General features: G+C 37.3%; 1 protein-coding gene and 1 non-coding gene across 2 annotated transcripts; both read left to right on the top strand.

The window, feature by feature from the left end:
• Positions 1–44,076: 44,076 nt before the first annotated feature.
• LOC117981727 (putative ankyrin repeat domain-containing protein 30B-like) lies at positions 44,077–56,314 on the top strand. Its single transcript, XM_055105355.2, has 6 exons — positions 44,077–44,105; positions 46,545–46,659; positions 46,822–46,995; positions 49,213–49,318; positions 53,005–53,070; positions 55,764–56,314. Exons 1-6 carry the CDS (start codon positions 44,077–44,079, stop codon positions 55,859–55,861), a joined length of 588 nt encoding a protein of 195 aa, XP_054961330.1. The 3' UTR covers positions 55,862–56,314.
• LOC112437619 (U6 spliceosomal RNA) lies at positions 51,627–51,733 on the top strand. Its single transcript, XR_003026185.3, has one exon. It is a non-coding gene; the product is annotated as a U6 spliceosomal RNA (small nuclear RNA).
• Positions 56,315–72,089: the final 15,775 nt, after the last annotated feature.

A 72,089-nucleotide genomic window follows, 5' to 3' on the forward strand; every position in this document is an offset into this window, starting at 1 on the left:
GAAGATATTTCCTTTTCTACCATAGACTGCAAAGCACTCCAAATGTCCACTTGAAGATTCTACAAAAAGGGTGTTTCCAACCTGGTCAACCAAAAGAAAAGTTCAATTCTCTGAGATGAACGCACGCATCCAGAAAAGTTTCTCAGAATTTTTCTGTCTTGTTTTTATGTGAAGATATTTCCTTTTCCACCATAGGCCGCAGAACGCTCAAAATGTCCACTTGCAGATTCTACAAAAATAGAGTTTCCAAACCGCCCCACCAATAAAAAGCTCTCACTCTGTGAGTTGAATGCACACATCAAAAAGATGTTCCTCAGATTGCTTCTATTAGATTTTATGTGAAGATATTTACTTTTCTACCATAGGCCACAACGTGCTCCAAATGTCAACTTGCAGATTCTACAGAAAGTGTGTTTCCAAACTGCTCTATCAAAATAAAGGTTCAACTCTGTGAGATGAACGCACATATCACAAAGGGGTTTCTCAGAATTCTTCTGTCTAGTTTTTATATGCAGATATTTTCTTTTTCACCATAGGCCTCAAGCGCTCTAGATGTCCACTTGCAGATTCTTCAAAAAGAGAGTTTCAAAACGACTCAATCAAAAGAAAGCTTTACCTCCATGAGATGAATGTACACATCACAAAGTAGTTTCTCAGATTGCTTCTGTCTAGATTTTATGTGAAGATATTTTCTTTTGTACCATTGGCCACAAACCGCTCCAAATGTCCACTTGCAGATTCTACTAAAAGAGTGTTTCCAAACTGCTTAATCAAAACAAAGTTCAACTCTGTGAGATGAATGCACACATCACAAAGAAGTTTCTCAGAATTCTTCTGTCTGGTTTTTATATGAAGATATTTCCTTTTCCTCCATAGGCTTCAAAGCATTCCAAATGTCCACTTGCAGATTATACAAAGCGAGAGTTTCAAAACTGCTCAATCAAAAGAAAGGTTTAACTCTGTGAGATGAATGCACACATCACAAAATAGTTTCTCAGATTGCTTCTGTCCAGATTTCATATGAAGTTATTTCCTTTCCTACCATAATCTGCAAAGCGTTCCAAATGTCCCCTTGTGGATGATACAAAAAGAGTGTTTCCAAACTGCTCAATCAAAAGAAAGGTTTAACTCTGTGAGATGAACACACGCATCTCAAAGAAGTTTGTCAGAATTCTTCTGTCTAGTCTTAATGTGAAGATATTTCCTTTTCCACCATATGTCTCAAAGCGCTCCAAATGTCCACTTGCAGATTCTACAAAAGGAGAGTTTCAAAACTGCTCAATCAAAAGAAACGTTTAAGTCTCTGAGATGAATGCAAACATCAGAAAGATGTTTCTCAGATTGCTTCTGTCTAGATTTTACGAGAGGATAATTCCTTTTCTGCCATAGGCCGCAAAGCATTCCAAATGTCCACATGTATATTCCACAAAAAGAGTGTTTCCAAACTGCTCAAACAAAAGAAAGTTTCCACTCTGTGAGATGAACGCAGACATCACAAAGAAGTTTCTCAGAATTATTCTGTCTAGTTTTTATGTAAAGATATTTCCTTTTCCACCATAGGTCTCAAAGTGCTCCAAATGTCCACTTGCAGATTCTACAAAAAGAGAGTTTCAAAACTTCTCAATCAAAATAAAAGCTTAACTCTGTGAGATGAGTTCACACATCATGAAGAAGTTTCTCAGATTGCTTCTGTCTAGATTTTATGTGAAGATATTTCATTTTCTACCATAGGCCACAAAGCACACCAAATGTCCACTAACTGATTCTACAAAAAGAGTGTTTCCAAACTGCTCAATCAAAAGAAAGGTTCAACTCTGTGAGATGAACTCACGCATCTCAAAGAAGTTTCTCAGAATTCTTCTGTTTAGTTTTTATGTGAGGATATTTGCTTTTCCACCATAGGTCTCAAAGTGCTCCAAATATCCACTTGGAGATTCTACAAAAAGAGAGATTCAAAACTTCTCAATCAAAACAAAAGTTTAACTCTGTGAGATGAATGCACACATCACAAAGAAGTTTCTCAGATTGCTTCTGTCTAGATTTTATGTGAAGATATTTCATTTTCTACCATAGGCCACAAAGTGCACCAAATGTCCACTAGCAGATTCTACAAAAAGAGTTTCCAAACCACTCTATCAAAACAAAATTTCAACGCTGTGAGATAAATGCACATATCGCAAAGAAGTTTCTCAGAATGCTTGTGTCTAGTTATTATGTGAAGATATTACCTTTTCAACAATAGGCCTCAAAACGCTCCAAATTTCCACATGTAGATTCTACAAAAAGAGTGTTTCAAAGCTGCTCAATCAAAAGAAAGCTTCAAGTCTGTGAGATGAATGCTCACATCACAAAGAAATTTCTCAGAATGCTTCTGTCCAGTTTTTATGTGAAGATATTTCCTTTTCCAGCATAGGCGTCAAAACGCTCCAAATGTCCACTTACAGATCCCACAAAAATAGTGTTTCAAAACTGCTCAATCAAAAGAAAGGTTCACCTCTGTGAGATGAATGCACGCATCACAAAGAGTATTCTCAGAATAATTCTGTCTAGTGTTTATGTGCAGATATTTCCTTTTCCACCATAGTCTTCAAAGCGCTCCAAATATGCAATTGCAAATCCTACAAAAAGAGTGTTTCAAAACAGCTCAATCGAAGGTAGGGTTCAACTCTGTGAGATGAATTCTCACATCACAAAAAAGTCTGTCAGAATGCTTCTGTCTAGTTTTCATATGAAGATGTTTCCTTTTCCACCGTAGGCCTCAAAGCACTCCAAATGTCCACATGCGGGTTGTATGAAAAGAGTGTTTCCAAACTGCTCAAGCAAAAGAAATGTTCAACTCTGTGATATGAAAGCACACATCACAAAGAAGTTTGTCAGAATGCTTCTGTCTGGTTTTCATGTATAGATGTTTCCTTTTCCACCATAGGCCGCAAAGTCCTCCAAATGTCTACTTGCAGATTCTACAAAAAGATTGTTTCAAAACTGCTCAATGAAAAGAAAGTTTCAACTCTGTGAGATGAATGCACACATCACAAAGAAGTTTCTCAGAATGCTTCTGTCTAGTTCTTAAATGAACATATTTCCTATTCCACCACAGGACTCAAAGGGCTCCTAACGTCCACTTGCAGATTCTACAAAAAGAATGTTTAAACCTGCTCAATCAAAAGAAATGTTCAACCCGGTGAGATGAATGCACACAACACAAAGGATTTTCTATGAATGATTCTGTCTAGTATTTATGTGAACATATTTCCTTTTAAGCCATAGGCTTCAAAGCGCTTCAAATGTACACTTGCAGATTCCAGAAAAAGAGTTTTTCAAAACTGCTCAATGAAAAGAAAGGTTCAAATCTGTGAGAAGAATGCACACATAACAAAGAAGTTTATCAGAATATTTCTGTATAGTTTTTATGTGAAGGTATTTCGTTTTCCACCACAGTCCTCAAAGAGCTCCAAATGTCCACATGCGGATTCTACAAAAAGAGTGTTTCAAAGCCGCTCAATCAAAAGAAAGGTTCAACTCTGTGAGATGAATGCACAAATCACAAAGAAGTTTGTCAGAATGCTTCTGTCTAGTTTTTATGTGAAGATATTTCCTTTTCTACCATAGGCCGCAAAGCGCACCAAATGTCCAAATTCAGATTCTACAAAAAGAGTCTTTCAAAACTGCTCAATCAAAAGAAAGTTTCAACTCTGTGAGATGAATCCATACATCTCAGTGAAGTTTTTCGGAATATTTCTGTATAGTTTTTATGTGAAGATATTTCCTCTTCCACCATTGCCTCAAAGCGCCAAAAATGTCCACTTGCAGATACTACAAAAAGAGTGTTTCAAAGTTGCTCAATCAAAAGAAATTTGAAACTCTGTGAGATGAATGCATATATTACATATAAGTTTCTCAGAATATTTCTGTCTAGTTTTGTGTGAAGATATTTCCTTTTCCACCACAGGCCTCAAAGCTCTCCAAATGTCCACTTGCAGATTCTACAAAAAGAGTGTTTCAAAACTGCTCAATTGAAAGTAAGGTTCAACTCTTTGAGACGAATACACCCATCACAAATAAGCTTGTCAGAATGCTTTTGTCTAGTTTGTATGTGAAGATATTTCCTTTTCCACCATCGGCTGCAAAGCACTCCAAATGTCCACTTGCAATTTCTAGAAAAAGAGTTTTTCAAAACTGCTCAATTAAAATAAAGTTTCAGCTCTGTGAGAGGAATGTACACATCACAAAGCAGTTTCACAGAATGCTTCCGTCTACTTCTTAAATGAAGATATTTCCTTTTCCACCATAGGCCTCAATGCGCTCCAAATGTCCGCTTGCAGATTCTACAAAAAGAGAGTTTCTAAACTACTCAATCAAAAGAAAGGTTCAACTCTGTGAGATGAATGCACACATCAGAAGGAAGTTACCCAGAATGCTTCTGTCTACTTCTTAAGTGAAGATATTACCTTTTCCACCTTAGGCCCCAAAGCACTCCTAATGTGCTCTTGCAGATTCTACAAAAAGAGAATTTCCAAACTACTCAATCAAAAGAAAGGTTCAACTCTGTTAGAGGAATGCACACATCACAAAGTAATTGGTCAGAATGCTTCTGTCTAGTTTTTATGTGAACATATTTCCTTTTCAACCATAGGCCTCAAATCGCTTCAAATGTACAATTGCACATTCCACAAAAAGAGTTTTTCAAAACTGCTCAATGAACAGAAAGGTTCAACTCTATAAGATGAATGCACACATCACTAAGAAGTTTGTCAGAATGTTTCTGTATAGTTTTTATATGAAGATATTTCCTTTTCCACTATAGGCCTCAAAGCGCTCCAAATGTCCACATGCAGATTCTACAAAAAGAGTGTTTCAAAGCTGCTCAATCAGAAGAAATGCTCAACACTATGAGATGAATGCACACATCACAAAGTAGTTTCTCAGAATTCTTCTGTCTAGTTTTTATGTGAAGATATTTCCTTTTCCACTATAGGCCGCAAAGTTCTCCAAATGTCCACTTGCAGATTCTACAAAAAGAGTGTTTCCAAACTGCTCAATCAAAAGAAAGGTTCTACTCTGTGAGATGAACTCACATATCACAAAGAAATTTCTGAGAATTCTTCCATCAAGTTTTTACGTGAAGATGTTTCCTTTTCCACCATAGGCCTCAAAGAGCTCCAAATGTCCAGTTGCCGATTCTACAAAAAGAGTGTTTCCAAACTGCTCAATCAAAAGAAAGGTTCAACTCTGTGAGATGAATGCACACATCACAAAGATGTTTGTCAGAATGTTTCTCTCTAGCTATTATGTAAAGATATTTCCTTTTCCACAATAGGTCTCAAAGCCCTCCAAATGTCCACTTGCAGGTTCTACAACAAGAATGTTTCCAATTTCAGTTTTCTACATATGGCTAGCCAGTTTTCCCAGCACCATTTATTAGATAGGGAATCCTTTTCCCATTGCTTGTTTTTGTCAGGTTTGTCAAAGATTTGATAGTTGTAGATATGCGGCATTATTCCTGAGGTCTCTGTTCTGTTCCATTGATCTATGTCACTGTTTTGGTACCAGAACAATGCTGTTTTGGTTACTGTAGCCTTGTAGTATAGTTTGAAGTTAGGTAGCGTGATCCCTCCAGCTTTGTTGTTTTGGCTTGGGATTGACTTGGCGATGCGGGCTCTTTTTTGGTTCCATATGAACTTTAAAGTCGTTTTTTTCCAATTCTCTGAGGAAAGTCATTGGTAGCTTGATGGGGATGGCATTGAATCTATAAATTACCTTGGGCAGTATGGCCATTTTCATGACATTGATTCTTCCAACCCATGAGCATGGAATGTTCTTCCACTTGTTTGTATCCTCCTTTATTTCATTAAGCAGTGGTTTCTAGTTCTCCTTGAAGAGATCCTTCACGTCCCTTGTAAGTTAGATTCCTATTTATTTTATTCTCTTTGAAGCAATTGTGAATGGGAGTTCACTCATGATTTGGCTCTCTGTGTGTCTGCTATTGGTGTACAAGAATGCTTGTGATTTTTGCACATTGATTTTGTATCCTGACACTTTGCTGAAGTTGCTTATCAGCTTAAGCAGATTTTCGGCTGAGACAATGGGGTTTTCTAGTTATACAATCAAGTCATCTGCAAACAGGGACAATTTGACTTCCTCTTTTCCTAATTGAATGCCCTTTATTCACTTCTCCTACCTGATTTCCCTGGCCAGAACTTCCAACACTATGTTGAATAGGAGTGGTGAGAGTGGGCATCCCTGTCTTTTGCCAGTTTTCAATGGGAATACGAAAGGACAAAAAACCAAACAACACATGTTCTCACTCATAGGTGGGAATTGAACAATGAGAACACATGGACAAGGGAAGGGAAACATCACACTCCAGGGACTGTTGTGGGGTGGGGGGAGGGGGAAGGGACAGAATTAGGACATATACCTAATGCTAAATGGCAAGTTAATGGGTGCAGCACACCAAAATGGCACATGGATACATATGTGACGAACCTGCACATTGTGCACATGTACCCTAAAACTTAAAGTATAATAATAACAATAATAAAAAAAGGAGAAAGCCAAAAAAAAAAACCAGAAAAAAAAAAACGGTGTTTCAAAACTGGTAAATCGAAAGTAAGGTTCAACTCTCTGAGAAGAATGCACACATCACAAAGAAGTTTGTCAGAATGCTTCTGTCTAGTTTTTATGTGAAGATAGTTCCTTTTCCACCAGAGGCCACAAAGTGCTCCAAATGTACAATTGCAGATTCTACAAAAAGATTGTTTCAAATCTGCTCAATCAAAAGAAAGTTTCAAATTTGTGAGGTGAATGCACACATCACGAAGAAGTTTCTCAGAATGCTTCTGTCTAGTTATTAAGTGAAGATATTACCTTTTCCATCATAGGCCTCAAAGCGCTCCATATGTCCACTTGCAGAATCTACAGAAAGTGATTTTGCAAACTAACCAACCAAAAGAAAGGTTCAACTCTGTGAAATGAATGCACACATCACAAAGAAATTTGTCAGAATGCTTCAGTCTAGTTTTTATGTGAAGATATTTCCTTTTCCACCATAGGCCTCAAAGCACTCCAAATGTCCACTTGCAGAAAGTACAAAAAGGGTGTTTCAAAACAGCTCAATCAAAAGTAAAGTTCAACTCTGTGAGATGAATGCACATATCACAAAGAAGTTTGTTAGAATGCTTCTGTCTAGTTTTTATGTGAAGGTATTTCCTTTTTTACCATAGGCAACAAAGCGCTCCAAATATCCACTTTCAGATTCTACAAAAAGAGCGTTTCAAAGCTGCTCAATCAAAAGAAAGTTTCAACTCTGTGAGATGAATGCACACATCACAAAGAGGATTCTGAGAATGCTGCTGTCTTGTTGTTATGTGAAGATATTTCCTTTTCCACAATTGGCTGCAAAGCGCTCCAAATGTCCACTTACAGATTCTACAAAAAGAGTGTTTCAAAACTACTCAATCAAAAGAAAGGTTCAACTCTGTGAGATGAATGCACACATCACAAAGAAGTTTCTCAGAATGTTCTGTCTAGTTCTTAAGTGAAGATATTTCCTTTTCCACCATAGGCCTCAAAGTGCTCCAAATGTCCACTTGCAGATTGTACAAAAACTGTGTTTCAAAACTGCTCAATGGAAAGAAACGTTCAATTCTGTGAGATGAATGCAAACAACACAAAGAAGTTTGTCAGCTTGTTTCCGTATGGTTTTTATGTGAAGATATTTCCTTTTCTACCATAGGCCTCAAGGCGCTCCAAATGTCCACATGCAGATCCTACAAAAATAATGTTTCAAAGGTGCTCCATCAAAAGAAATGTTCAACTCTGTGAAATGACTGCACAGATCACAAAGAAGTTTCTCAGAATGCTTCTGTCTAGATCTTAAGTGAAGATATTTCCTTTTCCACCATAGGCCTCAAAGTGAACAAAATGTCCGCTTGCAGATTCTACAAAAAGAGTGTTTCCAAACTGCTCAGCCAAAAGTAAGATTCAACTCTGTGGGTTGAATGAAAAAATCACAAAGAAGTTTCTCAGGATGCTCCTGTCCAGTTCTTATGTGAAGATATTTCCTTTTGCACCGTAGGCCTAAAAGTGCTCCAAATATCAACTTGTAGATTCTACAAAAAGTGGGCTTCAAAACTTCTCAATCAAAAGTAAGGTTCAATACCCTGAGATGAATGCACACATCACAAAGAAGTTTGTCAGAATTCTTCTGTCCAGTATTTAAGTGAAGATACTTCCTTTTTCCACCATATGCTGCAAAGCGCTCCAAATATCCACTTACAGATTCTACAAAAAGAGTGTTTCAAAACTGGTCAATCAAAAGGAAGTTCAACTCTGTGAGATGAATGCCCACATCACAAAGAAATTTCTCAGAATATTTCTGTCTAGCTTCTCTATGAAGATATTTCCTTTTCCACCATAGGCCTCAAAGTGTTCCAAATGTCTACTTGCAGATTCTACAAAAAGAGTGTTTCAAAGATGCTCAATCTAAAGAAATGTTCAACTCTGTGAGATTAATGCATACATCACAAACAACTTTCTCAGAATGCTTCTGTCTAGTTATTATGTGAAGATATTCCATTTTTCACCTGAGGCCTCAAATCACTCCAAATGTCCACTTGCAGATGTTACAGAAAGAGTGTTTGAAAACTACACAATCGAAGGAAAGGTTCAACTCTCTGAGATGAATGCATACATCACAAAGTAATTTGTCAGAATGCTTCTGTCTAATATTTATGTGAAGATATTTCCTGTTCCACCATGGGCCTCAAAGCGCTCAAAATGTCCACTTGCAGATGCTACAAAAGGAGAGCTTCCAAACTACTCACTCAAAAGAAATGATCAACTCTGTGAGATGAATGCATACATCACAAAGTAATTTGTCAGAATGCTTCTGTCTAATTTTTATGTGAACATATTTTCTTTTCCACTGTAGGCCTCAAACCACACAAAATGTCCATTTGCAGATAGTACCAAAAGGGTTTTTCAGAACTGCTTAATCAAAAGTAAGGTTCAACTCTGTGAGATGAACACACATATCACAAATAGGTTTGTCAGAATGCTTCTACCTAGTTTTTTTGTGAAGATATGTCCTTTTCCACCTCAGGCCTCAAAGAGCTCAGCATATCCCCTTACAGATTCTACAAAAAGAGTGTTTCCAAACTGCTCAATCAAAAGAAATGTTCAACTCTGTGAGATGAATGCACACATCACAAAGATGTTTCTCAGAATGCTTCTGTCTAGTGCTTATGTGAAGATGTTTTCTTTTCCACCATAGGCCTCAAAGCGCTCCAAATGTCCACTTGCAGATTCTACAAAAAGAGTGTTTCAAAACTGCTCAATGAAAACAAAGGTTCAATTCTCTCTCTGTGATGAATACATACATCACAAAGAATTTTCTCAGGATGATTATATCTAGTTTTTATGGGAAGATATTTCCTTTTCCACCATAGGCCTCAAAGCTCTCCAAATGTCCACTTGCAGATTCTACAAAAAGAGTGATTAAAACCTGCTCAATACAAAGAAATGTTCAACTCTGTGAGATGAATGCATACATCACAAAGAAGTTGCTCAGAAAGCTTCTGTCTAGTTTTTATGTGAAGATATTTCCTTTTCACCACAGGCCTCAAAGCACTCCAAATGTCCACTTGCAGATCAACAAAAAGAGAGTTTCGAAACTACTCAATCAAAATAAAGGTTCAGCTCTGTGAGATGAATGCACACATCACAAAGAAAGTTGTCAGAATGTTTCTGTCTAGTTTTTATGTGAAGATATTTCCTTTTCCACCATAGGCCTCAAAGCACTCCAAATGTCCACTTGCAGATAGTACAAAAAGGGTGTTTCAAAAATGCTCAATCAAAAGTGAGGTTCAACTCCGTGATATGAATGCACATATCACAAAGTAGTTTGACAGAATGCTTCTGTCTTTTTTGTGTGTGAAGATATTTCCTTTTCGAGCATAGACCTCAAAGAGCTCCAAATGTTCACTTGCAGAATCTACAAAAAGTGTTTCCAAACTTCTGAATCAAAAGAAAGGTTCAACTCTGTGAGACGAATGCACAGATCACAAACAAGTTTCTCAGAATGCTTCTGTCTAGTTTTTATGTAAAGATATTTCCTTTTCCACCATAGTCCTCAAAGCTCTCCAAATATCCACTTGCCGATTCTACAAAAAGAGTGTTTCAAAACTGCTCAATTAAAAGGAAGGTTCAATTCTGTGACATGAATACACCAATCACAAAGAAATTTGTCAGAATGTTTCTGTATAGTTTTTATGTGAAGATATTTCCTTTTCCACCATAGGTCTCAAAGTGCTCCAAATATCCACTTGCAGATTCTACAAAAAGAGGTTTCAAAGCTGCTCAATCAAAAGAAATGTTAAACTCTATGAGATGAATGCACACATCACAAAGTACTTTCACAGAATGCTTCTGTCCAGTTATTAAGTGAAGATATTTCGTTATTGACCATCACCCTCAAAGTACTCCAAATGTCCACTTACAGATTCTACAAAAAGAGTGTTTCAAAGCTGCTTAATCAAAAGAAATGTTCAACTATGCGAGATGAATGCACACATCAGAAAGAATTTTCTAAGAAAGATTCTGTCTAGTTTTTATGGGAAGTTACTTCCTTTTCCACCATAGGCTTCAAAGCCCTCCAAATGTCCACTGTAGATTCTACAAAAACAGTGTTTCAAAACTGCTCAACGAAAAGAAATGTTCAACTCTGTGAGATAAATGCACACATCACAAAGAAGTTTCATAGAATGCTTCTGTCTAGTTTTTATGTGAAGGTATTTCCTTTTCCACTGTAGGACACAAAGAGCTCAAAAGGTTCACTTGCAGAGTCTAAAAAAGAGTTTTTCAAAGCTGCTCAATCTAAAGTATGGTTCAACTCTGTAAGATAAATGCACACAACACACGGAAGTTTCTCAGAATGCTTCCACCTAGTTGTTAAGTGAAAATCTTTCCTTCTCCACCATATGCCTCAAAGCTCACAAAATGTCCACTTGCGGATTCTACAAAAAGAGTGTTTCAAAACTGCTCAGTCAAAAGAAAGGTTCAACTCTGTGAGTTGAATGCACACATCACAAAGAAGCTTGTGAGAATGTTTCTGTATAGTTTTTATGTGAAGATAATTCCTTTTCCACCATAGACCTCAAATCGCTCCAAATGTCCACTTGCAGATTCTACAAAAAGAGTGTTTCAAAGCTGCTCAATCTAAGGAGAGGTTCAACTCTGTGTGATGAATACACACATCACAAAGAAGTTTCTCAGAATGCTTTTGTCTAGTTATAATGAGAAGATATTTTTTTCCACCATAGGCCTCAAAGACCTCCAAATGTCCACTTGCTGCTCCTATAAAAAGAGGGTTTCAAAACTGCTCAATTGAAAGTTATGTTCAACTCTGTGAGATGAATGCATACATTACGAAGAAGTTTCTCAGAATTCTTCTGTCTAGTTTTTATGTGAAGGTATTTCATTTTCCACCACAGGCTGCAAAGCGATCCAAATGTCCAATTGCAGATTCTACAAAACGATTATTTCAAAACTGTTCAATCAAAAGAAAGTTACAACTCTGTGAGATGAATTCACACATCACAAAGGAGTTTGTCAGAATGCTTCTGTCTAGTTTTTATGTGAGGACATTTCCTTTTCCACCATAGGCTTCAAAGAGCTCCAAATGTCCACTTGCAGAGTCTACAAAAAGAGTTTTTCAAAGCTGCTCAAAAAAAAAGAAAGGTTCAACTCTGTGAAATGAATGCACCCATCACAAAGAAGTTTCTCAGAATTATTCTTTCTAGTACTTAAGTGAAGATAGTTTGTTTTCCCTCATAGGCCTCAAAGCACTCCAATTGTCCCCTAGCAGATTCTACAAAAAGAGAGTTTCCAAGTTGCTCAATCAAAAGAAAGATTCAACTCTGTCAGATGAATGGACACATCACAAAGAAGTTTCTCAGAATGTTTCTGAACAGTTTTTATGTGAAGAAATTTCCATTTCCACCATAGTCCGCAAAGCGCTCCAAATGTCCACTTGGAGATTCTACAAAAAGAGTGTGTCAAAACTGCTCAATCAAAAGAAAGTTTCAACTCTGTGAGATGAATGCACATATCACAAAGAACTTTCTCAGAATGCTTCTAATTATAATATGAAAATATTTTGTTTTCCGCCTTAGGCCTCAAAGCTCTCCAAATGTCCACTTGCAGACCCTTTTCCACCATAGGCCTCAAGGCGCTTCAAATATCCACTTGCAGATTCTGCAAAAAGAATATTTGAAAGCAGCTAAATCAAAAGAAATGTTCAACACTGTGAGATGAATGCACACATCACAAAGGAGCTTCTCAAAATGCCTCTGTCTAGTTTTTATGTGAAGATATTTCCTTTTCCACCATAGGCTGCCAAGCGTTAAAAATATCCACTTGCAGATTCTACAAAAAGAGTGTTTCCAAACTGCTCAATCAAAAGTATGTTTGAACTCTGTGAGATGAATGCACACATCACAAAGAAGTTTGTTGGAAAGATTCCGTCTAGTTTTTATGTGAAGATATTTCCTTTTCCACTTTAGGCCACAAAGCACACTAAATGTCCACTTGCAGATTCTACAAAAAGAGTGTTTCAAAACTGCTCAATGAAAAGAAAGGTTCAACTCTGTGAGATGAATGCACACATCACAAAGAAGTTTCAGAGAATGCTTCTGTGTAGTTTTTATGTGAAGATATTTCCTTTTCCACCATAGGCCCCAAAGAGCTCCAAATGTCCACTTGCAGATTCTACAAAAAGAGTGTTTCAAAACTGCTCAATCAAAAGTAAATTTCAACTCTGTGAGATGAATGCACACATCAAAAAGAAGTTTCTCACAATGCTTCTGTCTAGTTGTTATGTGAAGATATTTCTTTTTCCACCAGTGGCCTGAGATTGCTCCAAATATCCTTTTGCAGATTCTACAAAAAGTGTTTAAAAACTGCTCAAAGGTAAGGTTCAACTCTGTGAGATGAATGCACATATCACACAGAAGTTTCTCAGAATGCTTCTGTCTACTTTTTATGTGAAAATATTTCCTTTTCCACCAGAAGACTCAAAGCACTCAAAATAACCACTGGTAGATTTTACATAAAGAGTGTTTCAAAACTGCTCAATCAAAAGAAAGGTTCAACTCTGTGAGATGAATGCACACACCCCAAAGAAGTTTCTCAGAATGCTTCTGTCTAGTTATTATGTGAAGGTATTTCCTTTTCCACCGTAGGCCTCAAAGCGCTTCAAGTATCCACTTGCAAATTCTGCAAAAAGAATATTTGAAAGCAGCTAAATCAAAAGAAATGTTCAGCACTGTGAGATGAATGCACACATCACAGAGGAGCTTCTCAAAATGCCTCTGTCTAGTTTTTATGTGAAGATATTTCCTTTTCCACCATAGGCTGCCAAGCATTAAAAATATCCACTTGCAGATTCCGCAAAAAGAATGTTTCAAAACTTGTCAATCAAAAGAAAGTTTCAACTCTGTGAGATGAATGCACACATCACAAAGAAGTTACTCAGAATGCTTCTGTGTAGTTTTTAGGTGAAGATATTTCCCTTTCCACCATAGGCCCCAAAGCGCTCCAAATATCCACTTGCAGATACTACAAAAAGTGTTTTTCAAAACTGCTGAATCCAAAGAAATGTTTAACTTTGTGAGATGAATGCACACATCAGAAAGAAGTTACTCAGACTGCTTCTGTGTTGTTTTTAGGTGAAGATATTTCCGTTTCCACCATAGGTCTTGAAGCCCTCCAAATATCCACTTGCTCATTCCACAAAAAGTGTACTTCAACTCTGCTCAATCAAAAGAAAGTTTCAATTCTGTGAGATGAATGTACACATCACAAAGCAGTTTCTCAGAATGCTTCTGTCCAGTTTTTATGTGAAGATATTTCCTTCTCCACCATAGACCTTAAGGCGCTCCAAATATCCACTTGCAGATTTTACAAAACGAGTGTTTCAAACTGCTCAATCAAAAGAAAGGTTCAACTCTGTGTGTTGAATGCACAAATCACAAAGAAGTTTCTCAGAATGCTTCTTTGTAGTTTTTATGTGAAGATATTTCCTTCTCCACTGTAGACCTTAAAGCGCTCCAATTATCCACTTGCAGATCGTACAAAAAGAGTGTTTCAAACTGCTCAATCAAAAGAAAGGTTCAACTCTGTGAGCTGAATGTACAAATCACAAAGAAGTTTCTCAGAATGCTTCCATCCAGTTTTTATGTGAAGATGTTTCCTTTTACCACCATTGGCCACAAAGCGCTCCAAATATCCACTTGCAGATTCTACAAAAAGAGTGTTTCAAAACTGCTCAATCAAAAGAAAGGTTCGTCTCTGAGACATGAATGCACACATCACAAAGGAGTTTCTCAGAAGGCTTCTGTCTAGTTTTTATGTGAAGATATTTCCGTTTCCACTATAGGCCGCAAAGTGCTCCATATATCCACTTGCAGATTCTACAAAAAGAGATTTTCCAAACTCCTCAATCAAAAGAAAGTTTAAACTCTGTGAGTTGAATGCACACATCACAAAGAAGTTTCTCAGAATGCTTCTGTCTAGTTTTTAATTGAAGATACTTCCTTTTCCACCATTGGGCTCAAAGCACTCCAAGTATCCACTTGCAGATTCTACAAAAAGAGTGTTTCAAAACTGCTCAAAGTTTCAACTCTGTGAGATGAATGCACACATCACAAAGAAGTTTCTCAGAATGCTTCTGTCTAGTATTTAGGTGAAGATATTTCCTTTTCTACAATAGGCCTCAAACTGCTCCAAATATCCACTTGCAAATACTACAAAAAGATTGTTTCAAAACTGCTCAACCAAAGGAATCTTCAACTATGTGAGTTGAATGCACACATCACAAAGAACTTTCTCAGAACGCTTCTGTGTAGTTTTTATTTGAAGATATTCCCTTTTCCACCACAGGCCCCAAATTGATCCAAATATCCACATGCAGATCCTTCAAAAGAAGTGTTTCAAAACTGTTCGATCAAAAGAAAGGTTCAATTCTGTGAGATGAATGCACACATTACAAAGAAGTTTCTCAGAAGGCATTTGTGTAGTTTTTATGTGAAGATGTTTCCTTTTCCTCCATAGGCCTCAAATCGCTCCCAATGTCCACTTGCAGATTCTACAAAAAGAGTGTTTCAAAGCTGCTCAATCAAAAGAAATGTTCAACTCTGTGAGATGAATGCACACATTACAAAGAAGTTTCTCAGAATGCTTCTGTCTAGTTTTTAAGGGAAGATATTTCCCTTTCCTCTAGAGGTCCCAAAGCCCTCCAACTTTGCAGATACTACAAAAAGAGTGTTTCAAAACTGCTCAATCAAAAGAATATTTCAACTCTGTGAGTTGAATGCACACATCACAAAGAAGTTTCTCAGAATGCTTCTGTCTAGTTTTTATGTGAAGATATTTCCTTTTCCACCATAGGCCCCAAAGCACTCAAAATATCCACTTGCAGATTCTACAAAAAGAGTGTTTCAAAACTGCTCAATCAAGAGAAACGTTCAACTCTGTGAGATGAATGCACAGATCACAGAGGAGTTTCTCAGAATGCTTCTGTCTGGTTTTGATGTGAAGATATTTACTTTTCCACCATAGGCTGTAAAGCGCTCCAAATATCCACTTGCAGACACTACAAAAAGAGTATTTCAAAAGTGCTAAATCAAAATAAAATTCAACTCTGTGAGGTGAATGCACACATCACAAAGAAGTTCTCAGAATGCTTCTTTCTTGTCTTTATGTGAAGATATTTCCTTTTCCATTCAGAACCTCATAGCAGTGTTCTGTAATCCTGTGTGAGGGACAAACACTCAGAATCCAGCCACTGTGTACTGGAATCCTATCTGAGGGCACACATTTTAAATCCAGATGTAGTCTCCTTGCTTTAGTGAATACACTTATCTCCTTTTCCTCCTATACATTTAGGCAAATTATTTTTCTGTATCTTAAATAAATGGTAAATACCTGAAATTTCTTACTTTTTCCAGGCAGAGTGTCTTCACTATTTAGCTGTAGAAGTATAACTATTTTTGTCTGTGTCACAATTTTGTACTCAGGAACCCTGGCCATGTCACTAACCAAACGGACATAACTTATGGAATACATGGACAGCATCCGGTTGATATGCTCTAGAGAAAAATAGCAGCTACCATAGACTTCAGGAAAGACACATCGAGCAAATGACAAAAATGTGGTTTTCCTACCTTCAGGGAGTCTAAGAATGCAGTAGAAAGTGATATGGATCAAACATCTTTCAAATGGAAGGAAGGGATAGGGAAAGGAAGACTGTTAGAGGCTCTTTTGAATGTTAGAGGCAACATAAAACATATTTGGATGTGTATTCTAAAAATGCAAATGTCAAGAAGGATGTCAGCTGTGAGTGGGACTCAGAGACAGAGAAACGTTTTGGACTACAGAGGCCTGCAGTACAAGTGGATCTACAATTTTGTTTAGGGAATCCAATGCCTCAGGTATCTATGAGAGGCAGAATTTTCCTATGGAGCCAGCGGCAAGGCTCCAGAGGAGAAATACAGTACAAGCCACTTTATTTTGGAGTGAAAGCCTTTTGTACAAAAATTACCCGCCTCCTCCTTTTTTGAGAAACAATTTCACATTGGGATACTAATAAGAAGGAATGCTCAATCATGAATAAGGGTGATCCCATTGTGATCTGAGCATTATAGGATCATACTAACTACAACCAGTCTTCCATCATTCCATGGAAATTGCATGTATGCCACGTTGCCTTCTCAGTTTCCAAGGGACCAATTAATGAACAGGCTACTCACATTTTCAGCATCCTACTCCCTGACACACTCCCACCCTTCTTTCTATTTATCTGTGATTCATAGAGATTTGCCTATGACTGGATTCCTGAGGAGAAAAAGTCTGGATTACAGATGGCATTCCTTGTTATGGAAGGCCCTTCCTTCTGAAAGTCTATTTCTATCATGTTCTTTCCCTGTGCTGTCAAAGGGTCACCCCTATGTACAAAGGAGAAGAGAAATCCATCAAGTAAATAAAATTTCATTTACCTTTGTAAAAAATATTTCTACCAATTCACGTGGAGGACCTTATGGTTTGGTCCAATAATCAGAGATTTGAAAGAACCTGATATTGTTGGCCAGCAGATTAGAAAAGAGTTATTAGAGAGAGATGGCTCAAGTGATAATAACTGTGTGCCTTGTGAATGCTCACCTAAACCAAAGATCGCTGAAGATAATGTATTTTACCATGATGTTTTAATCTCAGGTAAATGCCAATCAGGAGACAAACACTTGTTTATCTCCTGATTGGTATTGATCTGAATTAAGCTGTCTGCCATTTGGAGAAATTTAAATGCTATTTTAAACACACAGTCTTGTTACTTGAGTTTTTTATGATCTTAAGCGGCTCCCCTCCTTTTGTGGGTTAGACTGTGTCTTCAAAAAGAAAATATATATATTAGAGTTCTAGCCCCTGATGTCTGTGAGTATGACTTAATTTGAAATCAAATTATTTGCAGATGCTGTAAAATTATGATATGCTAGATGAGCTCATAATGCATTAGAGTGGGCCACAATTCAATATGGTTGATATCCTCATAAGAAGGGAAGAGGAAACAGAGACGCAGGGAGGAGATGGCCATGTGAGGATGGAGGTAGAGAATAAAGTGAGGTATCCTCCAGCCAAGCAATGACAATGAAGCTCAGTGATCACCCGGTGCTAGAAGAAGCAAGAAAGGATTTTTTTCCCAGGTCCTTCAGAGAAAAATGCAGCACTGCTAACTCCTTCATTTAAGATTTCTAGCTTCCTGAACCGTAAAAGAATAAATTTATCTCATTTTAAGCGACCTAATGTGAACCACTTTGTCACAGCAGATGTAGGAATTTACACCTCCTTAAAGAATGCAGAATCCTGGCCCGTGCTTGCCTCATACCTATTGAATGAGAATCTAAGGGCTCTAGAATCTGCATTTTGAAACTAATACATAATACACAAAGAGAACTCGCTAAGTACTCTACATGCACTTCATCCTCACAAGCCATGAGGTAGTTTACTATTATAATTCTCATTTTACATATGGGAAACTGGAGCATTAAAAGATTAAGTAATTTGCCTACAGTCACTCACATAACCAGAAAGTGGAAGAGCTGGGATTCAATCCCAGTTCCAGACATCCTGATATCCGGGGTTCAGACACCACACACTTAGAAAGTATTACACACTTAGCATTATTATTATTATTATTATTATTTTAATCACCATCTCCACCTTCTTAAGCACTCAAAAGTTGAAATCCAGTGATGTGTTGCTATTTCCATTCATAGCAAGTTATAGCCACAATCATAAATTACACTTCCTCCAAAACAGTATACTGACTTCTCATCTCTTTTTAAAATCCCTTCCATCCTTCTTTTCTTTCTTCTCTTCTGTTTTCTTTTCTCTTTTCTTTCTCTTGCTCTGTCACCCAGGCTGGAGTGCAGTGGCATCATCTCGGCTCACTGCGACCTCCACCTCCCGGGTTCAAGCGATCCTCCTGTCTTAGCCTCCCAAGTAGCTAGGATTACAGGCGCCCAACACCATGACCGTTTAATTTTTGTATTTTTAGTAGAGATGGGGTTTCACATCTTGGCCAGGCTGGTCTTGAACTGCTGACGTCGTGATCCATCCACCTCGGCCTCTGAAAGTGCTGGGATTACAGGCATGAGCCACTGTGACCAGCCTCTTTCACCCATTGAAATCTCATTTCAACAATTACCATCTTTTTTGAGTGGTATTTTTGAAGTTATAAATGAATTCCCTATAATACATAGTGAGAATATTTATGGGAGCTTCCTAATTGACCTTCCTAAACATTCTGCATTGCTTCTCATTTCCTTCTTTAAATTTCCTTCTACCTTGACTTCCTTAAGACCACTCAATGTTGGCCCCATGCTTTCATTTTTTTCTTTTTTCTTTTATTTTTTCTTTCTTTTTTTTCTTTTTTCTTTTCTTTCTTTTTTTTTTTTTTTTGAGAAGAAGTTTCCCTCTTTTCACCCAGGCTGGAGTGCAACAGTGTGCTCTCAGCTCACTGCAACCTCCGCCTCCCAGGTTCAAGAGACTCTCCTGCCTCAGCCTCCCGAGTAGCTGCGATTACAAGCATGTGCCACCATGCCCAGCTAATTTTGTATTTTTAGTAGAGATGGGGTTTCTTCATGTTGGTCAGGCTGGTCTCAAACTCCCAACCTCAGGTGATCCGCCCGCCTCGGCCTCCCAAAGTGCTGGGATTATAGACATGAGCCACAATGCCCAGCCCATGCTTTCTTTTTAATAACTCCTTACTGCCTAGTTTTTTCATGTCCACTGTGTAACTACTAGTCTTAATGGGTATTTCTTTTCTTACTATTCTGCACCAATGTTTCCCTGATTGACAATAGTTTTCCTGAAATGTGTTCTTGGAATGGAATTCTATGATACGCTTAGAAAATTCTGCATACCTTATACTTCAGAATGTGTATGTAAAAGACTCCAGTAAATGATCCAGGGAAGCAAAAATATTTGTGTGTTTTGCGAGTTGTATTCATATGTGTATAAAATTCCCACAGCACTTTGGGTAACAATGCTCTGCACACTTTTCCTGTGCTCCTTTTATCCATTCCCACACTTCCAGCATTTCCTTTGACGTTTGATTTTCTTTTTTTTTTTACTCCAATATTTTCCTGTAGGTTTCAAACCTATATTTTAAAATGTCAACTGATTCTCCCCCTCTGTCTTCACCACCTGCATCTCAAATTTGACATAGCCGTAAACACATTTTATATTTTGGCAAATAAATCTATTTCTTTTAAAGCATTGCCCATCTCAGCTAATGATGATAATATCAAGCCAGTCGCCAAGAAAATTTAGAGTATATATACCTTGACTCTTCCTTCTAAATGAATTACTAAGTTCAGCTCTTTCTACCTTGAATTACCTTTCTATTCCGCCATTTCTCTTCTGTGTTGCTGCTAATGTTTAAATTTAGTCATTCATCACATCATGCCTGTACTGCTGGAATAATCTTGACTATTCTTTCTGACTTTTTCTTCTAACTGCATCTCAAAAACTTCTATCCAGAATGAAAATAAGTATATATATATATATATACACACTATATATACATATACTATACATATACTATATACATACACTATACATATACTATACATATACTATACTATATACATATAAATATACATATACTATATATACATATATACATACACACTATATGTATGTATATAGTATAAGTATAGACATGCTATATACTATACATATATGCTATATATTTATATACACACACACCCACTATGCTTTTAAAAATTGTTTACTTATGTCCCATCATTGAAGGGTAAAATACAAAATCACTGATATTGAGAGACATTCCCCTCAATCATTTAACATTTTCCTTCACAAAACTGTGCTGTAGCCACACCCAGAACAGGTTATGTTCCTTCAAAGACACACACACTTTTCTATTACTCTCCTTTTACTCTTTCTATTTCATCTGCTTAGACCATTTTTTACTTGTTTTCTGTCTATCTTCATTCATTTTTCAGGATCCAATTAAAATATTGATACAAAGGCTGAGATCTTTATATCTTCTCTTATTTAAATTCCTGGAGCACCAGATAACTTCCTCTATTATAATTCTTACTGTATACAACCATAACTCTCATTTGAAAACAATGAACATAATTATAAAATCAGATATATCATAAAATGATTGGTATCAATATGTGAAAAAAATCTTCAATGTTGAAAATACAAGATTACAAGCCATCTGAAAGTAACTAAACATCAATCAGAGAAAAATGCTCATCATTTTTTGATGAAACCAAAAGTAAGAGAATTTGGTATTAATCTACTACATCATTGGTAAATTACATATTAATTATTGTGAGAAAGAAATAATTGATGGAATTTAAAGAAAATCGGTTTTCCTTTATTTTTATTATTCTACCTAAAAGTATTACATCTAATTAAAATAATGATTTTAAAATTATCCCATCAAGTATGTCATCACACTAAAATCCATTGTATTTAATTTCTCAATGGAGAAATTGTATTCAATTGTATTCAATTTCTCTACTGAAAAATTAATATGAAAGCAATCACATAGCATTCAGAAATTAATAAATATTTAAAGAAATTAAACAGCATTAGATTTTCTTGTTGTAAAATTTTTTTCTTCTCTCAGTATGGCTTATGTCTCATTGCTTCTATTGAACATAGCACAATTCAAGTATTAATACAGCACCTTTATAAAAGTTGTGAATCTCAGAAATGAACAAGCTTACCTCTCTAGTTATTTATTAAAAGTTACAAGTCACTTTTTTTTAACTTCCTAATAATCTTAGAGGGGTATATTTTGTGTTTTTGTTTGCTATATCTTTTATAAAGAGGATCCCTAATGATTTGAAAGTTAGAACCAATTTTCTGAAGGATTGAGCCACGCTCCTTGAACTTGTATGTTTGTGGGTGGCACACTATGTCTTTTGCAGACCCGGTACCTACCCCTTGGTCTAGAACATATTTTCCTCCACCTGCCTTTTAAGTTTTTATTTCAGCAGGGGTGGGTGGTTTGTGGTTGACCGAAAATAGAACGGGCTACAAAAGCCCTTCCTGTTTGATATTGAATCTGCTATTTGAGTCACCCTTACATTATGAACTGACTGTTAATTAACACATTTGGTAAGAGAATATCCTGATCTGCTTTGCATGTGAGGCTCTCCCAGTAATAAACAAAGAAGCATAATCAAACAAGATTTTAATTTCTCTATGCCCTGTTAGAAATTCAGATACAATTCAAGTCATCTTGGAAATTTTAAGTTGCATTCCGATGTCGTCTCTGTTCTGGCCATTGTGCAATGGGCCTTCAAATGTTGTAGTAGAGGCCAACTGATATTCCATTGTTATTCATTTATACACAGGTATATATATGGTGTGTGTACGCAAATATATATATAAATATTCATATATGTGTATATGTGTACATACATACATATGGAGGTAATACAAGTTTGCATTGTTTTTAAATTTTTTTTACCCAAATTAACAATGACTCTATTGCATATCTTTATTGGTTATATCACATTTATATAAATAAATTTATATCAGTGAGAATTTTCAAGTAAGTGGAATTTGAATTGGATTCAGGGTTTTATTTTTTTGAAATTTCCGATTAAAATTACTTGATTTTTAAAAATTTTATCTTAAAATATTCAAGTCCCATTTGTAAAAAAAAATAGAGGATAAAAATGAAGTGTGTCTTCATGAGTCACAAATTTTTATTTTACTGTAATAATTGTTAAAATAATATTTTTTCCATGAGGCATTTTATAATGCCCTCTTTATTTATTTTTTTGGTGATGTACTTTATTATTATTATTATACTTTAAGTTTTAGGGTACATGTGCACATTGTGCAGGTTAGTTACATATGTATACATGTGCCATGCTGGTGCACTGCACCCACAAACTCATCATCTAGCATTAGGAATATCTCCCAATGCTATCCCTCCCCCCTCCCTCCACCCCACAACAGTTCAGAGTGTGATGTTCCCCTTCCTGTGTCCATGTGTTCTCATTGTTCAATTCCCACCTATGAGTGAGAATATGCGGTGTTTGGTTTTTTGTTCTTGTGATAGTTTGCTGAGAATGATAATTTCCAATTTCATCCATGTCCCTACAAAGGACATGAACTCATCATTTTTTATGGCTGCATAGTATTCCATGGTGTATATATGCCACATTTTCTTAATCCAGTCTATCATTGTTGGACATTTGGGTTGGTTCCAAGTCTTTGCTATTGTGAATAATGCCACAATAAACATACGTGTGCATGTGTCTTTATAGCAGCATGATTTATAGTCCTTTGGGTATATACCCAGTAATGGGATGGCTGGGTCAAATGGCGTTTCTAGTTCTAGATCCCTGAGGAATCACCACACTGACTTCCACAATGGTTGAACTAGTTTACATTCCCACCAACAGTGTAAAAGTGTTCCTATTTCTCCACATCCTCTCCAGCACCTGTTGTTTCCTGACTTTTTAATGATTGCCATTCTAACTGGTGTGAGATGGTATCTCATTGTGGTTTTGATTTGCATTTCTCTGATGGCCAGTGATGGTGAGCATTTTTTCATGTGTTTTTTGGCTGCATAAATGTCTTCTTTTGAGAAGTGTCTGTTCATGTCCTTCCCCCACTTTTTGATGGGGTTGTTTGTCTTTTTCTTGTAAATTTGTTTGAGTTCATTGTAGATTCTGGATATTAGCCCTTTGTCAGATGAGTAGGTTGCGAAAATTTTCTCCCATTTTGTAGGTTGCCTGTTCACTCTGATGGTAGTTTCTTTTGCTGTGCAGAAGCTCTTTAGTTTAATTAGATCCCATTTGTCAATTTTGGCTTTTGTTGCCATTGCTTTTGGTGTTTTAGACATGAAGTCCTTGCCCATGCCTATGTTCTGAATGGTAATGCCTAGGCTTTCTTCTAGGGTTTTTATTGTTTTAGGTTGAACGTTTAAGTCTTTAATCCATCTTGAATTGATTTTTGTATAAGGTGTAAGGAAGGGATCCAGTTTCAGCTTTCTACATATGGCTAGCCAGTTTTCCCAGCACCATTTATTAAATAGGGAATCCTTTCCCCATTGCTTGTTTTTCTCAGGTTTGTCAAAGATCAGATAGTTGTAGATATGTGGCGTTATTTCTGAGGTCTCTGTTCTGTTCCGTTGATCTATATCTCTGTTTTGGTACCAGTACCATGCTGTTTTGGTTACTGTGGCCTTGTAGTATAGTTTGAAGTCAGGTAGTGTAATGCCTCCAGCTTTGTTCTTTTGGCTTAGGATTGACTTGGTGATGCGGGCTCTTTTTTGGTTCCATATGAACTTTAAAGTAGTTTTTTCCAATTCTGTGAAGAAAGTCATTGGTAGCTTGATGGGGATGGCATTGAATGTGTAAATTACCTTGGGCAGTATGGCCATTTTCACGATATTGATTCTTCCTACCCATGAGCATGGAATGTTCTTCCATTTGTTTGAATCCTCTTTTATTTCCTTGAGCAGTGGTTTTTAGTTCTCCTTGAAGAGGTCCTTCACATCCCTTGTAAGTTGGATTCTTAGGTATTTTATTCCCTTTGAAGCAATTGTGAATGGGAGTTCACTCATGATTTGGCTCTCTTTTTGTCTCTTGTTTATGTATAAGAATGCTTGTGATTTTTGTACATTGATTTTGTGTCCTGAGATATTGCTGAAGTTGCTTATCAGCTTAAGGAGATTTTGGGCTGAGACAATGGGATTTTCTAGATATACAATCATGTCATCTGCAAACAGGGACAATTTGACTTCCTCTTTTCCTAATTGAATACCCTTTATTTCCTTCTCCTGCCTAATTGCCCTGGCCAGAGCTTCCATCACTATATTGAATAGGAGTGGTGAGAGAGGTCATCCCTGTCTTGTGCCAGTTTTCAAAGGGAATGCTTCCAGTTTTTGCCCATTCAGCATGATATTGGCTGTGGGTTTGTCATAGATAGCTCTTATTATTTTGAAATACGTCCCATCAATACCTAATTTATTGAGAGTTTTTAGCATGAACGGTTGTTGAATTTTGTCAAAGGCCTTTTCTGCATCTATTGAGATAATCATGTGGTTTTTGTCTGGTTCTGTTTATATGCTGGATTGCATTTATTGATTTGCATATATTGAACCAGCCTTGCGTCCCAGGGATGAAGCCCACTTGATCATGGTGGATAAGCTTTTTGATGTGCTGCTGGATTTGTTTTGCCAGTATTTTATTGAGGATTTTTGCATCAATGTTCATCAAGGATATTGGCCTAAAATTATCTTTTTTGGTTGTGTCTCTACCCGTATATTGCCCTCTTTAAAGGCTCAAAATCTCAAATGCAGAAAGAATGACTTTTAAATATCCTACATATTTAAACCATTTATTTTATACAACAATCCCATAGATGCAAAACTACTACTAATAAACAAGTAACCTAAGCCGAATTAAATAAAAGTATACAAAGAAAAAATTAGCCGTCTGTGGTGGTGGATGCCTGTAATCCCAGCTACTCATGAGGCTGAGGCAGGAGATTTGCTTGAACTTGGGAGGTGGAGGTTGAAGTGAGCCGAGATCCCGCCACTGCACTCCAGCTTGGACCACAGAGCGAGACTGTCTCAAACAAAAAATAAAAGAAAAGAAAAGAAAAGAAAGAAATTATTTCTTTTACACTTGTTCTTCTGTGTTTAGTTTCGAAATTATCATCTTCATGCAAAGTATTTAGCACAGTGCCTGGCAGATAGAAAAAGTTAACTATTATTTATTTATTTATTTATTTGAGATGGAGTCTTGCTGTGTCTCCAGGCTGCAGTGCAGTGGCGCAACCTTGGCTCATTGCAACCTCTGCCTCCCGACTTCAAGCGATTCTCTTGTCTCAGCCTCCTGAGTAGCTAGGATTACAGGCATGCACCACCACGCCAAGCTAATTTTTTTTAATTTTATTTTTTAAGTAGAGATGGGGTTTCACCATATTGGCCAAAATGGTCTATGTCTCTTGACCTTCTGATCTGCCCACCTTGGCCTCCCAAGGTGCTGGGATTACAGGCGTGAGCCACTGCACCCAGCTGCTAGCTATTATTTCTAATCCTTTGCCATGCTCAGGTATAATCTTCTCAAATCCAGAAGTAATTTTATAACTTCAGCTAATTGCAGTGATAAATTATTGAAATATGTTCCTAAAGAAAATACACAAATGAAACCTTAAAAATACAAGGACTGGGCCAGGCACGGTGGCTCGCGCCGGTAATTCCAGTACTTTGGGAGGCCGAGCTGGGTGGATCACCTGAGGTCAGGATTTCAAGACAAGCCTAGCCAACATGGTGAAAGGTCGTCTCTACTAAAAATACAAAAATTAGCTGTGCATGGTGGTGGGCGCCTGTAATCCCAGCTACTCCGGAGGCTGAGGCAGGAAAATCGCTTGAACCTGGAGGCGGAGGTTGAAGTGAGGCTAGATCTCACTGCTGGACTGCAGCCTGGGGCAACAGAGCAAAAACTGTCTAAAAAAAAAAAAAAGGCTGGGCGCGGTGGCTCATGCCTGTGATCCCAGCACTTTGGGAGGCCAAGGCGGGCAGATCACGAGGTCAGGAGATGGAGACCATCCTGGCTAACACAGTGAAACCCCGTCTCTACTGAAGATGCAAAAAATTAGCGGGGCATGGTGGCGGATGCCTGTAGTCCCAGCTACTCAGGAAGCTGAGGCAGGAGAATGGTGTGTACCCGGGAGGCAGAGCTTGCAGTGAGCCGAGATCGCGCCACTTCCCTCCAGCCTGGGCGACAGAGGGAGACTCTGTCTCAAAAAAGAAAGAAAGAAAGAAAGAAAGAAAGAAAGAAAGAAAGAAAGATGGATGAAGGTATAGTAAATTATGAAAGAGAAAAAGAGAGAATAAGCATCTTCAACAAGAAAAATGAAAATAATAAAAACAATACAATTGCAAAACAATAACTCTTGTTAAAATATTTTACATGTCATATTGTAAATAAGACACCCCCGTGTATGCAGAAACGATTACATTAGTATAGGAAACAGCTGTGATTGTAGATATATAAACTAGAGAAATGCGAATCGGAAATAAGTTTATCAACTAGAAGAGAGAAGAAATTTTTATTTGAGTAAATCTACTGTCTACAATTTAAAAATACACAATGGTATTTCTTTCATTAAATAGCTTTATTTAAATATAAAATTAAAAGCTTATACATAGGCCAGAAGAAATATTGCTGGTTTATAATAAGGTTCATAGGAACTAAAACAGGGTAATTAGATAAGACGGTGTGTAAATAATTATGTTATTTTAGTAAAAATATCCAACACTGTACCTTTCAAATAAAAATATACATTTTAAAGGTCAACAAAAAGTTATTGTGCTTCAAATTTTAACATTTATCCTCCAAGTGAAATTACTATAAGAAGAAACAACTAACCTATAAATAAATAATCTACTTTTTGGAAAAGATAACAAACCTCTCTACACACAATATAATTAAGAAAGATAATAAGAAACATATATAATTTCAAGATTTTCAATTTTTTTTATTAAGCCAGAGAAGATAAATGAGTTAATCATTCATGTCAGTAAGTAAATACAGGATCAAAAAACATACCTAATGGAAGGAAATTAATAACAGAAAAGTAAAAATTATAATCTAGAAAATGAAAGATATAAATCGATTCATAAATGGATAAGACTTTTAAGACTTTTTTTGAAGAAATCATTTCAAACTAGAATAAGCAAGAGGAATAGATGAAAACAAAAAGGAAAACAGTGAAGGTGATATACACCTCCTCTTACTGAAAATTAATTTTAAAGAACTGCTTTGTAAACACTAAAACTCAGAGTCATCAATGTGTCTGGATATGGATTCATTTTTACTTCTTCTGCTCAGCACTTGTTTTATACTTTAAATTAGAGTCCTCAAGTCTTTCCTCTGCAATGGAAATTTTATGGCATCATGTAAAGTATACAAATAGTGAAGGCATTGCCAGTGTTTTCTTGTGTGTAAGTATTCTCTACCATTAGAATGGAAACATCATCAAAGTGGGCCCTTAGTGAGAGTTTGCTGAGTGGATGAATACTGTCCTTAAATATGGCTTCTCCATTCTCTTTGGACTCCTTTTGAAACTCCTATCATACATGTGTTGGGGACTTTCTTGACTGGTCTTTCTGACTTTTAAATACTTTTATCTGGATAAATTCATCATTATCTCCCAATTGACTAATTCTTTGTGTTTATTGCATTTACACTTATTTTTTATATAATTTTCATTTTTAGAGCTTTTATTTATTTTTTTCCTTTTTTGAGATGGAGTCGTGCTCTGTCAACCAGGCTGAAGTGCAGTGGCATGATCTCGGTTCACTGCAACCTCCTACTCCTGGGTTCAACTAACTCTCCTCCTGCCTCAGCCTCCTCTCCTGCTTCAACCTCCTGAGTGGCTGGAATTACAGGCATGCGCCACCACACTCGGATAATTTTCGAATTTTTAGTAGAGACGGGGTTTCATTATGTTGGTCAGCCTGGTCTAGAACTCCTGATATCATGATCCACCCGCCTCAGCCTACCAAAGTGCTGGGATTACAGGTGTGAGCCACCACGTCTGGCTGCTTTTAATTTTTTATATCAATCTTTACTTTGTTCTTTTTTGCCTGCTTTTTTTTCCCCCAGAGTCTTACTCTGTTGCCCCGGCCAGAGTGCAATGGCGTGATCTCTGCTCACTGCAATCCCCCAGGGTTCTATCAATTCTCTTACCTCAGCCTCTGGAGTAGCTGGGATTGCAGGCACCCGCCACCATTCCCAGCTATGGTTTCGCCATGTTGGCCAGGTTGGTCTTGAAGTCCTGACCTCAGGTTATCCACCCACCTTGGCCTCCCAAAGTGTTAAGATTACAGGCGTAAGCCACTACGCCTGGCCTTTTGCCTGTTTTTATTTATATTTTTTTCTTTACTTTTTTTTTCTTTCTTTTTTTTAGATGGAGTCTAGCTCTGTCGCCCAGGCTGGCGTGCAGTGGCACGATCTCAGCTCACTGCCAGCTCTGCCTCCCAGGTTCACGCTATTCTCCTGCCCCAGCCTCCCGAGTAGCTGGGACTACAGGTGCCCGCCACCATGCTGGGCTAATTTTTTTGTATTTTTAGTAGAGAGAGGGTTTCACTGTGTTAGCCAGGATGGTCTTCATCTCCTGACCTCGTGATCCACCCAACTCGTCCTCCCAAAGTGCTGGAATTACAGGAGTGAGCCACCACACTCGGCGTCTGTTTTTATTTTTAAGTCTTCTATTCTTTTTGATGAATTTTATTCTTTTTTTTTTTTTTGGCAGAGGCTCACTCTGTTGCCCAGGTTGGAGTATAGTGATGCCATCTTGGCTCACTACAAAGTCTGCCTCCTGGGGTCAAGCAATTCTGCCTCAGCTTCTTGAGTAGCTGGGATTACATGCACCCACCACCGTGCCCTGCTAATTTTTGAATTTTTAGTAGAGATGGGGTTTCACGGTGTTTGCCAGGCTGGTCTTGAACTCCCGACCTCAGATGATTTACCCATCTCAGCCTCCCAAGGTGCTGGGATTACAAGCGTGAGCCACCATGCCTGGCCCTGGATGTTTTCTTCTTAAAAAGCCAGTTGAGAATTCTAAGTGTACTCACTTAAAAGGAAAATTTAGTTTGCTATAATATTTCTCATATTTGCTGTGGTGAATTCATCTCTAGGAGGTTTCTTTGTATAATTATTTCATTATCTCTCTAATAGTTAATTCTCCACATGTTTTGTAATATTTTTGCACACTCACCTTGAATGAGAAGTTCTCTACATGTCATAGTCATATAACAAACAGAATTCACCCTCCTTCACCACTAATCACACTTCTGTATATTCAATAAAATGTGCATTTCTTCATGGCTACTCTTTGAATCATCTAAATGGAGACTCTTTATAGAAATATTGAATCATTAATCCTTCCAACTACTGTACTCCTTTCCAACATACTGTCTTACTGATTTTTCACTTTTTCCTATTTATATCCATTTTGTTCTACTAACCCATCTGTCATTGGCCTTCTTCTATAGCCAACTTCAAATTTCAGTTCACACTAGCTGTGAACAGCACTCAAATTGCTGCTGTATTCTTAAAATATAAATTTACTTCATAAAGCAAAAGTGAATTATATGCATGTTACAAAAAATATTCCTAGCAGAGATAAGATGGGATGGTATTTGCTGGGATGTGCAGCATCGTTTTTTCCAAATTAATTTCTCTCAGAATTCTCTCCTCCCTACTGCCAGGCAGAGCTCACCATTCACATGTCATGAATGACATTTTTAGTCATTTTTCATCTTATCTGATCATATGACTTGAATTAATGTTTAGATCTGCTAAGGGCAAACACCACCATGGAATTAAATTTGCAAGAGGGAAGAAGGAGGAAGCAGGAGAAGGTGGGTAGAGTCTTCAGACTAGGGTGCAGATCTTACACCTGTAGAGGGAAAGAGGGAAGGAAGGCTGATTGGGGTAGAAAGAGACTGCAGCATGGTTCCAAGAATGCTTTGGCCTAGGTCACTGCGGACTCCTTAAATTAAAGTTACTCATTGGAGACTCTCACAACTCACTGGAAACGTCCTCACATGCAATCCCCATGTAGCTCTATGACTGTTGGAAACATGACTGCTGCACAAGTGTAGAAGTGCTTCTAGAGACAGAGGGCTAAAGCCAGGCTGTCGCTGACTTATGCTGTCTGATTCAGGATACCTGCATTGCAAATTTCCTTGGTCATTAAAATCCATTACCCCCACCTCCTAACCCCACCACAGCACACACATATTTGTCCAAACAGGTTCTTCATACCAGCTCTTCCAAAATTCCCATGATCCTCTCTTTTCCAAGGGGAATCTTAGAAAAGGAAGGTTAATGAGACCAACTCTAGCCCATGCTATAGCAGTTGGTCTCAGAACTGCCTTTGAATGCCCAGTTGTGTGAGGGGGAGAGAAAGAGAGAGAGAGAGTATGGGAGTGGGGAGGGTGTGTGTGTGTGAGTGTGTGTGTGTGTGTGAGAGAGAGAGAAAGAGAGAAATTATCTCTGCTTCTTTTGCAGAAAAGTAGCCCTACCTCCTCCTGCTAATCAGGGTGTGTTCATCCTGCCCCAGTGGTGACGTATTTCTTGTCTTTTGGTTACTGGACCTAAGGAATCTAAAGCACCCAACAGATAACATTCTTTAAAGAGCAGGACTTGCCTGCCTTCCAGATCCCAGAGCTGCAGTGATGAGAAGCACAGGAAAACCTGAGAAGATTATTGGGAGCATTTGTAATTAGGGACATTCCTGTTTCTACCTCTGGTTTTCTGAACCTGTAGATTCTTCCTATGGAAGAAGAACTACTATATAAAGATCTGTGATAGAATATATATAAAAGATGGTGCCCCCTGCATTCAGAATGCCTCCTTTAGCATAGTGCCTCAGTTGCATCTTTAGAATGTTTCTCCAGGGCTCCATGAGTCTAGCTGCTTCTTGAAGAGTGTATGTAATACAAATAGTAGATTACATGGTCATGGACCCACTTCTGCCCATCCTTTGCTGTGAACAAAGAACCCTGGTCAGATGCTATACCATGTGGGATTTTATGCCTGTGGATCAGGAATTCTGGAAGCCTCAGAAAAGTGGTCCTGGCTCAGGCTCTGTGAACAGAAGTGCCAAACCCAGCCCTGGAATAAGGATATATCACTCTGAGGATGAAAAGGTGGTCATTCAAGGTCAAAAGACTTGCCATATAAGAGTCTCATTATTGATTTATGCTGTTGAAAAGTAGGACAGTCAGATGCAGCAGTAGTTAGATAAACCTTGATACATAGAAGTCCAGGCTGTGGGGCCCATATGTATCGTCCATCTCTGCCAACATGGTCATATGAGTGACTGCATATGTGTGACTGTTGTGCTTGTTGTGGGAAAGCCAATCTCCAAGGCTGGCAGCTTGTCAAGTCATTTTGTCTGATTGGTTATTGAGTGCCTCTTCTGTGCTGAGTCTTTCTTGTGAGTGTTAACGTGCAATACAAGATTCTTTACACTCCGTGCCTGCTCCTGCATGTCCACTCATATGCTTCTAACCCACCTTCCTTGTCTCAGATGTTTCAGTTCTTTTCTATCTAAGCCTCTGACCAGATGATTCACCCACTGACTACGGCAAAGACATCTGTTTATATTCCTGCCTTAGGCCATGTTTCTTCTATGTAAAGTAGATGGCCAGGGCCACTGCTCCCAGTGCTGCTAATAGGGAATATTTTAATTTCCTTCTGTCTTTCAGAGTCATTCTTGCATTGGGCTGCAATGCAACTACACCTTTAAACAGAGATTGCCCCTTTCTCCCTCCTTCAGATGGCCACAGGGACACAAATGCAGTCACAGGTGTGAGCTGAAGGAAGGTTGCTGGTGCAAACATGGTGGGTGACATGAGGATCTGGGTTACCTGCTATTCAACTTATCCACTTGCTCTCATCTTGCTTGGCCTTTGTCTCATATTTACTATTTCCACCTCATGATGAACTACTTCTTTTCCCTTCTGGTGTCATGACTTGGTGGTTCCAATAGAACTCAGCCTTCAAGAGGTAGCGCCAGAAGCATGGTAACTTATCAAGCACAGCATCTCTCCTAGGTCCAACGTATAATTCTCTGCTGTGGAAGGCATGGCTTTGTTTCAGAATCCCAGGAGCTGGTGTTGTAATTCTTTCACTGAGAATTGCCATGTGTGCCACACTGTGACCACCATTGACACCTGCAAGAATACAGGTCCTGCAAGATCATATGACCCAAGCTGCAGGGCTGTTCACAATGGAGCCTGGACATGCTGTGGAGCCCTGTCCTGCCCTGCACTCTTCAAACCCTGTGGTCTTCCTATCTCCCTGACTTGTCTTGTGGCTTACTTGTGTTATGTTGCTTAGGGTTTCTTGAGTTTTATGAGTTTGTATTTTTATAACTGTATAGATATAGATGGATATATATAAATATGGTCAAAGAGGAAGAGTAAGAGAGAAGAAAAAGAATTTTACAAAAGACTTTACTGGACATGTAGAAAAAAATATCAAACTCCACCTCTATTTCCAGCATTTTGGAAGGCCAAGGTGGGTGAATCAGAAGGTCAGGAGATCGAGACAATCCTGGCTAACATGGTGAAACTCCGTCTCTACTAAAAATATACAAAAAAATTAGCCAGGCGTGGTGGTGGGAGCCTGTAGTCCCAGCTACTCAGGAGGCTGAGGCAGGAGAATGGCGTGAACCCAGGAGGCAGAGCTTGCAGTGAGCTGAGATCTTGCCACTGCACTCCAGCCTGGGTGACAGAGCGAGAATCCATCTCCAAAAAAAAAAAAAAAAAAAAAAAATCAAACTCCATAGTGAGAAGTCAAACAACACAATAACAAAATGGGCAAGAGATTTGAGTAGACGACAATAACCAAAGATATATTAATGATTGATAAACACTGAAAAATGCATCATTAACCACCTGGGAATGGAATTTAAAAATCAAAATGCAATAACACTGCACAGAAACTATAATGGATCCAAAAAAATGTCAATTCTGAATGTTTGAGAGGACATACAACACCCTGAATTATCATATTTAGGTGGGAGTATAAAGTGGATAATCATTTTGGATTGCAGTTTGGCAGTTAAATATACACTTACAATTTGACCTAGAATATTCCATTCTTACTTACTCAAGAGAAATGAAAACATGTGCATACAAATGAACATAGCAGCTTTACTTGTAATAATCAAGGAATAGAAACATTTGTAAATGGTTCACCAACAGGCTAAAGGATAAACATATTGTAGTATTTCCATACAATAGAATAAAATAGAAAGAACCACTGATTTTGCAACATAGGTGATCCTAAAATATATTGAGAGAATGAAACAACTGTAGGCATATTATAAAAGTTTATTACTACAAAATTCTAGAAACCGAATTTATAGTGGTAGGTTGCAGATAAATGGCTGCTTGGAGCCAGAGGTTTTGGTAAGGAGTACAAAAGAACTTTTGAGGTGATAGACAGCTTCAATATCTTCATTGGTGGTAGCCACATAACTTTATATGTTTGTACTTAATTTGGATGTATTTTATTATATTGAAAGTAAACCTCAGTTAAGTTGACTTTTAAAATTTATTAGATTCTAAAACATTAATTTGCTTCCATCCATTATATTTATTCACAAATCCTACAATAGTATGTTTTGGGAGACCTGTAATAGACACAGTAACTGGCATATTCATAAAGGAAATTTCCTTATGTAGGATAGTTTTTAGGGGAAATGCCTGAAACAAAAAAATCTGCATCTGCTTATCATAATTCGCTGCATAAAAGATCTAAATGTGTAACTGGCAATCAGCTTTAGCTTTGATTATCTTTCATAGCAGCGTGGATCAATTATGTTTACCCAGTTGGCTATTTCTCCATGCTAAACTCATATTGCACACATGCCTCTGAAATTCCAGTCATGTAGAGTCTATAATGTATACCTATATTACACAATTTGTATACTTTTCCACTTTAAAGGGGGGATTTATACCTGCAAAGGGACTTGACCTACAACTATCATCCAATTCTGTTCCAAATTTTGGATACTATGACTCTATCCTGGAAATGATTCAGTAGTTTTGTTTCATTTGACTCTTCCTACAGACATAATGTGTTGAAGTAAACCTGTTTTTTATGTTTGGAAAGCAGCCTTTGGACGGGTGTTTTCTAGCTTTTGGAAAACATGTACTCGAAGCAGAAGTAACTAGTTGTTGAGGGAATAGAACCACAGCATTTCTGACCTAGGCAAATTGAAACCTTGTCATCCTTGATGACAAACATGACATGACACATGATTGCCTTTTTCAGGGAGTTCTTAGGTAAAATATTTTATCCCCAACTAGTTGGTATCATTCAAATCAAATTTTATAATTTTACTCTGTATTAGGATGCAGTTTTATAATGTCCAAAGCATCTTTACGCATATCTTTTCTCAAATAAATCCTACAGCAACTGTGTGACATACTCAAAGGTGAGAATATTATCCCCATTTTACAACCGAGCAAGCAGACTTCAAGATTTGTTAACTTTTTAGAGCTGAAGTTTAGTCCACTATTTTATGTTATCAACCTTTGATTTGCTGTGCTATACCTACCAATTTAGAAAAGAATTTACCCAAGATTGTAACATATAATACAATTAATTTATTTTTTTTTCTCTCCGCTTGAAAACAGAAACAGTGGTGATTATGGAGTATGTACTGATTATTTTGCTGGGAAAAGTTGATGTCACTAAATTTATAAATTGAACTGAACTGATAACCTCAGTTACTTTGCCAAAATTCCTTCTTTTAATATTACATAAACTGTAGAATGCAGAAGGGTACTTTTAATTTCTAATTATTTAAGTAGAGAAAGACTCAACACTTCCTTTTAGGCTCACACATAAAATTTCTGGCTGATACATCACCAGCGATTGTGTTTCAGCATGTATGTAAATGCAGCTTTCTGAATAGGCAAACTTACAGGAAATATGGAATATCATTGTATTTACATACAGCAGTATCTCAGACATCATTCCAAAAACTAAAGGACAATGAGGAAATATTTCCAAAAGCCATATTACAGTGCTTTGGGGGAGGTGAAAGAGAGAATGCTGCAATATGTTTTCCTGTTTGACTGACTCAAGCTACATTCTAGGAGATATTTTAAAAAGTGAATAAAATCTCTTTGTCATAGTCAAAAGATGTAAGGCAAACCACAATTATCCAAGGAAATCTGAAATGAATATTACTAAATACAACCTTCTGGATTTGGTTTTACTTACCTAGTATGTTGACTATGTCTGCTTATGGTTTTCTTACTTATGCCTACCTACACCATCTTTTAATTAAATGTTCCGTTAAAATTTCTAAGTGCAGAATTTCCTTTGCTTGACACAAACACTTTGTTCTACTGTGAATCAACTGCTGGGGCTTTCTATTGTATGGATGTCTACAAAGGGATGTGCTGTAACTCAAGTATAAGCAGATGGTTCTTTCATTGTTGTAAATCAAATTGGTATAACCTGTGACTGGGTTCGATGTGGCCCCAGTTTCCTGAGGCCTGTGAAAATTGCTAGGTTGCTCGTTTTCATTTTTTCTTATCACCTTAACTGGAGTTGGAGGCCCTTGCAAGTCCAGGACAATGACGTCTTAGGCAACCTCAGTTGTCTAGTGTGACTTAATAAGCCTGATGTATGTAGTAGAACCAATCTTTTCTTTTATTTATAATGCCATTTTAAGTGATGTGAACCTTATTCTCTAGGTTACAGGTATTGGATTACTTTAGTTCTTTATTATAATAAGCAAGGTGTTAATTTGTTGTTGTTGTTGTTGTTGTTGTTGTTTGAGACAGAGTCTCGCTCTATCGCCCAGGCTGGAGTGCAGTGGCATGATCTTGGCTCACTACAAGCTCCACCTCCCGGGTTCACGCCATTCTCCTGCCTCAACCTCCTGAGTAGCTGGGATTACAGGCACCTGCCACCATGCCCGGCTAATTTTTTGTATTTTCAGTGGAGACAGGATTTCACCCTGTTAGCCAGGATGATCTAGATCTCCTGATCTCATGATCCGCCCGCCTCAGCCTCCCAAAGTGCTGGCATTATAGGCGTGAGCCACTGCGCCCTACCCGCTAATTTGATTTTTTAACTCCTAAATTCTACCACTTTCCTTACTCGCTTTCTAATGAAAATTGATGGAGAAAATAAGCTGAAAATATCACAATTCTAAACATTCCACGATTTTGAGATTCTAAAATTATTGGCTTTTGGTGTTCACTGATTCATGTCGGATTTTTAGTAGCATAATCAAACCTTTTTTTGGCAATGGTATAGAGTGCAAAATGCAAAGCCATTTGCCATGGTGTAGATGCTCACAGTATGCCCCTGCATCTAAAGAGATACAATTCTCCAACATAAATCAGACATACAGAAAATACTTACAGCACAGAAAATATGAACTATGGCATAGAAATACATTAAATTAGCTAAATGACATCCCTAATAAAAATCTGAATCTGGCCGGGCACGGTGGCTCACGCCTGTAATCCCAGCACTTTGGGGGGCCGAGGCAGGCGGATCACCTGAGGTTAGTTCGAGACCAGCCAGGCCAACATGGTCTGCCAAAAAAATACAGAAATTAGCTGGGCATGGTGGCAGGCACCTGTAATCCCAGCTACTTGGGAGGCTGAGGCAGGAGAGTCACTTGAACCAGGGAGGCGGAGGTTGCAATGAGCTGAGATTGTGCCATTGCACTCCAGCCTGTATGAGAAGAGCAAAACTCCATCTCAAAAAAAAAAAAAAAAAAGAATCCATTCTAAAACTGGGAATTTTATGTTTAAGTAGATTCACTTAATTTTTTCCTATAATCTCCTGGGACAAATAAATGTTTTCAACAGTTGCGCTTAACAAACTGAAGGACTGGAAGGAGAAACAACATTAATAATAATTACTTCCAGAGTGGGGTGTGGCTCACATCTGTAATCCCAGCACTTCGGGAGGCCGAGGTGGGCTCATCACGAGGTTAAGAGATCGAGACCATCCTGGCTAACACGGTGAAAACCCGCCTCTACTAAAAATACAAAAAATTAGCCGGGAATGGTGGCGGGCGCCTGTGGTCCCAGCTACTTGGGAGTCTGAGGCAAGAGAATCGCTTGAGGAAGGCTGGCCAACATGGCTAAACCCCATCTCTACTAAAACTACAAAAATTAGCTGGGCATGTTGGCGCATGTCTGTAATCCTAGCTACTCCCAGAGGCTGAGACAAGAGAATCGCTTGATCCCGGGAGGCGGAAGTTACAGCAAGCCGAGATCACGCCACTCCACTCCAGCCTGCTCTACAGAACAAGACTCCGTCTCTCAAAAAAACAAAACAAAACAAAACAAAACAAAAAAACAACAAAAAACTTCCTACGATGCATGATTAAATTACAAAGTTTTCTATTCTTTTCTTTTAAAAATAAATATCTTAGCTGCCTGTTTTCATTCTGGCCATCAAAATTGCCTAAATTCTTTGTGGGCAATATCATCAACCCTTGAGGGAAATTCAAGATATTCCCAACACAGAAATATTCTTAGCTGAAAAGAGTATGGGATGACAATTTTCAACCTGGCATATATAAAAAGAAGAAAAATGTTGGGTAAATGAACAGCAAAAGAAAGATGACATTCATATGTCCTATGCAATTCTGAATACTTATTTTATGTAGGTGAATATTTTAATGAAAGACATTTATTGATTCAAAATATTTTTTAACTTAACGAACTTTGGCAAAACAATGCCCTTCAGTCAGTGACTATATTAACAAGTTTCACCTACCTCTGATCAAGGAAACAAAAATAATAGTAATTCCATACTCAGTATGTGTGAGAAAATAAGAGCTGTGTTTAGTTCTAATTATTTTGAGTTATGCCACATAACACATAACAGTATACATTTATTTTGAGTTCATATGTAGAATTAGACTACTTTTTAATTTTGGGAACATGGAGGATAATATTATAGGATTATATTAGTAAGGCTGTGGTAAATACTAACATTAAGCTCTCCTTATGTGACACACACAGTTCCTTCACCAAAATGGGCAAAATTTTAGCTGAAGACTTATAATGAAGCCTAGACATTCATGAAGAAATTAAACAATTTGACCATTATTAGAATATAGTAAATACATGCATGTTCAATACCAGCCTCTTTTTTTCTCACTTTATGTTTTTTGAATGCCATTAGATTTACATATCCTGCTAACATAACATAAAAACAAACCTTAAGTTTCAAGAAATTAACAATTCTAGTTACATACTATTTACATGTTTTTCTTATTAACTATTAGTTATTTCAAAACTTACCTTTTATGTTTTGAGATAAAAAATATCTAATAGAAAGGTAGTTTTTTGAGAAGAATGCCTTTTTTATTATCTTTATTTTTATTTCTTTTTTTTTTTTTTTGAGACATCTTGCTCTGTCACCCAGGCTGGAGTGCACTGGTGTGATGTTGGCTCACTGCAAACTCTGCCTCCCAGGGTCAGGTGATTCTCCTGCTTCATCCTCCTGAGCAGGTGGGATTAGAGTAGCATGCCACCACACCTGGCTAATTTTTGTATTTTTAGTAAACATGGAGTTTTACCATGTTGGCTAGGCTGGTCTTGAACTCCTGACCTCAAGTGATCCATCCTCCTCAGCCTCCTAAAGTACTGGGATTACAGGCATGAGCTACTGCACCTGGCTCTTTTAAAATTATTTTTAAAGGATACTTTAGCTTTCCTAGTAATCCATGTGAATGTATTCTCTATGAACTATAGTGTGTTTACTTTTTATATATAGAATACTACTGAGGAACAAGCTGTTTCTGTAAATGAAATGGGACTGAACCTCTACCGTGGTTGTGTTCTACATGTTACAGAGACCTGGACAGAGACAGTATGATTATCTCATGAACATCACATAATCTCCTGTCACAGTCCCAAGATAAAACATTTCCTTAAAATCAAGACTTGCTTTAATAACCATCACATTTATTACAATAATACCTTCCCACTATAATCAATATGGATATAAACAGCCTTTGTTCTATTTTTCTCATACTTGGAAGACTTTTTCTTTCATTCCATGAAAATCTTGTATTTCTCCTCAATTATTCTAATTAGAAAAATAGTGCTGGGGGAGAAAAAATAAAACAGCACAGAAAGGAAAGGGGCTCCTGCAATGTGCTGTTTAGACAGATAAGGTAGCCTGGCCAGGAGATAGTCAGGTAGCGACTGCCTTCTTCTCTCTGGTGGTGAGAATTGAGAATTGCTGAGAGGTGTGCAAGTGGAGCTGATTGAGCCTGAGCACAGTCCAGCTTTCTTCCATGTTCTCTACATAAAATAATCAATAATCTTCAGCATTAAGACCTCATGATCTCATGTTTTGAGAAGGAGAGTTGAGAAACACCTACTAGTCTTATGATAGGTTGAGTACTTTAAAGAGTTTTGGGCCAGATGCGGTGACTCACGCCTGTAATCCCAGCACTTTGGGAGGCTGAGGCATGTGGATCACGAGGTCAGGAGATCGAGTCCATCCTGGCCAACACGGTGAAACCCCAACTCTACTAAAAATACAAAAATTTAGCCGAGCATGGTGGCACACACCTGTAATCCCAGCTACTCAGGAGGCTGAGGCAAGAAAATCCCTTGATCTGGGGAGGTGGAAATTGCATGAGCTGAGATTGCACCACTGCACTCCAGCCTGGGTGACAGAGTTAGACTCCATCTCAAAAAAAAAAAAAAAAAAAGAATTTTGAAGCTTCTTAATTCCATTTATTTAAGACATTATTCTCATTGGGATTAGGGGGGAATCCCTGAATTTTGGTAAAAACAAATCCAAGTCACAAAATCAGAAAAAAAAAGAGGAAGATATAGGATGATGCGTTTCATTCTTCATATGAATATGCATTTTACAAATATATAACTAAGACCAATTTTGGATTTATTTCCAGGCTTGGAGATAACTTATGGAAACTTTTAACATTAAAGTTAAATTTGCAATTCAGAATTAATCCATACATTATTTCACTGTTTTCTTGTTAATATTAAATGCTGCTGACTCAGTAAAGTTTATTATTTGAATATAACAAGAATGTGTGAATTGTAAATGCCATGCTAAAGTCTGGAACATTTCTACAAAATTCAGTTTAGCAAATATTTGTTAAGACTTCAGTCAAAGCCTTTTACAACTGCACTGCTCTAGGTTTTGAGGACTCAGAATAATCTCTGCTCACAAACCAGACATGCAAACAAATAAGGTTCTATGTATTAAGGTCAATAATAGAATTTTGCTGAAGACAAAATATTATCGCAGACACAAAAAAATTAGCCAGGCATGGTGGCAGGTGCCTGTAATCCAAGCTACTCAGGAGGCTAAGGAAGGAGAATAGCTTGAACCCAGGAGGCGGAGGTTGCAGTGAGCCAAGATCACATCACTGCACTCATCTTGGGCAACAGAGTGAGACTTCATCTCAAAAAAAAAAAAAAAATCTTGATTCCTTTATCCCCCGTGCTTCACAACATTCAGAGTCTTCCATATTTTCTGGGAGTTTCTTGGTTAGTTGGGCTTGTCCTCTCCTCACTTACTGTTGGAGCCTGCCCTCTGTGCTCCAGAGCAGATCATGTTTTCTCTACTCAGTTCCCTCTAGTGAGGAGACTCATTCCACTTTCACCCCCACCTTACCACCAAGCACCATTAATTCAAGACCACTATGTGGAGGAGATAAGGGAGAATTACATCCCACGAAGAGCAGCAAAATGCATAAACATGCATATATATACACATATATGCATGTACATGCACATATACACACATATATATATATGCATATATACATGCACACATGTATACACGTATACACATATATACACACACACATATATACATGCATATATTGCCACCACTATCCTGAATCTCCTCATTTTTTCCCATCAGAAGGAATTTCTCCACCCCACCCTACCATTTTCTTGGAACTTCTTGTCTCTCTCACATTATTAATTCTACACCTGGGGCTGCCTTGCCCCCTCTTGCTAACTGCCTGGTGGTAACTTGGCACTCCTCTTAGTTACTACTTAATGTTACAGCTCACCCTTTTTTACATCATATTTATGAAGCATTAAATATTCTAAAAGTGGCCGGGTGCAGTGATTCATGCCTGTAATCTCAGCACTTTTGGAGGCCAAAGCGGGTGGAACACGAGGTCAGGAGTTCAAAACCTCCTGACCAACATGGTGAAACCCTGTTTCTACTACAAATACAAAAATTAGCTGGGCATGATGGCGTGTGTCTGTAATCCCAGCTACTCAAGAGGCTGAGGCAAGATAATCACTTGAACCTGGGAGGCAGAGGTCACAAAGAGCCAAGATTTGTGCCACTGCACTCCAGCCTGGGTGACAGAACAAGACTCTCAAAAAAAAAGAAAAAAAAAAACAAGCTACTTTGTCTAGGGTACCCTATTATACCAAGGAATTTAGTGCCTCATGAAAAAAGACTCTCAAAGATGTTTTTCTAAACAATAGAACCTTCTACCTTAGAAATCATTTATGATATTATCCAACATCATTATTTTTTATTTTATATATATTTTTCACTACAATAAAAATATTTCAAATATATCAAAATACAATTTTATTAAAAGAGAAAAGTTGTTTATTAATCTTTTAATTTTAACATATTAATTTATCTATCGGGGTTCTATGTCATTCACTCAGGAAGAGAATTCAATGAATAAATGTGGTAACTTCACATATCAGTAGAACTTTTTCACAAAAATGGGCAATTTTTCATTTTTCAGAGTGAACACTGAGCCACCACCTGAGGAAAAATAAATGATCATTTTTAACAATTAAAGTTACTATTTTTTTAATCATCTGGTCTTTTAAGATGTTTTTAGACTTATAGATCAAGATAAGAAGTTAGCATGCATTTATCCTTCTTTCAATTTGTATCCATCCCTAATTTATTTCTTCCTATTGTGCAATAGCTCATTATTAAGCTGAGCTTCCATTTTACTCATTCATGTTTATTTATGGGTCAGGCAACCGAACTGCATACAAATTCACAAATTTTCTTTTTTTTTTTTTTTTTTGAGTTGGAATCTTGCTCTGTCACCCAGGCTGGAGTCAGTGGTGCAGTCTTGGCTCACTGCAAGCTCTGCCTCCAGGGTTCATGCCATTCTCCTGCCTCAGCCTCCTGATTAGCTGGGACTACAGGCACCCACCACCACATCTGGCTAATTTTTTGTGTTTTTAGTAGAGACGGGGTTTCACCACGTTAGACAGGATGGTATGGATCTCCTGACCTCGTGATCTGCCCACCTCAGCCTCCAAAAGTCCTGGGATACAGGCTTGAGCAACCGCGCCCGGCCTACAGATTTTCTTTGTAACTTACCTTATTATTAAATTGGTCTTCCTAATTCTTATTTTTTTATTTTTTATTTTTTATTTATTTATTTTTTTGAGATGGAGTCTTGCTCTGTTGCCCAGGCTAGAGTGCAGTGGTGCAATCTCAGCTCACAGCAACCTCCTCCACCTCCCGGGTTAAAGCCACTCTCCTACCTCAGCCTCCAGAGTAGCTGAGATTACAGGCATGCACCACCACACCCGGCTAATTTTGTATTTTTGGTAGAGACAGGGTTTCTCCATGTTGGTCAGGCTGGTCTCAAACTCCCAACCTCAGGTGGTCTGCCTGCCTTGGCCTCCCAAAGTGTTGGAATTACAGGTGTGAGCCACCGCACCCAGCCTGGTCTTTTAAAATTTGACCTAAACAGTTCATCCTGTCATGTTCTTCATGAGAGATAAAGGTCCACTATTTTTCCCTTGTTATTTTAATAAAAACAACTATTTACCTTGAATATACTGAATATACACAAAATACATATTCATTTACACACCATGGCTTTTTAAAAGGGTTGTCCTTAGATGTGGCCTCCAGGGATAGTTAAGCTGTAAATGGAAGGCTTCATATGTAAAGACATTTTCCTTTTGACCTTGTTTCTTATAGTGAGTGTGTGTGTGTGTGTCTGCTTTTAGTGGTAGAAGTTAAGGGGAATCTCTATGATTGTTTTTCTTTCTCTTCATTTATCCCTCACTTTCTTTCTTTTTCTTTTTTTTTTGAAACAGAGTCTTCCTTTGTCAGTGCAGTGGCGTGATCTCGACTCACTAAGACCTCTCCCTCCTGGGTTCAAGTGATTCTCATGCTCAGCCTCTCAGGTAGCTGGGATTACAGGCACCCACCACAATGCCCAGCTAATTTGTATTTTTAATGGAGACGGGGTTTCGCCATGTTGCCCAGGCTGGTCTCAAACTCCTGAGCTCAGGCAATCCGCCCATGTCGGCCTCCCAAAGTGCTGAGATTACAGGCATCAGCCACCATGCCCGGCCCCATTTATCCCTCATTTTAATATTTTTTTAATTTTTTTTTCTTTTTTTGAGATGGAGTCTTGCTCTGTCACCCAGGCTGGAGTGCAGTGGTGGGATTTTGGCTCACTGCAACTTCGGCCTCTCAGGTTCAAGCAATTCTCCTGCCTCAGCCTCCCAAGTAGCTGGGACTACAGGTGCCCACCACCACGCCCAGCTAATTTTTTGTATGTTTAGTAGAGATGGAGTTTCACCATGTTAGCCAGGATGGTCTCAGTCTCCTGACCTCATGATCCACCTGTGTCAGCCTCCCAAAGTGCTGGGATTACAGGCATGAGCCACCTCGCCTGGACTATCCCTCACTTTATAACGTTAATCAAGTTCTTTTATAATTTTATGTTAAAGATTTTTGAATTTTGTTAATCTATTTTATTTTCCTTCATAAAAAGATCAAAGCTAGAAATAACATTACAAAGTATATCATAATCATTAATAGAAAGAGCTCTATAATCAGCTTAAATTTCTTTTCTCTCTTTTCTAGTTATGTGATCTTAGGCAAGTTACATAAATTACCTGTGTTCAGTTTATTTATTTGTGAAATGGGGAAAATAATGGTGCCTGTCTCTTGGTAAGATTGTAGTGAGGGTGAATAACAGATTTATCAAGCATAAAGCAGTGCCTGGGACACAGGAATTGCCCTCTCTGCATGCCCCTGCATATGTGTGCATACAGGCATGAATCACTTGATGATGGAATAAATTTGGAGAAATATGTCTTTAGGCAGTTTTGTTATTGTGGAAATATCTCAGAGTGTACTTACACAAACATAGATGGGATAGCCTACTACTCTGCTAGAGTATATGATAGAGTATATGTAGCCTGTTGCTCCTAGGTTACAAATCTATACAGCATGTTACTGTACTAAATACTGCAGGCAACTGTAACACAGTGGTAGGTATTTTGCATCTTATCATAGAAAAGCTGCAGTAAAAAAAAAAAAAAAGGGTACACTTGTAGAGGGCACTTACCATGAATGGAGCTTGCACAGCTGGAAGTTGCTCTGGGTAAGTGAGTGAGAGGTGAGTGAATATGAAGGCCTAGGACATTACGGGCACTGTTGTAGACTTTAGCAGTACTGGATGTACACTTAAGCTATGCCAAATTTATTTTTAAATTGTTTTCTTTTATCAATAATAAAATAGCTTTAGCTTACTGTAATTTTTTAATTTAATATACATTTTTTAACCTTTTGGCTCCTTTGTCACAACTCTTAGCTTAAAAGATAAACATATTGTACAACTTTAAAAAAAATTATTTTCTTTATATCTAAGTCTATAAGCTTTTTCCAATTTTTAATTTTTGTGTTACTTTTTAACTCTTTTATAAAAACAAACACAAACATGCACATTAGTTTAGGCCTATACAGGGTCAGGATCATCAACATCATTGTCTTCCACCTTCATATTCTGTCTCAATGGAAGTTCCTTGGGGCAATAACATACATGAAGCTGACATCTCCTATGATAACAATCCCTCCTTCTGGATACCTCCTGAAGGACCTGCCTGAAATTGCTCTACTGTTCAGTTTTCTTTTTCTTATTTAATAAGTAGTACCCTCTCAAAACATGATAAAAAGGGCCAGGCATGGTGGCTCATACCTGCAATGCAAGCAATTTGGGAGGCTGAGGAGGGAGGATCACTTGAAGGCAGCAGTTCAAGAGCAGCCTGGCCAACATGGTGAAACCCTGTTTCTATAAAAATACAAAAATTAGGCAAGTTCAGTGGTGGGCACCTGTAGTCCCAGTTACTTGGGAGGCTGAGGCAGAAAAATCACTTGAAACTGGGAGGTGGAGGTTGCAGTGAGCCGATATCACACCATTGCGACTCCAGCCTGGGCAACAGAGGGAGACTCCATCTCAAAAAAAAAAAAAAAAGATAAAAGTGAGAGATTTAAAGTTGGAGTACTAGGAATGAATCTCAATTGAAGCTTTTCCTCTCATCTTTAAAATAAAAACACTTCTGAAGTAAGAAACTAGTAAAAGATAACTACCAACCACGATTTTGGAAATTTATAACAGCTTTAAATAGTAATATTAATCATTGGAAATACCTAATTTGCATGCATTCTATAAACTTAAATATGAATTTACATACATTCTGTAAATCTAAACATGGAATAAAATGAGCCATACCTACTTGAATCCCAAGTTTTCTTTGGCTTGAAGTTTTAAAAATATTAAAGAAGTACTTTGTTTTAACAGTTTGTTTTTATTTCAACTCTCCTTTTGTATAGCACTCTTAAAGCTAAAATTTCTTTAAGTGTTAATCCTATGACTAGGACTGCCATCAGCCTGTTGTATATACCATATTACACTTCATGGAAGGCACGGTGAATGGTGTGATGCCTCCTTATTTATGTAACAATAAAAGATCATTTAAATTTCTGCAAAATATACTTGTAACAAATAATGACTTATAAGTGGCATTTCAATGTCAGAGATGTTAAAATATGAGAAATAGAGTATCTTAGAATTATTAAAATAGTTTTATCTCTAACCTTTAAAACATACCACAAAGTAGGCATAATTGTACCATTTTACTTAAAATGTTTTCTTTGTTAAGTAGTAGAAATAATTACAATATCTATCAATTACTGAGCTGTTACATGTGCTAGGAATTCTTCGAAATACATCGCACAGATTCTCATGAGGCATCACAGTGATGTCCTGTGAGATAACTGCTGTATTCATCTTCACTTTATTGATGAGAAAATTGAGGCACAGAAAGGTTAAGTGATAGCTAGAAGGTGAAAGACTTTAAAGTAATATTCAAGCCCAAGTTGAACTGAATCCAAAGGCCAAGCTCTTTCTATTCAAATAGGCCACTCTTTCATTAATGTAGTGAGTAATAACAGTGAATGAATGTTGTAGTTTCTTCAGGAGAATATTAAATATTTGTTTTGAAGGCAGAGAAAGAGCATGGTATTTAATGTTGACAATTACATAAATCATTCTATGTTTTGAGACAGTGGACTAAACTTTCCTTAAAAGGCATCTCACTCTTGTAGGACTGCTCTACACTGGGCCTGTGCCAATGGCCATGCAGAAGTAGTAACACTTCTGGTAGATAGAAAGTGCCAGCTTGACGTCCTTGATGGTGAAAACAGGACAACTCTGACGAAGGTAAATGGTAGCCAGTTCTTTCAGCAGGAGATGGATTTGGTTTAAATACATAGAATAAAAATGAATTTATCTCATTGAAATATAACTAGTTTGTGAAACCTGTGGAATATTTATTTATATTTCCTATAATTTATAATTTACTTCTTGCTTTAATACTGACAGGCTCTGCAATGCCAGAGGGAGGCTTGTGCAAATATTCTCATAGATTCTGGTGCTGATCCAAATATTGTAGATGTGTATGGCAACACAGCTGTCCATTATGCTGTTAACAGTGAGAATTTGTCAGTGGTGGCAAAATTGCTGTCCTGTGGTGCAGACATTGAAGTGAAGAACAAGGTAGACATTAACCAATGTTATTTTCAAAATATTTGAAATCCATTTGTTTTAACATTAACATATGTAAATTGTTTTATATTTGGAAGCTCAAACATTCCTATTTTTGTATGAAAATAGTTTGACAAAACTTAATTGTCTAGGATTTTGCTTTAAATATTAATATTTTTACAAGAACTGTTAGTATGGTTTTTCTGTGCATTATGATAAATATTTAAATTTGTTAAAGGTAAAACATTTTCAAATATTCTTTCCCACCCAAGTTTTTTTTTTCTTTCCAGTTAGTGTAAAACTACAAGAAAGTAAAATTTGCCTGCATAAATTGAGTCAACATGTAAAATTTAGGAGACATGCAGAAATCTGGATTTCCTCTTAAAGGATTGAATCTTGTGTCTCTTGAGCCCGTATGACTGTTTGGTATGCTATGAAGACATTCTAGTTTTACATAAAGCATATGTTTCCAGTTTGCTACTGTGCCCACCTAGTTACATCACTTATTCAACTTACCTATTTTGCCTCTGTAAATATTTCAGTTATCAATTCCTCTCTCATAGTACATTTTGGTAAAGATTTCAAGTTATTGAAGACAGTTTATAGGTGTTTATAATATATAGTTTATATTTTACATTAATTCATTAATAATGGGGTTGTCTTCTAGAATTTAGAATATTTTTTAAATGATGATTTTTCTTCATATAAACCATAAATAATCATCTTCTATTAGAAGGCCTTTAAGCCTTTTTAGATTAATCATGGTTATATTTGAATAGGTTATGCATATTGCAGAAAAAAATATTATATCTTTCTCCACAGAATTATCCCTTAAAATTCAAGTGATTTAGTGGCTTCTATTTTGCTAAGCCACATACATGAGTTAGAACTTTCATTAATAAGCCATTTTATTCATACTTCTGATATTTTGCCAAAAAATAGTATCAGTTACAATAGAAACCAGAATAAAAATGGATTATTGCATTTTAAGAAGTAGATATGCATTCGGATCCTAGGAGTATCATTATAATAGAGAATAAACTTTTATACTAAATTTCTTTTCTTTTTTTCTTTTTCTTTTTTCTTTTTTTTTTTTTTTTGAGACAGAGCCTTGCTCTGTCACCAGGCTGGAGTGCAGTGGTGTGATCTCGGCTCACTGCAATCTTTACCTCCCTGGTTCAAGCTATTCTCCTGCCTCAGCCTCCTGAGTAGCTGGGAGGCAGGCATGTGCCACCACGCCCAGCTAAATTTTTTGTATTTTTAGCAGAGATGGGGTTCCACCATGTTGACCACGATGGTCTCGATCTCCTGACCTTGTGATCTGCCCACCTTGGCCTCTCAAAGTGCTGGGATTACAGGCATGAACCACTTTGCCTGGCCTTTTATACTGAATTTCTAATAGCTGAGATAAAATCCTATTGTCTGGTAATAGGATAAACCCCATGGACCATTTAAGAATAAGCAATCAAAGTTTATTTGAAGCCAATCTCTTTTAATTTAGAGCCACTTCCTTAGTGACCCATTTAGAGCAGGAGTGCCTGACATTGGCATTTGGAATCTTGGGATCATTGATAGAAGATAATCAAGTGAGTTTGTATCACCCAGAGGAAACCTCCATTTTTGGGGGGAAGCTTCCAAAACTGCATCCCTGAAATTCTAATTTGTCAAATGTTAATGTTTGCCACAAAAATATACTGTCAAATAAGGATTAGGTAAAGTTCAATTCATTTCTTGAATAATGAACATTTAATTCACAGTTTTATAACATTTCTTGAACATAGATAATGGTGGAATCTGTCGGGGTACAGTGCTTCTGGTAAGGTAATTATTCTTTGGAATAAAGTTGAAGAAACACTGTTCTAGAGGTAATAATTTAGATTACTAATTTAGTAAAAAATAAAGTATTTACTACTATGTCTTAGGGTTTAAGGATATAGAGGTAAAAGATACAGCCCCTGCCCTCAAGAAGCTCTTGGTTTACATGGGAAACAATAAAATCATTACAATGTAATGATCTTTGGAGATAACCAGAGTTAATGTGGTGATGCAGAGGCTGAATGTTTACAAGAGAAGGTGCAGTGCATGGGAAAGCACAGAAAAGTGAGAAAGAAGGGATTGCTATTGATTTACTTTCCATTGTTTAAGTTCATAGGATATTATATAAGGTATTCAATTCAGCTGAGAAATATGTAATTTCATGAATTATTAATTGTTTTTGCTGTTTTACAGGCTGGCCACACACCACTTTTATTGGCCATAAGGAAAAGAAGTGAGCAAATTGTGGAATTTTTACTGACAAAAAATGCAAATGCAAATGCAGTTGATAAGTTTAAATGGTATAGTAGTTTTTTTATTAAAAAACACTTGAGTAGTGTGCTAGAGTAATAACACTCAAGTCAGAAATATTAAATTAATAACATTTACTTAAAATTATTAGATTATACAGAAAAATACCAACACAAATTATCAGTTAGGAAGAAAAGCAATTATTTGGACTGGTCAACACAAAGAACAGTATACAGTAGGATTTTCTTCTTTTATTATATTGACTGATTCTTATTTGTAATCTGATGTTTTTGGTTGCATTATCTTCTATTAGCTAAAGAGGTTCCGTATTAGTTTTAAGAAGTATGAATTTTTAATTTACTTTATAATTCAATATTGAATGATTAACACCTTTATAGTATTTTTCTAACTTCTGTTTTTCATACACTTTTAAAAAATGCAATATTTGCTGGGCATGGTAGCTGTTGTCTGTTATCCCAGCACTTTGGGAGGCCAAGTGGGTAGATCACCTGAGTCCAGGAGTTTGAGACCAGCCTAGCCAACATGGTAAAACCCCATCTCAATGAAAAATATAAAAATTAGCCAACCATGGTGGCACAAGCCTGTAGTCCCAGGTACTCAGGACAATATTATTCCTAATATTGTTTTAAGTCTTCAGATTGCTCTCACTTGTCCAACTTCTAGCTAATTTTGAAGTACAAAATATTATATCAGACTAAGGAGGAAATAGATAATTATTCACTTAAAACTTTGCCTATTTTAGATTAGTGAACAGAACATATTTTCTTGCCCCTCAGTGGACTTTATGTTAGCCAATTCTACTATGCCATATCCCAGTGAGACATGAGTCTTTTCACCCCTTTTAGCCTTCGTCATGATTTACAAGGATAAACACTTGAGCACTCAAGATACTTAACATTTGTTAATACATGTAAATGGTTAATTCTATACTGACAGGCACATATTAAATTGGTTCGTTCCTAATAATGAAGTTATCTCTGTTATTTTAGCACAGCCCTCATGCTTGCCATATGTCATGGATCATCAGAGATAGTTGGCATGGTTCTTCAGCAAAATGTTGACATCTGTGCTGAAGCTACATGTGGAATGATTGCAGAACTTTATGCTGTTGCTTGTGGATTTAATCTCTAAGTGTTTACATTTAAAGGCTAGGTGAGATTTTATAGTTTGTTTCAGGTAGTTTTTGAGTGACAGTGAGTTAGTTCACTTCATCAGCCAGAAACTAGGCAAAAAGCTAGACTAGTTAGAAAGATTAATGGCTCCAGGATTCTTTATTTTAGGGCTTTAGGGACGCTAATGTTGTCTACTTGATTTGAAGTATAACCCCTATGCATGGGATAAATATAATGTCACAATTTTGGTTTTTCTAATTAGTTATTTGGGTCTCAAAATGTCCACTTTAAGCAGAAAACCTGATAGTGTCCCCAGGGGGCTGTCTTCCATACCTTCATTCTTGAATTTTTTAAAGGAATCTGAACCTAAGTCCAAGGAAGACATTCCTTTTGTACAAGTCAGAAGGATTGGGGGGTGGGAAATGGCCATTCTCTTCATTTTGCTGTTTCCATTGATTCTGTTGCTGCATCGTTGCCATTGAAACTGCTCCTGCAGTCTGGTAATGATTGACCTTTGTGACCAGGATGCCCTTACTAACACTGATTCCTCAGTCTTCATGGTATAGACTTCCAAGTTATGACATGTTTTTAAAGTTCACGTACATATTGTCAGCCATTGTTTCCAAAGTACCAGCACCCCACTCTGGCAGCTAGAACTTTTAGCTTTAGCCACACACATAGTGAGCAAATTGACCCTTCTCCTCACACTCAAAACCTGATATGAAACCCACATCTTAGCCTGGACATGTCCTAGACCTTCATGGTAAGTTATCCTTTGAGTGGCTTTTTTCTATTTTCTCTAGCCAATATTAGTCGTGGTAGTCTGAAACTGTAAGTCAGGTTGAAATAATGTTACAGGAAGAAATTGGAGATCCATTTTGTCTTTGTTACCAGATCTATATCCCTGGCCCTTTATATCCTGTGTAGCACCATTTTGTAGGTAGTGGAAGGTCTCATCTTATTCTATAAAATCCCATGTCATCTTTCCCAAGTTGTAGTGGGTTCCAACTTGTGGTTGTCCCCTCAAGTGATTCTTTTTTCCTAAAAGTAAAAATCTCCCATGCTACTTACATCTCCACCTCGAGTTTCTAAAATATTTTCAAATGCTGCATCACCATGAAGGCATTCAATAGACTTCACTAAATCTCAAGTAAGTTGGTTAGATTTAACAGAGCTAAGCCTCATCCATCACTGATCAGTCTTCACGTATAAAAGTAAGGATTTGTGCTGGCTTCAGTGGTACATATAGTAAAATTAAGACAACGTTGAGAAGATCAGCATGGTCCCCGCACAAGGATGACATAGAAATCTGTAAGGTGTTGCATATTTCTTGCAGTCCCCAAAAGGACACTTTACTACTTTCTAACTAGCTCCAGGGAAATGGTGTGAGTCAAAGCAAAATGGGTGACACCCAGTATTGCAATTGTGATTTTCATACAAAAAATTATTTACGTAAGGTGATCTATGAAATGAGATGTGGTAACACATAGGATCTTGTGTGCAATATTTTGTTAGTAGGGATCTCAGAAATGAGAAAATACCAACTTGCATCTTCTTTGTGGAACTTACAAAAAATAAAGGTAGGGTTTTGTCTTCCACAGCAGCTGGAAATGAACATAGTGACTAAGCATCATTCTAACAAAGATTTGTTGGTTCAGAGTTTAAGGAGGTAGATAAAGAGTAGTAGTAGTCCAAGCCACATGCTGACATCTATTAGTTTTCTACCCTTGGTGTGACTGATGAGCTCAGTAATAGAGTATAATTAGGTTATCTGATTTAATGATTTAATCTATTTATAAATAAATTTCATTACAAAATATAAAATAGCTTAGATGCTCTGAATTACAAGCCACAAAGAATAGAACATCTAATATCCAAAAGTAGGAATTAATAACAGAAAATTGCAATATTTGAATATTATAACCTATGAAGAAAAACATTTTTTTTGTTTTTGTTTTTTTTGTAATTTAATTTTTGTTGACACATGGTCTCCCTATGTTGCCCAGGCTGGTCTTGAACTTCTGGATTTAAGCAATCCTCCTGTCTCAGCATCCAAAAGTGCTTGCCTCACAAGCATGAGCCACTGCACCAGGCCAATATATTGGGTTTTATTGGGAATTTAAAATTGTTTCAGCAATAAGGCTCAAGAACAAATAATTTTTTTGCTTCATTTTTTATTTTAAGCATTTTAAAAATGTTATCTTGTTAAATCTTTATAATAACCTAGTGAAATAAGGCCCTAAAATCCTCATTTTTAGAAGACATTGACTCTAAGAGAAGCAACTTGTTCAAGAAAAAATACCTGTTGGTAGCCGTGCTAGGACTTATTCCGAGTTAAGGACATTTTCCATATGTCAAGCTAACTTTAGTTAATTTACTGAGTTATACTGCCCTCACTCCATGAGTGTTTTATCTTACTTTCTTCTTTAATTAGAAGCTTAAAAAGTTCATAGAGCTTACAAACTTAAGTCTATGGAAAAAGTAATGTTCTGATGTTAGCTCTAATATTGTCTGAAATACTCTAAGAATGTAATAAATTTGGTAAATGTTTTTTTATATCAATGTTAAAATAGTGATTTTATTTATTTCATTTTTATACATGGCATTCATCAACAACTTTTGGAATATAAACAAAAGATATCTAAAAATTCTCGAAATAGTAATCCAGGTAAGACCTCTGATAGTAAACTACTCTTGGTGGTGCTACCATAAGATTATAGGAGTGTTAATCACAAAAGAGCTATTAGAAAAGCAATGTGTAAGTAGCATATGTCTACATATAGACCTATATGTAAGTGTTTTTTTATATACAAAGCTTTGATTTAATTTTTTAGTTTATAATTCAGAATTCATTAAGAATTTAGTTGTAGGTAGTTTATAATCTCAAAAATATTATCTGAAAAAATATTTGTTTAATTGTGGTCCCTAATATCCTATATAATACTTTTGTATAAATAAGTAAAACAATTTTTAAGCTTATCTATTGTATGTTTCCTCAACTGTCATAAAAATTTATGCTTGTTATAAAATGTATAATCCTTGGTGTGATTGATGAGCTCAGTAATAGGGGATTATCAGCTTATCCAATTTAATGAATTAATATATTTATAAATAAATTTTATTACAAATTATAAAATAGCTTAGGTGCCTTGAATTACAAGCCACAAATAATAGAACTTCTAATAATGAAAAGTAGGAATTAATAACAGAAAACTGCAACATTTGAATATTATAACCTATAAAGGAACACAATTAAACTGTTAAATAAACAAATATTTGTTTATTAAACATAAACAAACATATAAAATGTTTATTTGTTAAATAAACAAATAAATAATTTGTTTATTAAATATAAACATATAAAATGTTTATTTGTTTGTTTCTTTATTGTAGAGACATGGTCTCCTTATGTTGCCCAGGCTGGTCTTGAACTTCTGGGCTTTATTTAATTTTTACAATAAATGATTTGCATTTAGAAAATTAGAATTAATTACAGTTGAGTATTGAGCAACATGAGAGTGAGGGTGCTGATCCCCCCATGCAGCTGAAAATCTGCTTTATAGGAAAATCTGTTTCTTTTGACTCTTCCAAAACTCTACAACATTCTACTGTTGACCTGGAGCCTGAAAAAAGGTGAAAGCATAAGCAGTCAATTAACCCATAGTTTCTATTTTATATGTACTATATACTGTATTCTTAGAATAAAGTGAGCTGGAGAAAAGAAACTGTTATAAAGAGGAAGAAATATATTCACTATTTATTAGATGGAAGTGAATTATTATACATAAAGGACTTCATTCTCATTGCCTTTATGTTGAGTAGGCTGATAAGGAGGAGGCAGAGGCGAGATTTGTCTTAGTATCTTGCAGTGGCAAAGGAAAAGAAAAATCTGTCTATTAGTGGGCTCCTAGAGTGAGAACCCTTATTCAAAGATCAACTGTGTGGCATAGTGACTTGCGTCACTAAAAAAGTAACTATCTTTAGAATTTGGAACTCAATAATACTTTTCTTGCACCATAAATGAATGTCAATAAGAATTAACATAACTTAGCAAGGGTGCATCAGTACCAATAGGAGATTATTTTTCAAAGATACCTACTGAGTGCAGAAGTCAGAAAAGCAATTCTTTGTTGAGAAGCACAGGTTATGTTACATAGTCTTGTACCAACAAGGTCTCACTATTATCAACTTCATTCCCTCTAAGTTGAAACCAAATAAGATATATTTACTTCATTAGAACAAGATGTGTTGTTCTATCTGCTGGATAATTAGTGTGTTAATAGTAATTTTGTTACAACAAGTTACTCTGTTCCTACTAGCCAAAATATTATCATTATAAATATACAACTAGCTCAACTCTAGGCTCAACGAATTATAATAAAAGTGGAAAAAATTTTCACAATAACAAAAGTGCTACTGTGATACCTAAATATGACACAATACATTGTACAATATGAACTGTATGAACACATCTTTAATTTATTACATATTTATCAAAGGACTTCTATAAGTTAGATTTTGCAAGTTGCAGGAGACCAACATGGAATACACATAGTCTGGGTCTTTAAGGTGCTCATAATACAATAGAGCTGTCTCTATTGAATTTCTTCATTTTTCCAACAGAATTTCCTAACTATGTTTTCTATTTGTTTATCCACTTGTCCACTTAACAAATAACTGTCAGGTATCTTTAAGGTACTAAGCATCTTTCTTGTTATTATCATTGTCATTTTTTATTATTTACTACTTTATTAAGGTACTAAGCATTTTTCTTGTTATTATCATCTTTTTTATTATTTACTACTTTATTTAGTGCTTACTCTGTGCCAGAACCCCTTTGGGAGCTTATAATTATCACTTATGTCATTACCATATTCAGTATGTGTCAGACATTTTATATCCAACGTGAAGAATTAAAGCTTTAAAAAGTTTGGTAGTGTCCAGGAGCGGTGACTCACTCCTGTAATCTTAGCACTTTGGAAGGCCAAAGCGGGCGGATTGCTTCAGCACAGGAGTTTGGGACCACCCTGACTAACATGGTGAAATCCCATCTCTACTAAATACAAAAAATTAGCTGGGCCTGGGTGGCATGCATATGTAATCCCAGCTACATGGGAGGCTGAGGTAGGAGAATTTCATGAACCCAGGAGGCGGAGGTTGCAGTGAGCTGCTGAGATCGTGCCACTGCACTCCATCCTGGGCAACAGAGTGAGGCTCTTGTCTCAAAAAAAAAAAAGGAGAAAACAAAAGTTTGGTAGTATTTAAGGAAAGCAAGCTGAATGAGTAGAAGTTTTCCAGGTAAAGAGTCAGAAGGATGATATTTAGCAGAAGGAAAATTTAACCAGACTGTGTGTTTGGCAGAAGGAACATGTGAAGGAACACCTGATGAGGCTGCACCCTTGGCGGAAAGAACACCTGACACGGCTGAAAGCTTGGTGGAAAGAATACCTGACGAATAGGATACAGTGAATTCTTCTTCAAAGATTTTAGCCTGTAAACATCCTTTAAAATTCAAGAGGGGGAAGATTAAGTACAATGAGTTCTGAGTTCCTCATCAAAGAACAAATATATCAGTATGTTCAGCTTCTCTGTTCTTTGTTCTCCGTTTTAAAGTTTAACTTCCTCGTTCGTTATGCCTCCTTGCCCCTAGTTTCATTAAACAACCCCCTTCTAGCCTCTAACACCTGCTTTGTCTTTAGTCATTCTTAGTAACCTGCTCTGTCCTTAGTCATCCTTAGACATCTGCTCTGTAACTGTCTTTCCCGCTGAAACTACTCACCCTGCCACTCCAGCTCATACCCCTGCCCTCTTTGAAATAGCCAATCTGAATTGGCTTAGAGTGTGCAGTCCAACCCTATCCAATAGGGAAAAGACACAACAGTAGGGACTAGCTGCGTTAGAAATAAGAACACTTTCCCTTCCCTTGTCCAATGTGATCTTGCCTTTGCTCCATCTGCAAGACCACTCTTCCATAGAAGTAAATTTGCCTTGCTGTAAAAACTTGTTGCTGGAGTGCTGACGGTTCTTTGTGGCACCAAAAATTATTTTCCACAAATTTGAGGGCCCACCCAGCATTCCCATTCTCCTCTGGGGGAGGGTCCAGTCCTCTCCCTTGAGGAGGCGCACCCCGCTGCCTCATTGCAGTGGCCATAAAGGTAAGGAATCAAGACTCAACTGGTGCGATTAATAAACCTGGGCTCTCAGCAACGTGGAAAGAAACAGGCCAGCAACTTTGGGGAAAGGATCTTCACATACCGTGGCGACCAGGTAACTGTGCACAGACCAAGGTAAGAAATGTCGCAGGGGCGACAAAGTATTTCCTTGGTGGTCGGGATATTCTGGAGGTTGAAAGTGTGTGTGAATGATCACAAGCACTACTGCTTGTGGTGCTGTTTGTGTGGATGATACTAAGCATTATTGCTGTGAGGAGTGAGTGGGTCCTATCTGTGGTTTTTTATTTGAATAAAAAACCTTTGAAGAGGAATTCACTGTATCCTCATAGGGCTCAGGGCAGATCTTGCTGTGGGGTTTATACCATGATGCCAATGCTAAGAGGGACCTAAAATTCCTGGGAGGGAAGCAGCCAGAGTGGATGAAGTGAAAGAAGGGTGCGAGGAGCCTCCAGCAGGTGGGGATAAAGGATAGGGAAGAAATCTCTAGCATGCGGGATTGAGCCTAACCAGGACCTAATATGGGAAAAGCCCCAAGTAAGATAGGGAGCAAAAAAGAAGAGGATAGTAACAAAGACATGCCCCTGATAGTCCCCTGGGTCTCATGTTAAAATATTGGAAGGATAATGAGAGGACTAAACATAAGAAAAAGCATTAGAGGATAAAATATTGCTGTTTCATTTGGACCCAAGGTCCCATTTTCAAACACTCAATCTTCTGGCCAAAGTTTGGGTCGATTGAGAATGTAATATGTCAACTTCTAATTCAATATGTTAATGATAAAAATCTGGTTTCTCAAGAACTAGACTATGCTCTTTGTTGGAGACAGGGACCTGTCTTTATTCCCGTAAAGACAACTAGGGAAGAACCCGATCCAGTATCTCAAATTGAAAAGTCAGATGAGCTGACTCCCACACCTAAAGCCAGCACATGGGATCCCCTATACCATTTTGCCCTGCTCAGTGCCTCTGACCCTTCCCCTTGGGCAGCTGCTGCCACCCCATATCCCACCCCAGATCCTTCTCCTGCTCAAGCTGTTACTCCTCCTTACAACTCTAATTCTTGGGAGTTATCATCCCATGAGCCTGTCCCCTGTCAGCTTAAATACCTCTCCCTAAAGGGACTCCAGCATGAGGTACAGCAATGTAAAAAGGACGTTCAGAACTTCTCTTTTCCCTCCACACCTAAAGAGTCAGCCCCAACTCTCTTCCCCTTAAAAGACATGCCACAAGGAGGAGGAGCCATTGTATTTGTGAATGCTCCCTTGACCAGTTCAGAAGTCTGAAGTTTGAAAAAGGAAATGAAGCCATTGTTAGACGACCCTTATGAGGTGGCAGATGAGGCTGATCAATTCTTGGGACCTCAGTTATACACTTTGGTCGAGTTTATGTCCATCCTAGGCATCCTCTTTTCGGAGGAGGAAAGAAGCATGATCTGATCCGTAGGGCTGCTATGGCAATTTGGGAATATGAACACACTCCTTGTCAAAACGTTCCTACCATGGACCAAAAATTCCCTGCCCAAGATCCCCGGTGGGATAATAATAACGCAGCTCACCAAGAAAACATGCAAGACATAAGGGAAATGATAATGAAAGAAACTAGGGAATCAGTACCCCAAACTCAAAATCTCTCCAAAGCATTTGATATACAACAGGAGAGAGATGAGTGGACTATGAAATTCTTAGACAGACTAAAGGAACAAATGAGAAAATATGCAGGCCTAAATTTGGAAAATCCCCTGGGACAGGGAATGTTAAATCTCCATTTTTGTCACTAAAAGTTGTCCAGATGTCTCTTTTTATTTTTTTGAGATGGAGTCTCTCTCTGTCACACAGGCTGGAGTGCAATGGTGCGATCTTGATTCACTGCAAGCTCCGCCTCCCAGGTTCACTCCATTCTCCTGCCTTAGCCTCCCGAGTAGCTGGAACTACAGGCGCCCACCACCACGCCCAGCAAATTTTTTGTATTTTTGGTAGAGACGGGGTTTCTCCGTGTTAACCAGGATGGTCTCAATCTCCTCACCTCGTGATCCACCCACCTCGGCCTCTCAAAGTGCTGGGATTACAGGCATGAGCCACTGCGCCTGGCCAACGTTGTCCAGATATTTCAAAAAAGTTACAAAAATTAGAAGATTGGGAAAACTGACTTCAACTGAACTTCAATGAGAAGTGAACCTCAAGTGAAGTGACCTCTAGTGAACCTCAGAGAGACTCAAAAAGTATCTGTGAAGAGAGACGAAGAAAAGCAAAAACAAAAGACAAAACTTATGTTATTCACCTTCCAGCAGATGGCTCCAAACCCATGTACCCCTAAACAAAGCTTCCAGTGGGCCAGAAACTATAAAGGTTCCAAACCCTCCTTTAAAGGACCCAAGCCTCCATTGGGAGGATCAAGGCTCTCGTCTACCAGGCCATCTAAATAGTATAGGGGAGTAAAATCAAAGAATCCCAGAACTGAGAGTGGGGAAGGGCAAGGTAGGCACTAAAAATGTGGAAGAACAGGCCACTTCAAGAGAGAATGTCCCAAATTAGAAAAGGAAAAAGAAGCCCTTCCACTCATGGCTTTTGAGGAAGAATAATGGTGTCAGGGGATAAAAGAGACATATCTGTCTCTTTTATCTTGAGTCCCACCAGGAGCCCTTGATAAGTCTAGAAGTGGGACCTAAGCATGAGTTTATAACCTTTTTAGTCAATTCAGGAGTGGCTCGATCCTCTGTTTGTTTCCCCCTCATCTAATATTGCCTGCTCTTCAGAGGAACTTTTGGTTTGTGGGGTAAAGGGAGAAGGATTTAAAGCAAAAATTTTAGAAAACACAGAAGTCAGATACCAGGCTCAATCAGCTCATATTCAGTTTTTGTTAATCCCTAAAGCAGGGACTAATTTACTAGACAGGGATTTAATGTTGAAGTTAGGCATAGGCCTGCAACTCAGCCCAAGAGGATTCCTCACCTTATTAAAGCTACTCACCACTGCAGATGAAAAATATATTAATTCTAATGTCTTATCCAAAGAAGGAAACTGAGGGAAACTCTGAGTCCCTCCAAGCACATCAAGGTAAAAAACCCCAGGGAAGTAGTAAGGAGGAAACAATACCCCATTCCCCTAGAGGGCAGGATACGGTTGAAACCTATAATTGAAGGTCTTATTAAAGATGGGCTTCTTGGGCCCTCTATGTCCCCTTATAACAGCCCAATATTGCCAGCCAAGAAATTAGATGGGTCATATCGGCTGGTACAGGACCTTAGGGCTATTAACCAAATAGTCCAAACTACCCACCCCATTGTCCTCGATCCTTACAACATTCTCAGCAAGATTCCATATAATAATCAATGGTTTACTGTAATAGATTTGAAGGATGCTTTTTGGGTATGTCTCCTGGCTGAAGATAGGCCAGATATATTTGCTTTTGAGTGGGAGGATCCCCATTCAGGGTAGAAACAACAATATCGATGGATAGTCTTACCCCAAGTGTTCACAAACTCCCCTAACCTTTTCAGTCAAATTTTAGAACAAGTATTAGAAAAAGTTATCATCCCAAACAAATATACCTGCTCCAATACGTTGATGATATTCTTATATCTGGTGAAGATATAGAGAAGGTAGCTAGCTTCTCTACACATATTCTCAACCATCTGCAGTTCGAGTGGTTATGAGTCTCAAAGGGAAAGCTTCAGTATGTAGAACCTGAAATTAAATATTTAGACCACTTGATAAGTGCAGAGAAGTGAAGAATAGGGCCTGAACGAGTTGAGGGAATCGTGTCCCTACCCTTGCCTCAAACTTAAACAAGAACTCAGGAAATTTTTAGGGTTATTTGGATACTGCTGCTTATGGATTAACTCACATGCACTAAACAGTAAAATTCTATATCCAAAACTTGCCCAGGGGAAGACTGACCATTTCCTGTGGACTTCTGAGGAAGTCGATCAGGTTGAAGAGCTGAAAAAAAAGGCTTATAACAGCCCCTGTCTTAGCCTTACCTTCCCTAGAAAAGCCATTCCACATTTTTGTCAACGTGGATAATGGGGTAGCTTTAGGAGTGCTCACTTAAGAACACGGAGGCCATCGGCAGCCCATGGTGGCCTTCCTGTCAAAAGTCTTAGATCCAGTTACTTGTGAGTGGCCTCAATACATCCAATCCATTGTGGCTACAGCACTAATGGTCAAAGAAAGCAGGAAGTTAACCTTTGGAGGAAAATTGACAGTAATAACGCCCCATCAAGTTAGAACTATCTTAAACCAGAAAGCAGGGAGGTGGCTTACTGACTCAAGAATCTTAAAGTATGAGACTATTCTGTTAGAAAAAGATGATTTAACATTAGCCACTGATAATTCCCTTAACCCAGCAGTTTTCCTAATAGGGGATCCAAATCTAAAGAGATAGCACACATGTTTAGATTTAACTGATTACCATACAAAGGTCTGACCAGACCTAGGAGCAACTCCCTTCAGGATGGGATGACACTTATTTATAGATTATTTATAGATGGTTGCTCCCAGGTGATTGAGGCAAAAAGATGCAATGGGTATTCAGTAATTGATAGGGAAACTTGAAGAAATTGAGGCAGGAAAATTGCCTAAGAATTGGTCTGCCCAAACTTGTGAGCTGTTTGCACTCAGCTGAGCCTTAAAGTACTTGCAGAACCAGGAAGTAGCCATCTATACCAATTCTAAGTACGCCTTTGGAGTGGCTCATACATTTGGAAAAATTTAGACTGAACGTGGTCTCATTAATAGTAAACATCAAGATCTTGTTCATAAGGATCTAATCACTTAAGTATTGAATAACTTTTAGTTGCCAGAAGAAATAGTGATTGTCCATGTCCCCAGACACCAGAAAAGTCTTTCTTTTGACAGTCCAGGAAATAGCCTAGCAGATTAAATAGGCAAACAGGCTGCCATTTCTTTTAAAACATCTATTTTTCACTGAACTCTTTACCTTCCTCCTCCTACCATAATCTCCATTTTCTCTTCCACTGAAAAGAGAAACTAATAAAAATAGGTGCTAAATAGAATTCAGAATAAAAATGAATATTGTCAGACCAGAGGGAAATGTTGTTCAAATCCTTTATGAGGGAAAACTTGTCCCAACTGCATCAAGGAACCCACTGGGGGTCCCAAGCTATGTGTGACACAGTTCTGAAAGTTTTTGGGTGTATAGGAATTTATACTCTGGCCAAACAGGTTACAGACATTTGCTTAGTATGTAAGAAAACTAATAAACAAACTATAAAAAATTACCCCTTGGGAGAAGGAGTCCAGACTTAAAGTATCCTGATTGATTACACAGAGATGCCTCCAATAGGTCGTCTAAAATATTTACTAGTGACAGTAGATCACCTTACTCACTGGGTCAAAGCTATTCCCTTTTCAAATGTGATGGCCAATGATGTAGTTAAGGCCTTAATTGAAAATATAGTGCCCAGGTTTAGGCTAATAGAAAACATTGACTCAGACAATGGAACCCATTTTGCCTGAAACTATTACATTTGATCCTTGCCTTGTTATACCTTGTGGAGACTTGTCAAGTTGAAGACAGCTCTCCACTTCAGAAAAGTACCTCTGTACTTCCTGGCTCTCCTCAGACTGGACATTAGTGAATTTGGATCATTTAGTCTGCGAAAGTTTCAATGAAGACCCCAGTGTCAACTGGGAGTCTTGCCCCCTGACACAGAGCTTTTATGACATAGTTGGTCCAACTATGTGCAAGTGAGAGCAAGGATGGACTGCCCCAACCAGTAGTTGTAATTCCTAAAATCATACATTCATTTTACTAAAGATATAGCTCCCCCTAACTTTCAGGTAAACTAGTGCAACCCAATACAGGTTATTATTTCAAACCCTCAAAGTTCTTCCCCTTCTCTAAGCCAATTCCCTTCTTTAAGCTGGTTTTATGATATGGGGGCTGAGTTTTCAGAAACGGACCCTATTGGATCTTTTGGAATATGCTTCATTGCTCCCCTATTGCCTACAGCTTCCCCTAAGTCTTCTTCCAAAAACTCTCACAATGAAACTGTTGTTCCTCCTCCATCTAATGAGAAGACCAAGGTAGCTATTGTAGAAGTTAAAGACCTAAAACAAACTTTGGCAACTGAGACAGGATATCAAGATGTGAATGCCTGGTTGGAATGCATCAAATACTCCGTTCGCACTTTGAACAAAAGCAATTGTTACGCTTGTGCACATAGCACACCAGAGGCCCAGATTGTCCCCTTTCCACTAGGATGGTCCTTCAGTCGACCAGGCATGGTCTGTATGGTAGCTCTTTTCCAGGGTTCCACAGCCTGGGGTAACAAGTCATGTCAATCTCTCTCTCTGCTATATCCCAAAGTTCAACACCCTGCAGGTCAGCCTCCAAGGGCCATCCAGCTTCCGTCTCCCGACACTAAGTTCACTTCATGTCTCTCACAACAAGGAGGAAACTTAGCATTGTTTGGAGGCCTAAAAGGATGCAATAAGCTTAAGACTTTCCAAGAGCTTACCAGTCATCCCTTATACACCCCTGAGCAGATGTATGGTGGTATTGTGGTGGACCTTTACTGGACACTCTGCCAAGTAACTGGAGCAGCCCTTGTGCTCTAGTCCTGTTGGCTATACTTTTCACTCTGGCATTTCATCAACCAGAAAAAGGGAAAACACAACATTGTAAAGCAAGGGAAGTCCCTTACGGGTCTTTTGACTCCCACATTTATTTAGATGCTATCAGAATCCCATGAGGAGTACCAGATACATTTAAGCCTAAGATCAAATAGCTACAGGATTTGAATCAATATTTTGGTGGGTGACAATAAAAATGTAGATTTGATGAATTACATCTATAATAATCAACAGTGGTTTATTAATTCCACTAGGGGTGTTGTCAAAGGAATAGCAGAACAATTGAGGACAACTAGCTGGATGGCCTGGGAAAACAGAATGGCCCTGGATATGATATTAGCTGAAAAAGGTGGTGTTTGTGTTATGATTAAAACTCAGTGATACACCTTTATCCATTGGGGGCAAACAACACTGCCCCCAATGGGAGCATAACAAGGGCCCTACAAGGATTTACCACTTTATCCAATGAATTAGCTAAAAATTCTGGGGTCAATAACCCTTTCTCCAGATGGCTAGAAAGGTGTTTCAGTAAATGGAAAGAAATCATAGCCTCAATTCTTACTTCTCTTACAGAAGTAACGGCTGTACTCATTCTTGTTGGGTGCTGTGTCATACCATGTATCCATGGGCTAGTGCAAAGGCTTATAGAAACACTTTCTAAAACCTCCCTTAGCTGTCCTCCACCTTATTCAGATAGGCTTTTCTTTTTAGAGGATCAAGTTGAAAAAGAAAAAGCCAAGACATGTTAAAAAGGTGTGAAGAGGAAGGGCTATAAAAATTGAAAGAGGGAATTGTAGAATACAGTGAATTCCTCTTCAAAGGTTTTAGCCTGTTAATGTCCTTTAAAATTCAAGAGAGGGAAGATTGTTAAGTACAGTGAGTTCTGAGTTCCTCTTCAAAGAACAAATATGTCAATATGTTCAGCTTCTCTATTCTTTGTTCTCCATTTTAAAGTTTAACTTCCTCATTATTTATGCCTCCTTGCCCCTAGTTTCAGTAAACGACCCCCTCCTAGTCCCTATCACCTACTCTGTCCTTAGTCATTCTTAGTCACCTGCTCTGTCCTTAGTCATCCTTAGTCGCCCACTCTGTAACCATCCTTCCTGCAGAAACTACCCACCCCGCCACTCTGGCTTGCACCCCTGTCCTCTTTGAAGTAGCCAGTCAAAATTAGCTTAGAGTGTGCGGTCCAACCCTAGCCAATAGGGGAGAGACACAAAAGTAGGGACTAGCTGCATTAGGAATAAGAACCATTTCCCCTCTCTTATCCAGTGTGCTCTTGCCATTGCTCCATCCGCAAGACTCACCCTTCTATAGAAGTAAATTTGCCTTGCTGGAGTGTTAACTTGTTGCTGGAGTGCTAACTCTTCTTTGTGTCACCAAAAAGTTATTTCCAACATGAAGCTGCACCCTTGGTGGAGGGAACATCTGACGAAGTTCAATGTTTGGGGAAAGCAATATCTGGAAAGATTGAACAGTCAGCAGGAGAAACACCTAGGAAAATTACAAGGCCTGTGAAAGAAACATCTGAGAAATTTGCATGGCCACAAGAAAGACCTTCAAAGACCACACGGGAGGAAAAAGAAACATCTGTAAAGACTGAATGAGTGGCAGGAGTAACATCTAATAAAATTGAAGTTTTGGAAGAAGGAACATCTAAGATGATCATCAAGATCTAAGATATCCTACAAAAAAACAGCTACAAAAGCAAGTACAAATGGTAAGATGCTTGAGTGAACTTTGTAGAGTTTATTGGCACTTTGGGTTCCCTAATGGAAATAGTGTGGTATGGGAGTAGTCGGGAATGGCTTGAATGTCTAGATAATGCAAGCTTAGGCAACACATTTTAATAGTGTAGAAATGAGTAGATCTTATTCTGTAGGCCCTGGAAAAATTCCCAAAATAGTTCTGGCTGTAAATAATAGATGAACTAACTAACAATTGCTAAAACCATAGAAACCAAAGTTGTTTTGGTGGTACAGGGATGTTATAGGATCTCACTCCCCCCCCCCCATTATTTATTGTGCTATTGGCAGTGTTTTGTTCATGTCTCCTTTCTTGGTTGGCTAATTAGCAACAGCTCCAATCATCATGCTATCTCAAGACAATATCTGAAGGCTGGGAGGGCTGCTTTTGTTCACTTTTTTTTTAAATAGGAAGAAAACTTGGAAGCTTTCAGTAATCTTCCTGTAACATTTTATTGGCTGGATTATACCACATGCTTATTTCTATACCAATCACTAGGAAAGCAAATGTAATTACTGTGATTAGCTTACAATAATGATTTTTCTTTTAAGATGGGATGGGGGTAATGGAATAATAAATATCTAAATGAGCATGTGTTTCTGCAGCAATAAAGAATAAATAATGACTATGCATAGGAAGCCAGCAATGTTTTCTGCAGGAATTCAGTGGAAAAGTTTGAGCAGGGGAGTCACAAGATTAGATTTGAGTATCAGGGCATTCTGGTCATGGTATAAAGCAGAGATTGGCAAACTTTTCCTGTAAAGTGCCAGATAGCGAATATGTTGGGCCATGTGGTCTCTATTACAGCTATTCAACTCTGCCATTTAGAGTGAAAGGAGTCATAGATAATGTATGGGCAAAGAGGCATGATTGTACTCCAATAAAAGTTTGTATAAAAAACCATTTAGAAAGCTGAATTTGGCCTGCGGCCTATAGTTTCTGGCCCTTCATATAGAAGATAGATGGAGGATAATCACGTAAAAAGATTGAAAGATTAAGCTTTTGTAGTAGTTCATGTGATAGTCTTTTTTTTTTTTTGTAACCAATCTGTGGCCTAGTATCAATCTATTTTGAAAGTTTGATCCATCAAGGGTAAAATGAATAAAGTTCAGAAGCTCAATTTACACATTTAAACATGTAGGTCCTTCTTTGGCATTATTTTATTTTGATTAATTTTTTTTAACTTAAAAAATAAGAAGAGTAATTTGTAGGGTTTCTTTTTCCCTGTGAAAGCCATCAGTTAAGGGGCCACGTTTAACAAGGAAATATAAATATAAAATAAATAAGTTTGTATTTTCAGTGGCACTGGAAAGATAAAGCAAAGGCAGAAAAGAGGTGCAGTTAATATGGCTTAGTGATAATTGAGTTTAAAAAGCTAGGGGACAGATAAAATCTCAGGTCATTCATAAGTTTTCAGATTGTGCACAAGCATTTACAATGCTCATGGGGAAGGAGTAGGAATTTGTCAGGTTAACAGGGAAGTGCAAACAGTCATGGGACAGACCAACAGTTTTCTTTACATATTGAGTTCAATGAAACATTCATGAGGGATACTTTCAGTAGGTAATTGGATTATATGCATTTCTAGCTGGAGATAGAACTCTGGTTGAAGATGCAGGCTTAGAATACCTTTATTATAATTATTAGGCAAAGCCATAGATCTCAATGAGCTTATCCATGAGGCAGAAGATGTAGAATAAAAAGAAAGCCATTGACAAAACCCTGGGAATATCAACATTTCACAAGAGTCAAAGGACTTGGTAAAGGAGACTGAGCAGTGGTTAAACAAATGTAGGAGAGGAGTCTGAAAAAGTGATGTTGCAAATTTCTTTTAAATGTGAGAATTTCAAGCAGTAAAATTACTCAAAAGGCTACTGGATTTAACTTACAAGTTCTTCAGTGGTAATCTGTTCAAAAGAATTATTTTAGTTGTTAGGTATACTGTTGATGTGGTTGATAATTCTGGTATCCAAGAAGAAATCTCCCAAGATCCTACCTAACTTTTTGTAAGTAAAGCGGCATACATACACAGGTAGTGGGAAAATGTCTAGACTGGTGAGTACACATGCCAACATTTTTCCAGAATTTTCTGCCTCCTTATTATACCACTTGAGTAAGGTGTTTAGAAATTTTAGGCTATACTTGGGAATTTGTCTATTTCTTTTGCAGTTCTATCAATTTTTGTATCATATTTTGAAGCATTTATGTTATTATATACATAAATATTTAGGACTGTTATGTTTTCTTGATTAATTGAACCATTTGTCACTATGAAATGACCTTGTTTATTGCTGGTAATATTTTTGCTGTGAAATGTACTTTGGTATTAATACAACCACTCTTCCTCAGCCTTCTTTTGTAGTGTTAGTGTGATATACCTTGTTTCATCTTTTAACCAATTTTTGTCTTTATATTTAAAGTTTACTTCTTATACTCATTATACAGATAAGACTTGCTCTTTTATCCATTCTGATAATCTGCCTTTGAGCAGAGGTTTTTAGACCAGTTTAATTTATAATGTAATTATTGATATGATTAGAGTTGTCTGTCATCACACTGTTTGATTTCTATTAGTCTCAGATCTTCTTTGCTTTGCTTTTTTCCTTTTCTGCTTCCTTCAGACTAGTTTAGTAATTTTTATGATTTAGTTACATATCTGTATATGCATAACTTTTTAGTTATTAATCTAGTTTTACATTTCTTTACAATTTAGTCATATCTTTTTTGGTATAAGTTTATTTGGTATTAGGTATAACTATTTGCTGTCTTAGTAGTTGCTTTAGGATTTATAATGTATGAATTTACCTCATCACAATCCACCTTCAAGTAATATTATATCATATCATAGATGGTATAAGAAATTACAATCATATTTTCATTTCTTTTCTATCAACCAGATCCCAGCCTAGATCTGTGGGATTATGGCTTTCGTTAAGTTTAGAACATATTTAGCCAATTTTTCCTCAAATTTTTGATTCTGCCTCTCCTCCTACCTCTTTGGGGACTTATATACTACCTGCTGGAAGTTTGCTCATAGTTCACTAGTGTCTCAAATTTGTGAATCTTTTCTTTCATGATGGCGAATTAATCTATGCTCATATCTACTCAGTGTAGCTTTCATCTCCAGCATTGTAATTTGTATCTCTAAAAGTGCAATTTGGTTTTTAAAAGTATCTTCTATTGCTTTATCTTCTTGATTTTTATAGTAGAATAGAGTTGAGTTACTTATAAACAGCTTGATCCTTTTCATTTTTCTTTTTATGGTGTGAGCTAACTCCCCATACCTGAGACAAGGCCTTTCTGAGTATTCATTTTCCTGTGAAGTCTGAGTTTTCCCAGGCAAATCTATAAAAACAGACACTCTTCTTGGCACTGTATGAGCACCAGGTGTGATTTCCTCTAATTTTATAAGCCAACCCCCACCCCCACCCGGTTTGTTCTTAGGTAGTTTTCTATCTCACATGCAATTTTCAAAATTTTGCTAAATACTGACAGGGGGTTTCTTGCCGTTGCTTCTGTATCTCTCTCTCCTCCTCAGTGTTTGTTCTGTAATATCTGCCTGCTTTGGTTTTACCAGACTCTAAGCTTCATCAGTGTAACCAAGAGAGTCTGGTAGATCCCACCTCAGTTTTTTCTTCCTGTGTCATGTCTCGGAATCTCTGCCAAGACAGGAAGCTGAAACATTCATAAGGTTTGCTTTCTTTTGTTTTTTTATTTTCTGTTTTTCAGGGATTATTATCTTCTTTGCCTAATGTCCAGTATCTGAAAAATTGTTTAATGTATTTTGTGTGTTTTGATTTTAGTTATTTTAGCTAAGAAGAAAAATCATACCTGTTGCTCTCCCTTGGCTAGAGGAAGACTACACTAGAGTTTCAGCACATGCCACAGACTGGCTAAAATGCTTTCCTTCCCTGTTTGCTCAACTGCTTCCTTTTCATTCTTCATTCCTCAGTGTAGCTATACATCCCTCGGGGGAATTTTCCATGAGCCTAGTATAGATTTAAATCTTAGCAATCTGTTTTCTTAACAGTATTTATCTGAATTTATAACTGTCACTTTTCTGGGGCTTTGTCTTTTAGCACATTTTAAGTTAAACAAATGCAGAGGTTTTTGTTTTTTTCTGTTTAATCTGCAGAGCTTAGTATAATGCCTTCCACGTGGCAGGCATTCAATATATATTTGATCAGTGTATGAATTAGTGATTGTTAAAATATGCAGTTCTCTACATCCCAAAAGTACTAATACATTTTATTTCTATCTCCTCCTTGAGACAGATTCAACTAGCCTATCAAAAATCTTGGATGCAGTTCTTTCTTGTGAAAGAGCAAGGGAACTTAAAAAATATCCCTGTGGGCCAGGCGCCATGGCTCACGCCTGTAATCTCATCACTTTGGGAGGCCAAGGCGGGCAGATCATGAGATCAGGAGATCAAGACCATCCTGGCTAACACAGTGAAACCCCGTCTCTACTAAAAATACAAAAAAAAAAAAAATTAGCCGGGCGTGGTGGCAGGTGACTGTAGTCCCAGCTACTCGGGAGGCTGAGGCAGGAGAATGGCATGAACCCGGGAGGCAGAGCTTGCAGTGAGTGGAGATCGCACCACTGCACTCCAGCCTAGGCAACAGAGCGAGACTCCGTCAAAAAAAAAAAAAAGGAAAAAAAAATCCCTGTGAACAACTTACAGCAAAAATGAAACAAATGAAAAATAAGCTTCGTGTACTACAAAAGGAACTAACAGAAGCAAAAGAAATAAAATCATAGAGAATCAAAAACTTAAAAGAGAACAAGAGCTCTGCAGTGTGAGGTATGACATACTAGTATATAGGATACTTTTTGTACTAGCTGACATACCTTCTGAGGTTTAACTGGAGAAAGAAATCTCTGTCTTGTAGAGTGTCAAATTCATTTAAATAATACAATTTCTTAACTGTGAATACATCTCCTGATAATTAAATGCATATTTATTTAAATCACAATTTTAATGGCTTCATAGAAGGCCATTATTTGGAAACCCCATTATTACTTAACAAATTAATTTTTTTATTTTTAATTTTTTGTGTTATAATAAGTGCTGCAAGGCATAACTGCATGTAAATCTTTTTCTATCATTCTAATTATTGACTTGGAATAAATTCTTCACTATAAAAATATTTGCTTAAATTATAGGTTCCTCTACCCCCAATAATCATTTTCCTTTAATTATACACTTGTAATCTTAATATGCATGGAGTATAAAGAAAAATATAGATTAATTTATGACTAGTATATTCAACATCTCTCTCTCTCCTACATAAATAAAATTAATTCAGGGTTACACTTATTATTTTTATATTTTAATTAAATATATTCTGTGTTATTGTAAAAGAGATTTAAAATTTGTTGATAAAATGTATAATAATCAACAAGATACATTTAAAGTATTACTAAAAAAAGAAACAAAACATATATGGGATAACAGATATTAGATTTTTCAGCCTAGTCTCAGATTTTAATATTATAATTATTTTTAAGGATACTTGCCTTATTTTATAAAGATGAAAATTTATGTCTAATGAATATGTAAACTTGTTTATAAAAAGTAACGTCATTTTAATTAGTTAACTCTAAATGATCTGTCTTTATTGAGGAGTAATTTTGACTGTTATATTTTTAAAATAATAATTTTCAACTTATAATTTTACTGAATAACTTCCAGTATTCTTTTCCATAACTGTTGTTGAAGTTACTAGTAACAGAATCTTTCTAACTAGAAGATGTTCTTTCTCATTATTTTTCAAGTATGTGCATCATTTGGAAGAGAGTTCAGTAATAAATTAAATACCTCAGAACTAGAAAGAAAAAACATATTCAAGAATATAGAAATTTTATTGGAATAATAAACCAATATACGAAGAAGTAGATCTCAAAGTGAATTCTATTTTCTAACAAAATGAATTTCAAGATAAGTATATTTAATGGCAGATTGACTTTAAACCAAGAAGAAGAGAAGAGAAGAAATGCCAATATATTAAATGAAAAAATTAGGGAAGAATTAGGAAAAATCGAAGAGCAACAAAAGAAAAAGTTAAAAGTGAAGCAACTTGAACTCACTCTCCGAATATACAAAATATGGAATTGAAGACTGTAAGAAGTAATTTGAATCAGCTCAATCACTGGTAAAAATTTTATATTTCTAACTTTATTTCATCAATATTACTTTTAATATCCCTTCGATTTAGTATGTATTATTCAGAATTATGATAATGCCGCTATAATATTTAGGTACAAACTTTTGTATATTTCATTCATAAGTTTTCATTTCTTTCGGGTATGTACCTAGGAATGGAATTGCTGGGTCATAAGGTACCTATGCATAACCTTTTCAGCAATCACCTCACAGTTTTCCAATATGTGCACTATTTTACTTTCCCACCAGCGATGTATGAAAGATCTAATTTCTCTACGGCCTCACCAGGGTGGAGTGCAGTGGCGCACTCTCAGCTCACTGCAAGCTCCACCTCCCGGGTTCACGCCATCCTCCTGCCTCAGCCTCCCGAGAAGCTGGGACTACGGGCGCCTGCCACCACGCCCGGCTAATTTTTTGTATTTTTTAGTAGAGATGGGGTTTCACCATGTTAGCCAGGATGGTCTTGATCTCCTGACCTTGTGATCCGCCCACCTCAGCCTCCCAAAGTGCTGGGATTACAGGCGTGAGCCACTGTGCCCAACCATTTGTCATTTTTTATTGTGGGTACGCTAGTGGGTGTTAAGTGATATCTGCTTATGGTTTTGAATTTGCATTTTCTTGATGGCTTGTGATGTTAGGCTTTTCTTCAAGCCCTTATTGGATGCTCTTATATCTTCTTCACAAAAATGTCTATTTAAATATTTTGTCTATTTTTATGTATTTTTTCTTTTTGTTGTTGAGTTGTAAAAGTTATTTGTGCATTTTGGATACAGATTTCTAATCAAATATATAAGTTGCAAACATTTTATCCACTTTTCTGGTTGTCGTTTTATTTTCTTTGTTACGTCCTTTGAAACACAAATGTTTCTAATTTTGATGAAGCCCAGTACATTTTCTTTTATCACTGTGCTTTTGGTGCCATATCTAAGAAACTACTGCCAAATCAAAGGCCATAAAGATTTATTGTTATTTTTTATTCTAAGAGTTTTATAGTTTTGCAATTCAGA

This window comes from Pan paniscus, chromosome 22 (genome assembly GCF_029289425.2).
Source record: "Pan paniscus chromosome 22, NHGRI_mPanPan1-v2.0_pri, whole genome shotgun sequence".
Taxonomy (NCBI): Eukaryota; Metazoa; Chordata; class Mammalia; order Primates; family Hominidae; genus Pan; species Pan paniscus.

Bases quoted from the DNA above. Each gene is read 5' to 3' on its own strand.
- LOC117981727 (XM_055105355.2), top strand. From the start codon at position 44,077: ATGGGGAAAATAATGGTGCCTGTCTCTTG. The intron at 49,319-53,004 runs GGTATAGTAGTT...TTTTTATACATG, and splicing joins TGCAGTTGATAAGTTTAAAT to GCATTCATCAACAACTTTTG. The intron at 53,071-55,763 runs GTAAGACCTCTG...TGTGTTTGGCAG, and splicing joins TTCTCGAAATAGTAATCCAG to AAGGAACATGTGAAGGAACA.